Source organism: Carica papaya, chromosome 6 (genome assembly GCF_054855325.1).
Source record: "Carica papaya isolate Zhongbai chromosome 6, ASM5485532v1, whole genome shotgun sequence".
Lineage (NCBI taxonomy): Eukaryota > Viridiplantae > Streptophyta > Magnoliopsida > Brassicales > Caricaceae > Carica > Carica papaya.
The window spans coordinates 27799179-27871267 of NC_142314.1; the positions used below are offsets into that span (position 1 = coordinate 27799179).

Below are 72089 nucleotides of genomic sequence, written 5' to 3' on the forward strand. Positions count from 1 at the left end.
TGAAAGATATTAGAAGGGTCACCTTTTGGCTAGGAGTGTGTCACCATCGAAATTCAACTAGAACTCTTAAGTATCAAATAAGTTCAATTTATGCTGCCAATATATATATGTTAGACCTTGTGTAATGTTGAATTCATCAAGCAACATAAAAAAATTTGTTTGTATTTTCCATCCTTAAGTTTGGATACTTGGGTTACTATCTCAAATCTTATGTTTAACTATTTCCTCGTCCATTTAATTCTAAGTCCTTAAAGCCTCTTAAGGACTTATAATTTTTCTTTAAAAAAAATATTTCAATCAATAATTAAACATATATTTTCTTAATAAAACATATGCTATTGGACTTATCAGAATGCGGGAACGATCATGTACTCAAGTTTGTTGGATCCACGAGATCCTCATAAACTTAAATGGGTAGGTTAGCTAGCAGTTCCTCCTTCTCTTCCTCATCTTGGAGGAGGGGGGGAGCATGGAAAGAGTGAGTTTCATATGCTTAGTAAGAAAAATAGTATTTAAATAACATCGTAAATTATACTAACATAAATATCAACTATTTGGTTACTTCGTAGACTTATCTTACCTTATGAAAATAATTTATTTATTAGAGAAAATATCACGTTAATATAATCAAGACAAAAATATAGCATACCAAATAATAGAGAAAATCAAATAAATTATGAAATGCTTATATCTGCGTGTCATGCTTCGTAAAGTCATTATGATTTCCATCTATAAAGGCAAATACAGATTTCTGACTACTCATGTGGAATGACCAGATCAGATACAAATAACAGCAATTTGCTCAGGCACATTTCTGGTTTGCCAAATCATAGTACGATCTATGATCACGATTGTACCAACCATAGTGGTCCTATAAAATATTATATAGTCATGACAGTACTCAACCAAAGGTGACCCATAACAGATATTTGCGTCACCACTCTCGTCAGAGTATGCCATCATCCATAAGGAATGGTCCTTTTAAGCCTTTCCAAACCAGATGAAGGAGGAGGAAACAGATACCCCGAATGGGTTTAGGGAAACAGATACCCTTCAGAGATAAAAATTCAAACGAGACACTTGATGCATTATGCATGCCAACACAGATACATATTTCGGACCATTCATGCTTCATTCCACTTTTCTTCTTTTTTTTTGTTCTTTTTTATTTTTCTAAATAACTTTACTGGTTTTAAATTATTATAATTACATGCAAACCATCAAGTGTCTATCGCTCACATAGCATGCTTGAAATCAAGAACAATTCAATTTATTAACCCTATAAATAAAAAGCATACAAAATAGTCAAAATCACAAATTATCAATTTAATCTTTTTTTTGTCTAAAAATACCCTTTAAAATGTTTAAATAACTACTAAATTTCTTACTAAAACCTCGATAATTTCTTCTACACCGTTCTTCTTTTCTTCCTCACCTTCTCTCTATAGATTACTCTTTTTTTTTCTCTCTCTCTCTCTCTCTTTCTCTCTTTCTCTCTCCCACTCTCTCTCATTCTTAAAAGGTGAAAGAATGGAAATATGGAGAAAATGGGAAAGAAAGGCCCCTATTTATAGAAAATGGGGGTCGTTGAATTTGCACCAAGTGGCAAAATTCGATGAAGAGAGATAGAAAAAAAGATATTCGGCACGAAAAATGAACGAGGAAGACCTCCTCCACCGGTGGTAGAGTTAGGAGCGACGGCACGTTGCCCGAGGTGGCTATGGCACACTGCCCGAGGCGGCAGTGGCCTCACTCACCCGCATGCTGCAGGGCTGGCTTGCAAGCGAAGGGGCCTATCCAAGCAGGCCTCCTGCACAGACAACGCGCGCACAGGATTTACCCCATGCCACGCGCGCGGATGGGATGCACGCACTATGCGCACGTCCAGCGCAACCAGCCCTTCCTCGTGGGATTTTCTCCTGTTTTCTGTTTTTCTGAAATTCATTTAAAAAATAAATAATTAGAATAAAATAAAATTAAATAAAATCAAAATAAAAATTGACATAATTTACAAATTACGATAATAAGCTGCTGAATAAAATAAATGAGTTCAATATGGCCTTACGGTCCATATAATTATTAAATACAAATTAAGCACAGTGATGGGCGAGGTGTTACATTTCCCCATCTTAGAAAATTTTGGTTTCCAAATTTATCTCAAACAAGTCTGGAAACTTTTACACCATCTCGTTTTCCAACTCTCATGTCGCCTCTTCTAGTGTATGATGTTGCCACTATACCTTCACTATGGGAATATTCTTGATGTGCAAGACCTTGTCAGTCCATCCAAGAATCTCCACAGAAATTTTTTCATATGTCATATCAACTTGTATTTGTGTTTCATCGTGAGAAATGATATGAGAAGGGTCAATGTGGAACCTTTTGAGCATCGAGATGTAGAAAACATCATGTAGACCTGTAAATTCTCGTGATAGAGTAAGGTGGTATGCAACGAGTCCAATCCGCTCAATGATCAGAAAAGGTCCCACAAAACAAGGGCTTAACCTCTCTCTTTTCCCGAACTGCATCTTTTCCTTGTAGAAAAAAAAAATCTTGAGGAAATTCTGGTCTCTAACGGCGAATTCCAAGGGTCACCTATGATTATTGGGATAATTCTTCTGACGACTCTAGGCGGTAGCCAAGTTCTTATGAATAATCGTGACCTTCTCAATAGTCTTTTGGACGAAGCTCAGTCCCAAATGATGCTAATTTCCAACTTCACTCCAATAAGTGGAGGAATGACAAGGCCTACCGTACAAGCTTTATATGGAGTCATGCTGGTGCTGGAATGATAACTGTTATTATAAGTAAACTCACATTGGAGAATATACTAATAGCAGTTAATTGCCAAATCAAGGACGTAAACACACAACATGTTTTTCAATGTCTAGATCGTATGTTCCAACTGACCATTTGTTTGGATATGATAACCGATGCTGAAATACAATTCAGACCCCAAAGCTTCCTGAAAGTTGTTCCAAAAGTGGAAGATAAATCGAGGATCTCAATCGGACACTTTGGATAAGGGAACACCATGAAGTCGAATAATCTCATCAACATAAAGGCTGACTAATTTACTGATGGAGTCAATGGTCCTGATAGGTAAGAAATGGGTGGTCTTGTTTAGTTTGTTAAAGATGACCCAGATAGTGCTTCGACCAGAACAGGTCCTGGGTAATCCCGTGACAAAATTCATGGTTATATGTTCCCACTTCTATTTTGGAATCGGGAAGCCTTGTAACAAACCATCGGGTCTCTGATGTTTTATCTTAACCCTTTGGCAAGTAAGACATCGGGGAACGTATTCGACTATATCCTTCTTCATTTTTGGCCATTAGTATTGACGTTTCAAGTTCCAGTACATCTTGGTGCTCTTGGGATGGATAGATAGCTTGGAAGCATAGGTAGTCTTGAGAACATTTGCCCCTACAGCGACGGGAACCCAAATTTGGTTTCAAAATCTAAACAGTCCATCATTTGAAATCCTAAAATCAGGAAATTCATTATAAGAGAACATACCTAGATTCTTTCTAAGTTTTTGGTCCGTAGGCTGACCTTTCGAAATTTTCATGAAGAGATCCAGCAGGGTTTAGATCTGAGCGAGATAGGTGTCTTTGCTATAGTAGTTAAGGCGGAGCAATTGTATAGTATCCATTATTTTTCAACTTGAGACCATGATTTGGGCCAACACTGCGGACTCTTTTTCGCTTAATGCATTAGTGACTACATTCCCTCTACTGGGGTGATAAAGGATCTTGCAATTATAGTCCTTCAAGATATTCATCTAGCATCTCTATCTCATATTTAACTTCCTATATGAGAAAATATACTTCAAACTCTTGTGGTCAGTGTAAATCTCGAAAGTCTGACCAAATAAGTAATGACGCCATATCTTCAAGGCAACGATAATGGCCGCCAGCTCCAGGTCGTGGGTAGGGTAGTTTTTCTTATGAGGTTTCAACTATCGATACTCATAAGTGACTACTCTACCATGCTGCATCAAGACACACCCCAAGCCAATATGAGATGCATCACAATAAACTTGAAATCTTTTAATATTATCAGGGAGGATCAACACAAAAGCATAGGTAAGTTGACGCTTTAATTCCATGAAACTTTCATTACATTCGTAATTCCAGACAAATGATACGCCCTTTCGGGTGAGTCAGGTAAATGGAGCAGCAATTTTAAAAAATTTGTCAATGAATCACTGGTAGTAAGTTGTCAAACCAACAAAACTATGTACCTCGACCACATTGGTAGGTGAATTCCAGTTAATTACTATTTCAACCTTTGGTGGATCCACAAAAACTCCTTCACTTGAAATTATATGGCCAAGGAAGGAAACTCGATCCAACCAGAATGAACATTTGCTAAGTTTAGCATACAGTTGGTTCCGGTGAGAGGTCTCCAACACTTCAGACAAGTTTACTGCATGTTCCTCCAGGCTCTTAGAGTACACTAAGATGTCATCAATAAATGCGATGACGTATTGATCTAGTGCGTGCTGAAAAACTCTGTTCATGAGATCCATGAAGGTTGTAGGGGCATTGGTTAACCCAAACGGCATTACTATGAACTCGTATAAACCGTATCTACACCAAAAAGCAACCTTTAGGATATCTTCTTATTTGAGTCTCAACTGGTGATATCCCATCTTGAGGTCAATTTTGGAGAACTTACAATTGATCAAAGAGGTCGTCAATCCAAGGTAAGGGGTACTTACTTTTAACTGTTACTCGGTTGAGTTCTCAGTAATCCATACAGAGTCTGAGAGAACCATCCTTTTTTTTCATGAACAATACTAGAGCGTCGTAAGGAGAATGACTAGGGTAGATAAACTTCAAGGTAATTAGTTCAAAAAGCAAATTTTTTAGCTATGCAAGCTCAGCATGACTCATATAATAGGTGGGCTTCGAGATTGGTTGGGTTCTGGGCAGCAGTTCAATTAAAAATTCTACCTCTCGCGAGGGAGGCAGACCAGGAAGTTCAATGAGGAATACATCCAGACAGTTACAAACAATCGATATAGAACACACAGTAGGGTCAGCATCCATATTCCTGTTTATTCAATTATTAAGAAAAATAATAAAGGTAGACTTTATTTCTTTTTAGGGGATTGTAAGGTTACAATTTTACTTTGAAAATTAATTATTAATCTATATTTTTCTAACCAGTCCATTTCTAATATCACATCAAATCCTGAACAAGCTAGCAATATTAGATTCACAAATACTTCTATCTCAGAAACCTTTATCTTACAATTTTTATATACACAGTGAGTTTCTAATAATCCCCTAGAGGGAGTTTCTATCGTTAATATTTCCACTAAAGGTTATGGCCTAATATTGAGTTTACAAGTAAATGCACATAAAATAAAAGAGTGAGTAGCACTTATATCGATCAAAACCTAGGCAGTAGTATCATAAATAAAAAGCATACTTTGGATAAGAACAAGAGTACGAAAAACACCAGGTTCATCTAGGTGGTACACTCGACCCTGTGCTACAGTCCTAGCCATGCCCTTCAGTCGCTGGGGGTAGTCTTTTATAATATGCTTTATGCTTTTGCACCAATAATAGGTGTGATTGATACGTCGGCAGGGGAGGTCACCATGCGAGTGACTCACAATGCTGACAGGGTTGAGTAAGTCGGGCAGGCTGACCCGTATGTGAAGGCAAGGCAGGGGGAAGGGCAACTCTGGTTCATTTATCTGGATGGCTACTTACTAGGTCGGGCAATCTCCTTCTAGGCTATTGGGATTATTGTTGTTGAGTACGGACTCAGGCAATGTGTTAGTGCCTAGCCGAGATGAGGTCTTCAACCAACTAGGCATGTTCTAACACCTCCATATACGAGTAGGATATCAACATCGCAACCCAACGATAGATATTAGCATGAAAGCCTTTTAGAAACTTTCTAGCTTTATGACTTTCAGGGGTGACCATTTGACGGGCGAATCTAGACAGTTGGACAAAATGGGCTGCATATTGGGCAACTGTTAGATTTCCTTCGGAAAGATCCTGAAATTTCTCCTCCTTCTTTTCTCGGACATAGACAGAAAAAAAATTATCAAAAAATGCATCCATAAAAACTTCTCAGGTGGTAGGGGTAAGTAGGACTTCCTTCTTAAGTTGCCACTAGTATTCTACTTCACCGTTTAGCATAAAGGTTGCTAGAAAAGCCTTCTATTCCTCAGTCATGTCAAAGATAGAGAAAAGCTTCTCTATCTGTAGAATCCAGACTTTAGCTACTAAGGGGTAGGGCCACCTTCAAAATGTGGCGGGTTAAGCTTCCTAAACTCTGCTATATTGTGGAAAATAGACCTTTCGGTCGTTCGGTATTCTGGGGCAGGAGGTACACAAGGTTTGAATTGATTTTATCCTATAACTGCAATCAATCCTTGGATGGCCTGGAAGAGTTCGACAAATTCAGTCTTGATTGGATGACCCAGAATTTCAGATCATTCGGTACACTCTACGGATGGTCGTCCTCACGTCATTCCTACAAAAAAAGGAAGACACAAGTTGATGGTCTAATTTTTGAAAAGATGACTTATTCTTCCTAGGTACTCTAAGGGTCTTTCTACCTAAGGCCTCAATTGTATGTGATCTAGTCCGCTTAATCTGCTCTGATACCATCTGTGATATTCCAAATATTAATTAAGGCATGTGGGTGTCAAATTTAAAAACAAAATTACGAGTGCATGATAAAAATTATATGCAATATAGTAAATTAATACAAATCTCTTACAAATATGAGTTCAAAATTATACATATAACTGATGTTAGAAATGGATGCAAAATACAATTTTAAAATACAAAAGAGGGTCACTTCTTTCGCTATACTGTTAGACTCATTAGAGTGGGGGAATGATCATGCACTCAAGTTGGATCCACGAGATCCTCATAAACTTCAATGGGTAGGTCAGCTGGCAGTTCCTCATTCTCTTCCTCATCTAGGGAGGGCATGAAAAAAGTGAGTTCCATATGCTCAGTAAGGAAAACAGTATTTAAATAACATCATAAGATTTTAAAGGTAAATTATACTAACATAAATACCTACCATTTGGTTACTTCGTAGACCTATCTTACCTTATGAAAATAATTTATTTATTAAAGAAAACATGACATTAATATAATCAAGACAAACACACAGTATGCCAAATAATAGAGAAAATCAAATAAATCATAAAATGCTCGGATTTGCATACCATGCTTTGTGAAGTCGTTACGACTTCCATCTCTGAAGACAGATATAGATTTCTAACTACTTATGTGGAATGACCGGATTACATACAGATAATAGTAATATGTTCAGGCACATTTCTGACTTGTCAAACCATGGTATGATCTATGACCACGGTCTTACCAACCATAATGGTCTTATCATATATTCTATAGTCATGACAGTACTCAACCAAAGGTGACTCCTAATAGATATTCACGTCACCACTTTCGTCAAAGGGTACACCGTTATTTACAAGGAGCGATCCTCTTAGGTCTTTCCAGACCAGATAGGGGATGGGGAAACAGATACTCCAAATGGTCTTAAGAGAATAGATACTCCTCAAAGATAAAAAGTCTAACGAGACACTTGATGCATTATGCATATCAATATAAATACATACTTCGGACCATTCATGCTTCATTATACTTTTCTTCTTTTTTTTATTTTTTTATATTTTCTAGATAACCTTACCAGTTTCATATTATTATAATTACATGCAAATCATCAAGTGTCTATCACTCACATAGCATGCTTGAAATCAAGAATAATTCAATTTATTAAACCTATAAACACAAAGCATGTAAAACAGGCAAAATCACAAATTATCAATTTAATCTTTTCTTTATGTCTAAAAATATCTCTAAAGACTTTTAAAGAAATATTAAATTCTTTTTTGAAATCTCGATAATTTATTCTACACCGTTCTTTTTTTCCTCTCTCTCTCTCTCTCTCTCTCTCTCTCTCTCTCTCTCTCTCTCTCTCTCTCTCTCTCTCTCTCTCTCTCTCTCTCTCTCTCTCTCTCTCTCTCTCTCTCTCTCTCTCTCTCTCTCTCTCTCCCTCTTTTTATGTAATTCTTGAAAGGTGGAAGAATAAAAGTATTGAGAAAATGATAAGGAAGGGCCCCTATTTATAGAAAATGGGGGTTGTTGGATTTGCGCCAAATGGAAAAAGCTAGTGAAGAGAGAGAGAAAAAAAGATGTTCAGCACAAAAAACAGAGGAGAAAGACCTCATCCACTAGCAGCGACGCTAGGAGCAGCGACACGTTGCCCGAGGTGGGCGGCGGCACACTGCCCAAGGTGGCAGTGTCCTCACTTGCCCAGCGCGCTACAGGGCTACCTTGCTGCGCACAGGCCCCAGGCGTGCAGGGGCTTATCTACACAGGCATGTTGCACGGACAGCACGTGCACAATGTGCAGCAGCTGTCAACACGTAAGGTGACTCGCGGATGGGACGTGCGCACTATATACACGTCCCGCGCTTGCGCGAGCAATTTTAGTTATTATTGCAAAACGTAATTTGCCCCAAAATATATTAGTTCTTGAAACCATATTGTAGAATTGTTATGTTGAGTCAGTTGTTGTTAAAATTAGTTAGATGAGCTAGCAGATAGTTTCAGTTGTAGATGAACTGGCAGGTAGCTTTAGTATTCTTTTTTGTATATAAAGGTGCTAGGAGAGATATATCTCCCAAAAAAAAAAGCAATTTCTTCTGCTTCAATTTTTTGAGTTTCTTTACTATCTGATATTATGTTCATGGTATCAGAGCCATTTGATCCACTAGTGTTGCTTTTTCTAAAGAATTTTCTTGATTAGATCTATTGCATTCTTGATTGTTATTCTTATTTACTGAATGATGAAAACTGATAGAGAAACAAAGGATCGATCTGCTGAAACAAGAATTGATCACAGAAGCATTAAAGATGAAAATCCTTTGAAATTACAAAGTTCTAATCATCCAAGAATGATCATGGTCACTACTCCGCTAACAGGTAATAATTACTTGTCTTGATCGCGTGCTATAAAGATTGCATTGGTTGCAAAGATGAAATTAGAGCCTATAAACGAAAGATGTCCTAGGCCAAAAATTGAATCAGTTGAATTTAAGAAGAAGTGGAATCGAGTAGATTACATGGTGACTTCATGGATATTGAATTGTATTTCTAAAGAGATAGTTGAATATTTTCTCTATACAAATTCTGTTAGAGATTGTGGATGGAATTGGAGGAGAGATTTGGTGAATGCAACAGGTCTTTACTATATCAATTATAAAGGAAAATTACTTCTATTGGCCAAGGTAATTTGCATGTAAGTACTATACAAAGTTAAAGAAATTGTGGGATGAACTTAATTGTTTAACACCTACTCCTCAATCTACTTGCCAATGTTGTTCTTGTGATGCTTCTAAAACAGATGTTGATATGACTGCATCTACTAGACTGATTCAATTTCTCATGGGACTCAATGATTCCTTTGATCATGTGAGGAATCAGATCTTAGTAGTGGATCCTCTGCCAACAGTAAACAAGGCCTATTCTATGATCTTGAGGGTAGAAAGATAAAGGGATATGCACACTGTGTTTACTGAAAATACTGAATACAATGCAATGTTAACAAGAAATCAAGTTGTTGGAAGAGGTACTTCTTTTAGAAAATAGCATTCCAGTCAAAGCAATAAAGGTGGAAAAGGAGGACGAGGTTTATTTAGAAAAAAGACAGACATACATTGTAGCTACTGTAATCAAGATGGACATTTGAGAGAATCTTGTTTTAAGCTACACAATTATCCTGATTGGTATAGGGACATGAAGGAATAGAAAACATAAATCACAAATAACTAGGAAACATTATGCAAATGCAATTGATACTCCATTAGATGATGAGAAGCTACAGAATGCAGTGACCGATAATTGGGGAGTAAAGTTGAGTGACATGATCCAAGAGGAGTTCAGTAAATTCATGAAAAATAAAAATTTCCAGGCTGACAATATTAACTTTGCTCATTTCAAGGATTTTACAAGTTCTATTATTTTACATGCACTGAATTCAATTGATTGTTTAGAAACAGGTACATGGATAATAGACACAGGGGCATTTAGTCATACATGTGTAGGTATTATGCTAATTCATTCACCCACAAGGATTATTAAACCTACACCAATATGTTTGTTTTAACATACGTTCTTTATATTCTTACCATCAAATTTAACCTATTGTCCGTAAACAAATTATCTGTTTAAACCTTAGTCAAATTTGCTTTCTATCCTAACTTTTGCATATTGCAGGACCTTAAGACTAATCAAGTATTAGCAGTTGGAAAAGTGGTTGCAAGCTTACACATTTTATATCACAAATCATTTCATTCAGAAACTATCAAGACCTACAATATGTCACTGGTATAGGAAGTGCAAACCATCTCTTTTTTTGTTTTTGCTGATGTAAATACTGAGACTTGTTCTAATACCTCAATGAATTCCTTTTCTCTTTGGCATCACATATTAGGTCATTCATCTTCTATTGTCTCAAACATTGACCTTTTGTATTTTCTCAATTTTCTGATAATAAATTTGTGATACTTGTTCCTCTTCTAAACAAAATCGATTACATTTTACTCATAATATTATTCATTTTGTTAAGTCATTCCAGCTTGTTCATATAGATATTTGGAGACCATATAAACAATATTCAACTACTGGTGCCTATTACTTCTTGACAATTGTGGATGACTATACAAGAGCTATTTGGACTTATCTTATGCATCATAAATAACAAATTGTTGGACTTTTAGATAATTGTTTGAAAATGGTAAAAACGCAATTTAACACTTTGGTTCAACAAACCAGAACTAATAATGGTTTAGAATTTCTTAGTCAAAATTATCAAGTTCTATTCCATCATAGTGGCATATTGCATCAGAAAAGTTGCGTTTACACTCCACAACAAAATAGAGTTGTGAAAAGAAAGCATAAACATTTACTTCAAGTAGTTAGAGCTCTCATGTTTCACTCATCTTTACCAAAATATTTTTGGGGTGATTCAATATTTACTGCTACTTATCTTATTAATAGATTACCAAGTCAAATTTTATATTGAAAATCACCCTATGAATTACTTTTTGGTCATATACCAAATTAAACACACTTAAAATATTTTGGATGTTTGTGTTATGCTACTAACACACGTCCACGTAAAGATAAATTTGAAACCAGATTTTTAAATGTGTTTTCATTGGATACTCAACTGGACATAAAGCATACAAACTTTGTGATTTACATTCCAAACAAATCTTTACCTCTAAAGATGTTTTTTATGAAACATAGTTTCCTTTTAATTCTATGCCTTCTTCCATTGTTTTTGTTCCTTTACCATCTATTCCTCTTACATTGGATCATGAGATTAATGTTCAAGATAATGCTCAACTTAATAGTCATCAATCAGTACCTCATGTTTCATCTCCATTACACATCATCTCCTATTTCTTCTCTACCTACTGAATCTGTCCAGGTTAGACATAGTACTCGAATAAGGTCAAAACCAGTTTGGTTGAATGATTATGTGTCTAATATTACACATTCTGCTTCTTTTCGTTTTACTAAATAGGTTAAGTCTTCTTCTACAATGTTACCTACACCTTATACTTCTAACACTTTTCCATATACTACTAATACTAGTTTCTTATCTACATATGTTGACTTTTTGGCCAATGTCTCTATTATAAAAGAACTTGCTACTTACAATCAAGTAAAGAACAATGCAAAATAGATTGAAGCTGTGAACCAAGAGTTAACAGCATTGGAAGAAAATAATACTTGGGAATTAACATAATTACTTGCTCATAAAAGGCCAATTGGTTCTAAATAGGTGTACAAAGTGAAATTGAAGCCAAACAGAAGTGTTGATTGATATAAAGCCAGGTTGGTGGTTAAGGGATATAATCAGTTGGCTGGAATTGACTACATAGACAGGCTTTCACCTATTATAAAAATGGTGATAGTGAGAATATTTTTTGCTATAGTTGCTGCTCAATTTTAGCCTATACATCAATTGGATATCAATAATGCTTTTTTGCATGGCTTCATAGATGAGGACTTATACATGGTACCTCCTGATGGATACACTAAAGTAAGTCTGGACAGGTATGCAAACTTAAAAGGTCATTATATGGGTTAAAATAGGCTTCTAGGCAATGGTATTATGAGTTGACTACATAATTACAGCAATATGGCTTTAAGCAATCAGTAAATGATGTTTATTTGTTTACAAGAACAACCAGTAATTCATTTTTGATATTACTAGTTTATGTTATTGATGTATTAGTTGCTGGAACTCGAGAACATGAAATCATCACTATCAAACAATTTCTGCATCAAAAATTCATTATCAATGACTTAGGGTATGCTAAATATTTCTTGGGCCTTGAGATAGCTCGTTCATCCTCTTGTATGTACATTAACCAGAGAAAGCATACATTGGATATTATAACGGATACTGGACTTCTATGTGAAAAATCTATTGTCACTCCATTGCCAAAAGGAATTAAATTTTCTCAAGATGATGGCAGTTCATTTCTTTCAGAACCAGATTCCTATAGACGTCTTGTAGGCAGGTTGCTTTATTTAGGTTTTACCAGGCCTAACATTTCTTATGCAGTACAGCAACTTAGTCAATTTGTTAATGCTCCCAGGCAACATTGGGATGCTGCACTATATGTGGTTCGTTATCTAAAAAGATGTCCCTCAAAAGGCTTGTTTTACTCATCCAATAATCAAGTCTTCTTAGAAGTTTTCTCTTATGTAGATTGGGCCTCTTGTGCTGATAGCAAACGTTCTCTAACAGAATTTTGTATTTTTTATGACAATTCACTTGTCTCTTGGAAAACAAAGAAACAAACTACTATTTCTAGATATTTAGCAGAAGCAAAGTATCTAGTATGGCAGTAACTTGTATTTGAATTGCAGTAGATCACAGCTTTATTGTAGGATTTTGGTGTCAAGATTCCAACTTCTATTTTTCTCTGGTGTGATAACCAGACAGCTTTACATATTACCATCAATCATGTATTTTATAAGAGGAATAAGCATATTAAAATCGATTGTCGTCTAGTTCAAGACAAATATAAAAAGGGTTTCATTAATCCACAATATATTCCTTCAAAGCAGTAAGTTGTAAACTTGTTAAGAAAGTCATTAACTGCTCCTTTGTTCCATCAATTCACTACCAAGTTGGGCTTAATTGATCTTCATCGAGCTCCAACTTAAAGAAGGGATGAATTGTTATGCTGAATCAGTCATTGTTAAAATTAGTTAGATGAGCTGACAGGCAGTTTCAATTGTAAATGAATTGACAGATAGTCTTAGTATTTTGTTTTGTATATAAAGGTATTAGGAGAGCTTGTAAATGAATTGACAGATAGTCTTAGTATTTTGTTTTGTATATAAAGGTATTAGGAGAGCTGTATCTCCCCAAACAAAAAATAAATAAAGAAGCAACTTCTTCTTCTGCTTCAATTTTTTAAGTTTCTTTACTCTCTAATATTATGTTCACATTTTTTACTTGAAAAATTACAATTTATACATAAAAAAAAAAGAACCATTATATATGTAAAATCACAAATTACACAACCATATGAATGACTTGAAATCGATTACACCATTATATTATATCATAATCTTCTAGAACTCAAACAGAAATTAACTTGTTTGTTATATGATAATCCCGAAAAAATTGCTTACGAAAACAACTGCACCAAAACAAAACAAGGACTAGTGATAAAGTTTAAATAAAACATATCGTAATAATTAGATTAAAAAATAAAGGAAAATTAAATAAAAATTGAACTATATGAGAATGGTAAAACCAGACAACTGTTTTAAACTATTTATGATGGAAAACATAGGAATAACTTCCTGTGAAAAGTCTAGCTAAGCAATAAAACTACTAGAAAAGTGTCCAAGAAGGATTCATAAGGAACAATGATGCATGTAATAGGATAAGATCAACTTAAAATTGATATATGAGTAAAAGATATGTTACATTCTATTCAATATCTGCCAAACATTTTTGTATACATGATTTCACATCTCTGCTGCAAAGGATTTTCCACAACCACATGTCTGCGTAGCATTTGGGTTCTTGAAAGAGAAACCGCCGCCAATAAGAGCATCACTGTAGTCCAACTGCATCCCAAATAGGAATAGGAGACTCTTTGGATCACAAACTGCAAGCTCATAAGCATATCGGAATTAGCAGACAAGATGATCGAAAGATCTTAGGAACTTTTGAAAGATAATTATATTTTACATACAGCAGATGTTACAGAGTCAAACACCAATTCCCTCCTATGGAAATTAATACTGCAAAATGGTAAAGCAACAAGACATGTAATATGCTAATGCAACCTCTAAAGCTTAGTAAGAAAATTCAATAAGAGTTTTTCGTACTCTTTTTTAACAAGAGATCTTTTTGTTCTCTCTTAAAAAAGTCATTATCATTCAGATTGAAGATTTTTTGTTAAGGAACCATTATTATTTAGAGATCAAAGAGTTCTTTATTGAGTCCTGACTCTCTTCTACGAGAACTTGCTAAAAAGATCTAATCTAGGGGACCTAATAGATTTCATGGAGATACCTGAATTTTCAGTCTATGTAGGTTATAGGATTGTAATGGAGATATAACTTCCAAGATAAACCCAGCAACTGCTCTTTGAAAAATCAGAAAGGATATTCTTCAAATTTTAAAATTTACTGAAATTAGCATAATAAGTAACATTGCTCTTGTTGCTACATCCTCCCCTAGTTTCAGTGCATTGGACCCTAACATCATATTACATTCCCCTTAAGAGTGTGCTTGTGGACAAGCATGAAATCAAAATAATATGCCATGTTGCATGGTTTGGGATGGATGATTCCCATACGTTGAACGAAGTGATATCTTCTATTTGGCATCTTCGTCCTAGTACAAGAATACGGCAAAAAGTGGAACGAATGATCCCAACAAGTTGTTAGTGAAGGAATCTAGAGTCACCAATGAAATTTCTCTGGTTGAAATATGTTAGATGACAAGAATCTAATTTAGGAGTTTGAATAATGGTAGGTGCTCATTAAAAGAACCTCAGATCTCTTATAGCAAGGGAAACTTTCAATCCAGTTTGGTAAGAAACTTTTTCTCAGACTGTTCTGATTGAGGAACATGGAGGAAAGGAAAAAGAAATGACAAAATGCTCACCCCCTTAAAATAATTAGTGCAGAGAAAGTAATGGGCATCCTCACTTTCCTTAAAATTCTAATTTTTCCATTTCTCTAATTAGAGAAAGAAGAGAGAAAAGTAAAGATCCTAAAAATTTTCAAGGAAACTTTTCTAGTTTATCCTATTTAATTTAGCATTCTATTGATAGATGATATTATAGATATTTTTTCTGTAAAGAATCTTTCCATTTCCTTAATAAAACTAAGCCAAAGAAGATATTACAACTATCATTTTGTTTCCTTTATTTTTTAATTTTTTGTTACCCAAATAAGGAAAACACTTGCAGGGGTTCAAAGGAGATGGTGACTGATAAGAAGAGAAGGAAAAAGAGCTGCAATGGCAGTCGAGTTTCAAAGGTTGCTGGAGAAGATAGAATAGTGTAAGGTGAGAAAAGAGAAACGTGAGTGAAGGAGGAGATGGTATCCAAGTCCAGTCTTGGACAAAAACAGGTTTTGGGTCTTTTAGGGGCCGATTATGTTTGATGATTTAGCATGCCACGCTATTTTCTGATTAAGTAGCATATACATGGCAAGGATGTTAGTTTTAACAACAAAAATTAACAGAAGGAGAAAGATAGGAAGAATGTGAAAGTTGAAATTCTTAATGGTTCTGTTTTAAGCATTAAAGAAGCATCAAAGACCAAAATAAGAAATGATTAAAAGTTGGAGGACCAAATATGTACTTATGCCAAATATATATATAAACGTACATTAAGGCCAAGTTTGAATAAATCTAGAATTTACATACTATATTTATAAATTTACACTCAATTCAACTATACAATGATGGAAATTATCTTTTAAAGGATAAAAATTGATCTTATATGGAATTCGATGCATAAATACATAAATTTTTATTATATTGTAACTAATATAACCATCTCCTAATTGAGATAAGTTTGAATTAATAGACGAATTTCCAAAATGTGAATTTATTCAAAACATAGTCTAAAGTATCAGCATGTTTTTAATACCTAAACAGGCAGAGGTACTCAAGTGTGCTATGGCCTTCTGGCCATTTATGATCAGAAACTGCCATTTTTGGTTGAAGTGACAGCTAAAATCTATGATAGATGTTACTAGAACGTCCATACTTTGCAACATGACTCTATACCAAAAGAAAAACAATTCAAAGCTGGAAAGTTTCTAAAATTAGCAAGTTTTGTATGGAAGACATTAGTGTCTAAGGTTTAGTCCAATTCACCCTTTCATGGCCAGAATTGAACAACCCCAACTCTATTATCTAAAGAACACACAATTTGTAGAAAAAGAAATTTCTTGCAACCCTCTATAGAGGAGAAATGCAAGGAAATTGGTCTCCAATCTCTGGCTTTCTAACCCTTTGCATATCATGAGCAATTAAGCTTCTACCCCAGCAAAATGATTGAACTGCCACACTTGAAATTATAATTACCCAAACTTGCAATCAACCCTCAAGTCTCGAGTCCTCACTCCTACCCAATGAAGCTACAATTGAGAGGTCTAGGTACGCTGCTACACTCACTACATGATATTTCAGTAACAAACCTCCAGCTTGCAGTTTTCCAATCTTGCAATTTATGAGAGAAATTTGAGAATACTATTAAAGAGGCTCCAAGAGGGTGTTGCCCATGTGCAAAACTTTACAATTCCTTAAGAGAAGATACTAAAAAGATCTATAAAATCAATCCCATAAATAAGGAGGTGACTTTTTTTTTTGAAATAAAAAGTAAATAAGGAGGTGACTCTTGAAAAAAGTAAAAAATCGTTCAAAGCCAATGGTTGCATATAAAAGCAAAAAGGGGGTGGTGATAGATTCTCAAATGCTTAATTGCTCATCTTTCTAGGTTACCGAAAAGATAGCAAGAGGATAAACATAAGAATTTTATCTGAACTTTTTGATGCTGGGATACCATTCCAAACCCCCAACTCCATAGTTGTCCAAACCACTAACTACCTGGCAAAGATCAAGGAGATGGAGAGTAGAATTCCAAAGCCTTCTAGTTTCAGGACACAAGAATAAGATTGTTTCACTGTTCATTCTCACCCTGAAAGAAGAACCACATGTTGCCGATTCTACCTCTCTTCATAAGATTACCAATGGTCAGAGTCTTCTCCCATGCTACTTTCAGGTTTAACCAAAAAAAAAAGCGATTCTCAGGGCTGCTTCTGCATTTCACATTTGCTTCCATGGTGAATAATCTAAAAATCAAATCAGGAGCCAAAAAACAAGGGGGATAAGCTTTAGCAAACCACAAACATGTTCAGACCGGAAAATCAATTGTAACTAACTGAATAAACAACGAATCCACCATGATATCAATTAATTAATCTCCTAGTCGCTGAGGTTTTGGAGGAGAAGGATGCTTCCTTAAGTCTAGCAACAGAAAAGATAATAGGGGAAGGCCTATTACCACACAAACAATCAGCACATTGATCAAAAACCCCATTTACCTACCACTTCCTACTTTTAAACAAATGGGGTAGTGAAACTCTGACCACTTCCTCCTAATCCATATCTAAGAACTAGAGCCACAAGATCCCTTACTTGACCTAGAGCACCAACCATCTATCTGAAACCTAACTTTGGCACTATAAAAATCTCCAGTACGCAGAAGTCTTACAATAGAGAAAAACTGTTTCCACTTGGCCACAAAAACTTGATTAGAGCTGATTTCCTCATGAGCATGTTCAAACAATTTCAGGCCATCAAGTAATACTACCTCATCTTCTTTCAAAAATAAAGATAATACTACCTCATTGCATTTATATCAACTGATAAGAATCAACACTGGATAGACTATCCTCCAAATCACTTTTCCAGAAACAGGAAAAGAAGAAGGAAAATAGATAGCAAGGTTAGATAAGGCACTTGTAAGTGTCAATCCACCAAGTTAGATAAATAATTCATCTTCCAATGGCTAACGTCATCTCCATCCTTCAAACAATGGGATTCCCCAAGTTATTTTCTAAAATGTAGGCTTCAAGGTGCAAGCCAAGATACTAATAGGAATATTAACTTGATAACACAGGGTCCAAGCAAATTTATCACAATTAACATCTTGCCCAATTAGAGTAATCTCAGATTTCCTCCAATTGACTTTTAACCAAAAACCTAAAACAACTTGAAAGCATAACAGCCACACCTTATATTGATACTAGCCTCTCTATCGATTTCAAGAAAAGTGAGTGATATTAGCAAATGTGAGATGGAAAATTTTTGCCTTTTGATCCCCCTCTGACATAGTGGTACACATATTAGCTTCTTCTAGCACTGGTCAAGAGGCAATCAAGGGTTTCCATAACAAGGATGAACGAAGCGGTGAAAAGGGACGCTTACCTTAAGTTCTTAGAAAAAAGGATATTGAAAAAATCATATAGACACCCACTGAGTGCAACTTTTTTAGATAATACCATTATTATAAAGAAGCCACCAAGAGGTACAACCTAAGAACAAAACTTACACAACAGTCAGATAATCAATAAGGTTCCCAGAATCCTCCATACAATAAATAGAATGACCCTTGTACAAAAATACAATCTGCAACCACAAATCTTTAACTATATTAAAAAGAAAAATCATATCCTCAGAAGCTATCTAGATTATTTCTTTCCAAATATCCAGAGAGTGGCCAAAGGGATATGAGAGATAAGTTTTTTCCTCCTCTAATCACTCCAGATACCCAAACAAGCCTGGACTCTATTAGGTACATTACATTATGTCGATCATAATGCAGTAAAAATTAGGAGTAATTTCTACTCAAGGCGAAAAGCATTGTGACCCTGCAAGGTGAAGAACATTATTAGATATTTTGATAGGCTACAATAGGCTTATGAAGAATTGAATGAACTCAACCAAAGAGAGCAATTAGTGACCATGTGTCTCTTGGCAGGATTAAAACTACGATTTGTGCCTATATGCTCATAAATATTTGGGAGAGATGGCCTTCCTTCTTTTGCAAGCCTATATAGGAGTATTGTGATCTTCCTTTAAGGATACCTCCTCATAAGATATATATTACCAATTCTATCTTGGTTATTCAAGAGAAATGGAGGCTAAGGGGAAGGATGCAGTAGTCATCATGGTCATTCAAAAGTACGTGTGGTAATTGTGTGTGCCACTTTGAGGTGGTCATGATAAACATAATATACTACGAGAGTGCTCCCATTATGGGAAATGGTGATAAACATGATGATTATTGGTAATTGACTATGAAACACCTCAAATAGCTAATTTTATTACAAATGAGACAAAACCGCAAAGTTCAACTTCTATAGCGAGTGCATTGATGGTTTCTAACAAGGAACGGTCCAAATTCCTTCAATTACTTTGGGGAATGAGAGTGAAGTTCCTATTAATAGTGGAAGACCTACTCATCACACCATACCTTCTGCTTTTTACATTCCCAGTTGTTTAGTTAATCTCATGTCAACTAGGGAATTAACAAGCTATTGTATTTTTTTCTTGCCCAATTTTGTTGTTATTTAAGATTTGACGACATGGAAGAGCACCCGCGAAGAACTTGAATCTAAGAGCTTAAACTATTTTAACTCTTTCTGGCAGCCTGTAGTACAATAATCAATCTCAAATTCACAATCTTTTCAAGTCATCGTTCTCCAGAGAAATTAAGGAAGCTAGGTCCTACTTCAGCGCATGTATCTTACTTCTTTCAGTGTCTTTTTGGATGAGGAAAAAATCATAAGAAATAAACTACTCGAGGACCACAATATGCATATGGTGTTAGCTGGAAAATTGAATTGACTCACTATAATTCATCCATACAGTTTATTCGCCACCAATTGTCGTAAGTCATTTTATGCACTCTACTTGAATTAGTGACTGGCAGGCAGTTATATGCATCTAAATGATCTTAAAGGTGCATCTATAGTGGATTGATCGTGGGCTTACTTAACCTAAGAATATATAATGCAGAATGGTTTCGTTTTAGATTGCCTAAATATATTAGAAACCATAATTCTATTAAATATAAAATTTTCATACCATTTAGTAGTCTAATATTGTATTAGTGACTTCATTATTTTATTCTTATTATAACTTAATTTTTCTATTAGTATTGGTAATATTATTTCCTAATTCTAGTAGTATTAGCATTTCTTAGTTTGCTCCTATTTAATAAAGATTACATAAGAAATATTACAAATATCTTTGTGATTTGATTTTTTGTTATAGATTTCAATTATTCAATATAATACTTTAAGAGTTTTTCACTTTTTTGGTAGTGTGATACAATCAAGTTCTTATTGTGATGTTTGAGGGTTCTTAAATATGATATTTAAGAAACAATATGTGCGGTTTTAGGCTTTTATTACCAAAATTTCTAAGTTGGCAAATTAAGCTTATTTTGTTATAACCAGTTGGTATCAAAGTTAAAAAAATCCCTACATCGAAAAATTTCAAAATCCTACACCCAAAACCTTCCAAACAAAAACAACATAAAACCATGAACCCTAACCCAATCTACCTACCACCATCCTAGATTATGGTCACCGGTGAGATCTGATCCACACAGTTGGCACCACCAGCCTCGCAAAACCCCAATCAAAACTCCAGCAAAAAATGAGTCAAACGCTTCCCAAGCTCCCTAGCAGCTATTTCTCGTTATCCTGTCCTTCAAGATAATCGAGTCTCACACCAACCTTCAGTCTGCAACCCCCATCTCCAATCAAGTCTATCAATAGAACTTGTCATTTTGGGCGACCAAAAAGTTGTGCGAGCCAAATGCACGCTCAGCTACAAGTTAACACGATCGTTCTAAACTATTTTGACTTTTCTCAGCCTCGAGTTTGATCAGACCGGTTCCCTTGATTAGTTCCCACCTCAAACAGACTAGTCTGACACTCATTCAAGAAAATTTTCAACTCTTAAATGGTGAAGAATGCTGAACTAAATGCAAGACAAAATTCACATGAGGCAGATACTAATACTAGATTCCAAAGAATGCAAAATACAACCAATTCAATTTTCGCAGAACTAAGACACCTCTACACTGCACAAGTAACTTCATTATTTCAAAATTTGCAAATTGCCAGCAGCTGAAAAAAGACACACTGAAGATAATGCTAGAGATATAACCAAGGAAGTAAAGGTTGAAACTCCTGATTTCAATAGAAGAAAAGATCATATTTCTTCCTCGATTGACTTAACTCAATTGAAGAAATAATTTAACTGGTATAACATGTCAGTTTTACTAGATCTGCCAAAGTTTGGTTTGGACTTGTAAAAATATGGTGGTACAATATTGATCAGAGCAATACAAAAAGGAGATAACCAATAATTGAAACATGAGATAAGATGAAAGCCACTCTTCATGAAAAATATTTACCTCCCAACTACTTTCACAAACATATTGATCAAGCTTATAGTTTAATTCAAGACAAAATGTCAAGTAACTGAGGACCATGGAAGTTTGAATTAGAAATTCAAAGTGAGTTGGTAGAAGACAATAGCCAAACAACATCTCGATTCAAAACAGAGTTAATGACTACTGTTAAATTAGAGTTAATTCAACAATCTCCTGTAACCAGATCACAGACTTACCAAGTTGCTCTTGACATGGAAGAATATTTAAAATATCCAATACCAAGAAACATTGAATTTCCTATCATGGAATTCACTCCTAATGATATCTTTGAATCAAAAGATGAGTTGAAGAATGGATTAATATCAACTTCCAACTCTCCCAAGGAGATGCAAAGAAGAGATGATGATAATGGATACTACAAGGATGATGTTTAGCACTAGGGAACAAGTAAATATCTCTCTTTTGTCTTTAGTAAGGTGCATATACTTAGAAAGGAGCAAGAAGAACCACCATGTGTTCCTATGCTCAAGATCTTTTCTCAAAAGACAACTCTAAGAAGTTCCATGCAAGGAGAAACCTGACACATCAATTAGTCAATATATTGATTTCATCCTACCACCAGAATTTCATACTCCTAAACAATTATGTGTTCTCATTATGTTTGCTATTGAAAAGAATGATCAAGCATAAAATTTGTTGAACTTTCATAAGGAAGCTCAAAGATCAATATTTTACATTATTCGCCATTTCAAAACTCAGAACGATTTTTTTCCAACCAAAAGAAAATGATGCAGAATGTATTAGGTTTCATTGTCTAAATAGAATTGAACCGTAACTCTGTAAAATATAAAACTACCATACTAGTTAGGGATTTATTATTCTCGTTTTAATAACTTTAGGATTTTATTCTCATTAGTATTTAATTTTCCTAATTGTATTAATAGTACTATTTCCTAATTCTGTTAGTATCAATATTCCTTAATTTAATTATATTCAGTAAAGGTTATTTAGGAAGCATGATAAATGTTTTGTAATTTCAATTTTTAGGTTATTATTCAATAAAATATTTTAGAAATTCTCAATTTTCTGATTATCTAATGGAATCAAACCTTTCGAGTATGATGCTTAAGAATTTTTACATATGGCGTCTAGGTTATTATTCCTATATTCTAAGTAGGCAAATCAACTTAATTTGTCTAACATCACCATAAAATGCTGATTGGGCTGCTTCTAATTGTTACTATGCCTTTGTGGATGCTAAAATGGTGTACTGGAAGAGCAAGAAGCAAATTGCAGTTGCTAGATTTTAGTATTGAGTCAGATTAAGTATTAACATAAAATAAAAATAAAAACTGATTTGGAAATTAGTATGTTACTCTTGCTTAACACTAGCATAGGTAAATGAACTTCTGACAGAAAAGTACATTCCATTGTTGAAAATAACAGGAATGATATTTTTTTATTTTAATATAACTGACAGCTATAAGCAATACATTATCAAAAGCGTGCATAAACTAATACAGCTTATAAGTTTGTGTTACTTAAACACTTCAATGGTTTATTTTATCTTTAGAAAAAAAACTATATTATCTTCTAAGCGGTTAGAAAACTTAAAAGTTCTCCAACTAATAAGCTCTCACAAAAAGAGTGAACCAAATATCCCCAGTTGTTATCAGAAAAAGGGAAAGTTAGTTATAATTTTCAGAAAATTGTCTTACTGAGGGTATTGCATATTATATTTTCTGCTTGGGCAAAATGCATTTGAATATATTATGGTAATACAATTAAATTCATTAATGGTTTTACTTGGCTCTTTAAAAGCAAATTCCAAAAAGAACGACATTTCTTTTCTCCAATTAAAAATCTTTAGGAAAAGCAAATAAGAAAAATTTACTTTGAGAAAAAGAATCTCAAAAAAAGACAACTAAACAGGGCCATAATGTTGAAATGATTGCCAAAAGAAATTATTAGACTTTGATTTCATGATATACCAGTAATAGCTTGATTTGTTAGTTATATGATCAAGATAAATATGAGATTTGTGTGACCAAGGCTCATGAGAGTAGTATGACCCAAATATGAAGGCAGAAAAAGATCATACCAATCACGAAGCCATTATATTCTATAATTGAGTCATCTGGTCTTGTGTTTGCTCTACTCTCAAACTCCATTGTGTAAGACATGCCCGAGCATCCACCCTGTTTTACACCGATTCTCAAGCACAAATCTTCATTACGGTCAGCCCTCATCTTTTTCAAGTGCTTCATTGCATTCTCAGTAAGTGAAATGGCAGGAGTGAGCCCCTCTGATGTTGGCATTGCTGAAAAATTTAAGGCTAATAATCATATTTAGGAATATGCCACGGGAATTTTTGTTTTTATTTATTTGACTAACATGCCATGCACAAATACTACCAAGTTTTACATCTAACTCTAATTAAACTAAGGATCTGCAAAACTACCCGAGTTAGAGCTCTTTTTTAAATAGAGCTTAAAAACAGACGCCCATGCAATAGAGTAGATAAGCAGTAAGTAAAGAAAAAATTAATTTACTATGTGATAGAATGACTCTAGTTATCTCTCTTGTTACTCCAGTTTCCAAAAATTCACATCACCACAATTATGCATCAAGAATGTAGTCCAGGCATGCAAGCTTAACTATAAGACCATTACTTACCTAAAGCATTATTGTAAGATTGTGACTTGCATAATAAAGCTGTTTGCTCAGAAATATAAGAAGCCTCGTGTCTCATATAAGAAACATAATGGAGAACCCCCAATTTCAAAGAAAAATATAAGAAGAAAGATATTAGTGTCTGGTCAGTGTTTCTTTACTAAATACTAAAATATTCGTGCTATGTAGAAGTAGATCACAATTTCAATTTTGAATTAACTTTTCTTTTTGAAATAAAAAGTATCTATTCACAAGCACCAAGGAGGTGCAAACCCATATAGAAAAGTATTTAAATATCAAACAAAATGTTTATAAAGTCCCCAAGATCCATACAAAAACAAATAGGATAACCCTTAATCAAAAAACCTAAGGTCTGGAACCAACTATTCTTAATCTTATTAAAGTTAGCTTCAATGCCCTTAAAAGCTCTTATGTTTCTCTCTTTCCAAGCCACCCAGAAAGTAGCAAGGGGGATAAGACCCACATGCTTTTTAGTACACTAATTCATTTCCACCCCAAATCTCCCCTCACTCTGAGTTTGTCATTACCCAATTAAAACTCAAGAGCTACAAGATAGGGTCCAAAGTCCATAAACAAATGGGCACCAAAATCCAACGTGGTTGCACGACTCTGCATCTCTTTTGCACAGAAACAGCCATACAACTTAATCCTACCCCTCCTAATCAGCTTGTCCAAAGTTAACATGCACCTCTATCTGCCTCCCAAGCAAAAAAAGAAAAAAGAAAAAAAAAACCTTGTTTAGATGGTTTCTTTGACTTTCCAAATTTCCTTAGAAGGAAAGTCATTGCATGTAAGCCCTCTTTTTGCCGAGTAGTTACAGAAGGATCTAACAGAAAAAATCCCTCTAGCATCAAGCTTCTAAACAGGGTAATCCTGGCCCAATCAAGTCTAACCCTGGATAGAGCGAGAAAAAGTGCCTAGGACTCCTTCACTTCCCAATCATTAAGGTTCGTTGTGATCTCCACGAACCAATCAACATTATACATTGTACCAAGGAAGGGTTCCTGAACTGAGCATCCTTAATTCCATTTTGAATTAATTGTACCCTCCAGTCTTAAGTTCCTTAGAGTGGATTTCATTTCCTACTTAGACAAGTAAGAAATAAGACAAGAGCTGAATAAGAATTGAACCCAAAAGAATCCTTTGCATATACTTGCAACCTAAAAAGCATCATATCTACAGTATTGGTGATCTCCCAAGTCCACTAATAGCGAGCACTTAATGGTGTACTCATTTGGAACAAATGAATGATAAAATGTTATTTCATTTGCAAAAGAACCGAATAGAAATTCATTTTTAAATAAATTTTGAATCTAAATGATAATAATTTGAAGTATCTTCTGGCATTAGTTGAATTAGTTTTTTTTTTTTTGAAAGAAAAGTATAAAAATGTATTGATGATAGCTGCCAAGGGGGCACCGCCCATGTGCAATTTTACATATCGATGAGTATATCTAAAATAAAAGAAAAATCAACATTACTATCAATATCATGCTCAAGTATGGTAGAGCTAAAATAGTGAAACCAATTGTCTTTTAAAGTGTTGAAGTCTAATTCTTTTCCGTCAAAAGCACATTGGTTTATTTCCTTCCAAATGACCCAAAATACCGTGAGGGGGATGAGTTTGAAGAGTTTGTTTCTTTTGTTAAGACCTTCCCAAGCAAGAACTTCCCCAAATATTGTGTGTTTGTCATGACCCAAGAAAGCCCCAGCAGGCCAAGAATCATCACCCAAAGTTTATGAGAGAAAGGACACCAAAGTAGAAGATGATTACACGATTCTGGACCCATTTTACAGAGATAGCACCTGTTTGCTATAGGAATTGCTCTTCTCATAAGATTATCCAAGGTAAGAATTTTTTCTTTAGCAGCTTCCCATGCGAAAAAAGAGATTCTGGGTGGGGCACCAGATTTCCAAATGATTTTAGCTGGAAATTTCAATTGATTTCTGCTGATCCGGCAATCCAGGTAGTCATAGAATGAGCTGACAGTGAATTTGCCAATAATTTTTGTGTGTCCAGTGCAACTTGTCGTCATGATTTTTAATCTGGATGTGCGACAAACAGAGAAGTAAAGCTTCATATTCTTCAATTTTCCAATCCTGAAGGTTTCTCGCAACAGTAATGTTCCATGTATTAAGGCTGTCCGAAGTGACAACCTCCTCCACGAGCGCATTTTTGAATTTAGAGATGGCATAAATCTGTGGGAATCTATCTTTGAGAGCTGCAGTTCCGCACCAGGTGTCATTCCAAAATTGAATTTTGTCACCTTTGCTGATATTCCAATCAGTACAATCAAAAAAGGTTGGGCCAATGTTCATGATGTTTCTCCATAGACTTCTGCCATAGTTGTGTTTTTTAATTTGTGAAAGATTCTTTTGATCACTAGCAAACCATTTACACTCAATAACCTTTTTCCAGAGACTTTCTTTATCATTCTAATATCTCCAAATCCATTTTTCAAGAAGTGTTTTATTTAAATTAACAAGGGATCGCAACCCCAAACCGTCGTCAACTACCGGTTTTTTTACTTCTTTCCAGCTGACAAGTTGATATTTTTTCCTTTCAATGTCCACATCTCCCCATAAGAAGTTGCAGTGAATTGTTTCAATCTTTTTTGCCACCTTTGATGGAATATTGAGTACAGAGAGATGGTAGATAGGCAACTTGGAGAGAGTGCTTTTGATGAGAGTAAGCCTGCCCTCTTTTGATAAAAATTTATTTTTCCAAGTGGTCAATCTGTTCTGTACCATGTCAACAACAGGGTCCCATATCCTACTGTCTTTGTGTTTTGCACCCGGCAGAACACCGAGATAGGTGATAGGCAGAAGTGAGAGTCTACAACTGAGAATATCCTTAAGGGAATCAACATTATCATCACCAACACCCAAATAACCATTTCAGATTTGTGAAGGTTGATTTTTAAACCAGAACAGCTTGAAAACATGATAAAATGCATCTCAAAAAGATGAGTGAGCGGATCTCCGGTTGACAGAAAATAAGGGTGACATCAGCAAAAAATAAGTGAGACATCTCAATTGTTTTGTTTCTGTTGTCAACGATAATGCCTTTGAGCATATGCAATTCTTTAGCTTTCTCGATAAGTTTATGTAAGGCCTCCATAACAATGATGAAGAGAAGAGGGGAAAGAGGGTCCCCCTGCCTCAAACCTCTGGATGCAGTGAAAAATGAGGAAGGTCCACCATTAACCATAACCGCGAAGCTGGATGTTGTGATGCAAAATCTGATCCAGCTTCTCCATTTCTGGTCAAGACCTATTCTTTGAAACATGTAGTCATTAAAGTCCCAGTTTACATGATCAAATGCTTTTTCCATGTCAAGCTTACAAAGAGCACCCCTCTTATTGTGTCTTGTGGCTTCATCGACAATCTCATTAGCAGTCAAAATGGCATCATAGATTTGTCTCCCGTAAACAAAAGCATGTTGGCATTCACTAATGATTTTGTCGAGCACTTTAGAGAGTCTTTTAGCAAGGACTTTAGATAATAATTTGTAAATACACCCAATTAGGCTAATGGGCCGAAAATCATTAGTTGAATTAGTATACTTACAAAATATAAACAAGAGGGCAAAACACAATTCAAGCAATTTTTTCTCCAAAGTCTCTCAAAGTACATTTTTAAATTCCATCAAATCTTATGTTTCTACTATGTTTGAAATAAATTCATAAATTTATGCTTAGTTCAATCAGCAAACAGTAAAAATCCTCCCTAAAATAGACAAATTGAACTTATTTAGGATCATCATTTAATAGATTTTTCAATTGACCTTGCCACATTTACCCCTATGAGTTGGCTTGAATATTCCCAACATTATCCCTACAGTAATATTACTAAATCTACCCCAACTCTTTTCCCTTATTCCTGACACTTCTCCCACCCCGTAAAGACGCCTTGTCCTCAAGGTTGATTTGAGGGAATTGCTCCTTGAGGAAGTTCCAGTCTTCCCAGGTAGTTTCCTTGGACGTCATGTTGAGCCACTTTACTAACACTTGTTTAACTTCTTTTCTTTTTTTTGCAGAATTTTTTCGGGCTCTAGCTTAACTTAATCTGTCTGAATCCATGACTGGCAGGAAGTTGTTTTCTGCGTTGTTGTCTCCTTCATACTCCTTTAATTGAGACATATGTAATACATCATGGATGGTGGTGTCTTGAATCAACTTCAGCCTGTAAGCCACTGATCCGATCTTCTAAATAACATGAAATATCCCATAGAATTTGCCAGTTTCAAACACCTTCGGACCATTATACTGGACTGATAATATGGTTGTAGTTTTAATAGCATTCAACCCTCTTCCTAGAACTATCTCTCGATTCTTTTGTTATCAGCAAAGTACTTCATGCAATTCTGCGAATCCATAATTTGTTCTCTGAGCATTCGATTCATCACCTACTTCTTTTCCAGCCATTCTTCGATCTTAGCCACCCTAGCATCTCTGCCCTCGCTCTCGGTGACTAGTGGAGGGGGATATCCATATAAGACAATGAAAGGTGGTATTTTTAAGCTCGACTAATAGACGTTGTCATACCACCACTCCATATTGACCATGCACTGGATTTCTTCGAAGTCATACATCTCAAATAACCTTCAATACATTAGTTGAACCTCTCTGTCTGTCCATCAACCTACAGATGATAGGCTAAGCTGTAGTGGAGATTGGTTCCCATCATCTTCATCAATTCTTGCCCAAACTGACTTGTAAATACCTTATTCGTGTCAGTGACAATAGACCTCAGCATCTCATGGAATCTGCAAACTCGGTCCAAGGAAACTCGAGCAATAGTCTGAGCAACAAAAGGATGTGACAAGATAATAAAGTGACCATACTTGGTGAACCGGTCTACTACAACCAGGATGGTGTCCTTGCCTTCTAACTTGGGCAAGTGCTCTATGAAATCTATTGTTGCATCAGTCCAACCCTGTTTTAGAATATCAAAGGGTTGTAGCAACCTTGGGTAAGCCACGTTTACCCCTTTGCACCGTTGGTGCCATGTTTACTTATCCATTCTCCCACCTCTTACTTTATCTTAGGCCAGTAAAATCCTTACTTTAACTTGCTATAGGTGCCTCTTACTCTGGAATACCCTCTTATGTGCGAATCATGGTGGTGTTTTAGCAACTATTCCATCAAGTGTGTCTTCTCCCCTACAAACAGGTGCCTTTTGTACCTCAATGCTCTTTGCTGGCATGTGTATGGACCTTGGGAATAAGGAACCAGCATCAGATCGCGAATAAGGTTCTGAGTCATTCCGTCCCCTTAATATGATTGTTGAATTTCCTGCATCCGAACGGGAACAACTGCTGATGCTGTCATGCACAATTCCTCTCCTTCATACACTTCTCTTGTGGACAAGGCATCTACGGCTCTGTTTTCATTCCCCTTTTTGTACACAATCTTATAGTTAAGTCCATCAATTTCACAATTCCTTTGACTTGCATAAAAGTTTGAATTCATTGCTCTAAGAGGTGTTTGATGCTCCATCAATTAGTCTTAGTGATGAACTCGCTTACCTCAAAATAATACCTTCACTAGGCGACTACCATGAGAATTGCAAGCAACTCTTTCTCATAAACACACAAGGTTTGGTTCTTGGAGCTCAATGATTTACTTACGAATGTTATTGATCTCCCCACTTGTGATAGAACTATCCCTATCCTTGTGTTGCAAGCATCTACCTCCACCATAAAGGTCCCTGCAAAATTGGGTAGAGTAAGGACAAGGGCACTAGTCATTGCAGTTTGAGTTCTTGGAAATCCTCCTCTGCTTGCTCATTCTACTGAAAGGCGTCTCTCTTGAGTAATTCTACCAAAGGTTGGCTTATGGTTCCATAGTTCTTCACAAGCTTCTTGTAATATCAAGTTAAGCCTAGAATTTCTTTCAATTTCTTAACTGCGGTTGGTCTTGGCCAGGTAATCATGACTTCAATTTTCGAATGGTCTGTCTTCACACCTTCTCCTGTGATGATGTGCTACTCAACTTGTTTTCTTCTAAAATAGCACTTGGATTTGCATGCAAACAACTTATCTTGTTTTAGCGTCTGAAACACTTTTTCTAGGTGTTAATAGTATTATTCCATTATCCTACTATAAATCAAAATATCATCAAAAAATACTAATTCGAACTTTTTCATGTAGGGCTAAAAAATTTGCTTCATTTAGGACTGAAATATAACTGGTGCATTAGTCAAGGCAAAAGGCATGACTTTAAACTCGATGATCTTTTTACGAAGGGAATGTTGTCTTGTGCATGTCATTATGGTTCATCTTGATCTAGTAACAGCCTGATGTTAAGTCTCTTTAAAAGAAAAAAAAAATGACTTCATGTAATTCGTCTAGAAGGTCATCAATCACAGTTATGTGAAACTTATTTTTAACTGTAATTGAGTTTACTTGTTTGCAATCGACACAAAACATGCAAGAGTCATCCTTCGTTTTTAACTAGGAGCACTGGAGAGGCAAACAGGCTATGGCTGGACTGAATGATAGAATTGTTCAGCATCTTGGTGATTTGCTTCTCAAGTTCCATCTTTTGTAAATAAGGGTACTTATAGGGTCTGACTTTTACTGTTGGTCCTCTGATATTAGAGGAATTGAGTGATCTTACTCTCTTTTTGGTCGTAAGGAATCAGGTTACCCAAAAATTTCTTGGTACCTACTAATTATAGGTAACAATAATTCTTCGTTATCATTGACCCCCTCCTGAGCCTTCCGTGGTTGAGTTTGGTACTGAATAGAGTACATTATACCTTCCTTTCCCTGTTGCACCTTTAGGAGTCATCTTCCCAATGCTTTTCCTAACCCCCGCATCATTAATCCTTCACCTTTTACGCTTTGAATGGTTACTAGTTCCCCATCATTTTGTTAAGATGATTTGGATCTTCTCAAAGTCGAGGGACAGAGGGTTGTGTCTCTTCATCCAGCCAATTCCCAAGATCATGTCGTAACACCCTAGTTCCAACACTATAAAGGTCCCCTTGAACCATATTTTCTGCATTTTTCAATTCCAGACTAAGGTCCGATGGTCGCTGGTTAAGGCTTCAACATTAGCCACCAATACCTTGAGTGTCAGAGCCTTGATCAGCCACATCCCACTCTTCTCTACCACCCAGTGGTTGAGGAAGGTACGTGTGCGCCTGCTGTCCATAAGAATAAGGACAGGTCTAATGTTTATCGTTCCCTAGACCTTGATTGTACTACCCTATTCTTGTCCTTCCAATGCGTGGAGGGAAATTTCTTTTTGTGGTCTCCTCTAGAGGGTCTTCGTTGGTTTCTTCTTCTCCCCCTGACTCTTCTTCCTTTTCTTCGGTTGCTTCCAATATCAAAAGCTGTTTATTCTTATATTAATATCCCCGAAAATATCTCTCTCCACATCAATAACAGGCATTGTTTTGCTTCTTTTTTTCAAATAGCCTGCCTTTGTTTGGGTTAGTAGTACCCTGGTGAGGTCTACTTCGCCAGTTTTCAGGCATAGCCGAAGTAGCCTCCAAAAGTGAATACTTGTGTGAATAAGAGGGTGCTCGAAAAGTATCGTAATGCCACATGATTGCCTTGATGTGTTGGGACTGTAAGAGGGTTTCTTCACACGCAATATTGAGGATCTGTGGTATATACATGTTGATAATGGATCAAAAGTTCCTCATCTAGACCGCTAATGAAGTTGAAGACGAAGTGGGCTTCTTCCAGTATCGGATTGATCTTCAGCATCATGGACCTTAGATCTTCAAATCTCTCTTGGTATTCATGTAGAGATCCTTCTTAAGTGAGTTTGTTGAATTCACTAATGATGTTTGCCACTAAAGGTTCTCCAAATATCTTGCACAGTTCCTCTTCAACCATCCTCCAATCTCTTCCACCCACTACCATGTCGAGCTTTTTTCCAAACTATATGGCGGCAATCTTTATCTTCTACTAATCAGGCATTCTATAAACCTAGAAGCACTTGTGCCTGAGCTTTAGCCATGCCCTTAGATTAGTTCCTCCAAATATGGGGATATCCACGTGCAGTGTGTTCCCGCTTAGGTACCCAAAGGTGTTGGGATTTGTCCCAAGGTGATTACAGACTCCTGGAGTAGGTAGGATGTCTCTCATTGGGGAGGGAACCTGGGAAGACTGTCCAGTACCAGAGAATTATTGTGGGTATTAGATTGGTTAGGAGCTGGTGCCTGCCTAGTGTTAGAAGAAGGAGAGTGCAGGCCACGTGAAGGTTGTGGCATTTCGGGATTTTTTGGGTTTTGAGCTGTATGGGTGGAGTTTTGAGCGGGTAATGCGGAAGTATGGTTTTGGCTGAGAAGGGTTCTGACTACCATCATCATTTATATTCTGGAACTAGTTTCTACCATTCTCGCATCCATGGCCTTGTATATTTCTGGCATGAACTAGAAGCGTTATTCAATCTTTCGGACGGCGTCTCTAGCTGAGACACCTTCTGAGCATAATCATGGTTGCCTTGCTCTTTCCTTTCGCCAGCTTAACAGTGGTACTAACAGGAGGACAAAGGTCATTATCCTTTGATACCACGTTGTCAGGCTCTTGGCTCATTAGGGTATATAGCCATGAGGCAAAAGAAAGAGTTGGTAGAAGAGGGGGGAGGAGAAGAGACAGAAAAAAAAAACAGAAAAGAGTAGGAATTTAACAAAACTGGCTAGATTTTTTATTCATTTCCATGAAATGCTGCATACATATTTATGCCACCAATCATTGGCACCAGGACAGGCTATTATACAGTGACAGCAATACACGGTCAGCTGTTCTTATTAATTGGCTTGAACATTCCCAGCATAATTTATACATTAACATCCTTAAATTATCCCGACTCTTTTCCTTTATTCCTCACTAATTCCATCATCTAATAGAATTTAGGTCCTTCCCTAGTTGAACCAACTGCAAATCTCCAAACGAATTTGATGAAATTTCTGATTTCTTCAAACTTAGCCATACTCAAATTTGACATGTACCTGGTCAACTTCATACAAATTTCATTTAAAATGAATTCAACAGTTTGAAATGATCATAATCTTCTTCCAGATATTGCAATAGAAAAAAATTTCACTGCAGCTTTTGATTGCAAAACGTGCTTTGCACACATCAAAAATTACTAACGACCAAGAACTACAAGTTAATCAAACTATTAATCTTAACAAAAATCCCAAAGCAAGCGAATCCAAAATAACTTAAGACAAATAACAAAACCATTACAAAATCATTCACAGTAAGCACCAAAAAAATCCATGAAAAATCAGCATCATCGAACAGCACCAGATAGGAAATGTTCTATGCAAAACTCGTATGACTTATGGCAAACAAGGAAGAAGAAAAAGCTGAGTACCTGGGAGTGAAGTTGATCGAATAGAGAGAGGTTTTCTACGGCTGTGAATTTTCCTTTGAAATCGAAAAGAAACCGAACGACTCTGAGTTGAAGAGCTCGATTGTAAACTGCTAGTACATAGACGAAGAAGAGAGAGAGTTTGCGGTGTAATTGCAGAGAACGCCATTGGAGCGTACGTCAGACAAACTCTCTGCTCTGATTTTTCATAAAAACCTGATTTCGGATTGGTGATTAATTAATTATGAGGGAACTTTGAATGCTGAGTGTTTGGGTTGCCCGCGAGAGAACAGTTGACGGTCACAAAATCTTGATGTCCCTTCCAGCTTTTTTTTTTTTTTTTTTTTTTTTTTTTTGCTGTTCTGATTTTTATTATTTCGATTTTTTTGAGGTTTATATTTTTTTTAATTTTTTTCTTTTTATTAAACCAACCTTCCTTGGAGATAGAGGGAAAGACAAAAGGCATGGTATGGACGTAAACAACAAGAAACAGGTAGTTTTTTATCTTGTTTGATAGTATGAAAAAATAGACCGAGAAAATTTAAAAAAAAAATCAAGTATATTTTATTATTTGATTAATATAAATATATATAGTTTTATCTTTATTATTTATTTTTATATTATAAAAACAGTTTCTAGTTTATTAGAAAATTACTAGTAGCATGTAAATCAAATAGTATAATATTTTTATTGTATAGCTGACCCAAATTTGAGTATTATCCACCGTCTCAAAGAAATTATTAGAAAATTAACTTATGCATGTATTTTTGTGTACATATATCTACTATGCATTTATAATATATGTAAAGTGGTATTCACTAACTTAAAAATAAACCAAATTTTATCACTTGTTCACATAAATTGAACTGAGAATCAAACAGCATTGCTCTCGTCCTAGACTAAATTGAATTAGTTTAAGTCAGTTTAGTCTAGATTTGAACCAAGTTAGCTTAATTCTTTTAAAATTTTAAATAAAATATATAATAAAATATTTAGCAATAAAAATGTAATATACTAATTTAACCTCTAAACTTTGGTTATTTTTTTATTTTAATTTTTTGTTGCAAAATAATTTCATATTTTATAATTTTTGTTCAAAATACTAACACTATCAATTTTAAAAGATAAAACATGAAAAAAAAAAATTAGTCTTGTTTGGTTCTCTCTCCCCTCTTTCACGCAAATGAAAAAACTGAATCCAATTTTTTTTATTTTAGGCTTCCTTTTTTAGTAAAATAAGTCAATCACCATTCTTATTCATCAAATAGATATGTCTATTAATATGAGAGAATAAAAGAAATAAATGATTTTTACCATTATGGGGCTAAACTTGTTCATCTTTTATTTATACATTGCAAAAATTCACTTTACCACTAGACCCTAAGCGCAATTTCTCTTTTAATAAGTCATTTGTTGTTGTAGCTCCAAGTCCTTTTTTTTCTTTTGTAATGCTACATCTTATTCTTGAACCCCAAAGGTCTCTCCTTTTTAATCCAAAAATTCTCTCTAGTATACATATGATTTTGAAGCCTAAAATGCTCCTTTTACCTCTCTTTTTTCATAAAAAAAATAAGAGGATGAGGATTCCCTTTTCTCCCTACATACTATTTTATATTTTCACTTCTAGCTATTTATCTCTTAGATATCTACTCCTTACTAGAACCTTAAGATTTTCCTTCTCTTTATAGCAAAGATGATAACAAATAAACATTGGTGCAGTTAGGTTTATTAAAGTAGAAAGGGAAAGAAACCCGAAATAGACATGGAAATGAGAGATTTTTAAGTTGAACATGGGAAGGGAACAAAACAAAGGTTTCTGACTAGAGATTTGGTTTAGAAAAAGAAGGAAATTAAGGAGTTTAATAACATAAGAAGCGACAATTTTAGAAATTTGATATCTTTTAAAGGCAAGTTGCCATTTTAATCTCCAAATTTTGGCCTATTTTTATTTAAGTTCTCAATGTATTTTTGTTACAAAATCATCTTCAATTTTTTAATTTTGTTTTCAAACAATTAACATTGTTAGACAATACATTAAAATTTTTAAAATGTTCCGGTGGTTGTTTGGCAATTAACATAACTTTTTTCTCTCTTTCCTATTATCGTTAGACTCTCTCTCCTGCTTTCATTACTTCATTTTTCCCTCCTTACATCATTTTTTCTTTTTCTTTCTTGACACACAAAACTCTCTATTCCTGTTCTAAGCAACCCTTAGCCTGAATGTTATTTAATAAAATAGGTTTACCTTCATTATGCAACTCATCCTCCACCTTCATGATGTTCTCGATCAATTCCTCTATCTTAAGGGTTTGCTTTATTATGTGAATAAATTGGTAAAGAGCTCAGATCCTAAGGATAATAAGTGAGTCGAGTCTACCACTAGTAATATTTGTTTGACCCCACATTAATTATCAATGATGGGAGAAGTAATTCTGAGATTTGTAAACAAGCTCATCCTTGTCCTACCATAGAATACTTCAACGTAACCATTAAAAAGGATGTTGATAAAAATCTTTAAATCTTTATTTTCTATCATATTAGTTTACTCTACTGTAACATAAATCAGTGCCTTAGTTTCCTCTCATATTAAAGCGATCATAGTAAAACTTTTAATAGAAGATTCATAAGTGAACTACTTTTGAGCTCTTCTTGATACGGATCTTAGAAGCCTTATTTGATGAGCTTGGAATGCATGAGGAAAAATCTTAATGATAAGTGGGTCAAACATAAAAATATGGATCAAGAGACTTGAAGAATATTTTTTAATTATATCAAGGAATTGATTAGTTAGAAATAAGGGTTTAGACTTGATATACCACCACAATGCTCACAGAGGTAGCCGGTCCCTAACCCCCGCTACAGCAACCACCTACTATGATCGAGTCAAATAACAGTTGCAGAAGTTGCAGAACAGTTGCAAATAGTTTACTTTTTCAATCAATTTATTATAAACTACCTAGATCATGTCCAAATTAGCAGGGAACCATTGTAATTTCTTTTTTTATTTAAAGCATGTAAGATAAGTGAAAATGACATGATTTAAATGCTAATAAAATTGGGTTCTTTCTCACTCGAAGAGAAAAATTTCTTATTTTAATTATATTCTAATTGGGATCTCATTAGGACTAGGCATGGAAGCCCACAAAAGAATAAAAATAAGCCCATTCAGCCATGAGCAAATTTGGTCATGCATCTCACCCAATTAAGGGAAAAAAAAAATTAGACAAGCATATGGAAAATTCTTTTAAATCATGAGGGATCTTTCCCCAAACAGTAAATTACCTTTAAAAAAAAAAGGATTTAGGCATGACCACTAGGTGTTTAACAAGCTACACTTAGGTTCATTAGATGTTGATTATTTATATGTTTTACAACCAAATATTAATGATAATATCAAGACCTTTTTGAATAAGAAGAGACGTACTAGTAATTAAAAAAACACTAAATTAAAGATGAAAATATTATTATTAATGTAGCATCCCACCCATCATTGTGTTTAAATGATTTGGAAACCCTATTTATTAGGGTCTTTAGTCACGTTAAACTTAATTAATTTACTCTCCTTAATATTTATTGTATTTTATAATTTTGGTTGATTTTTGTTTATTTTTCTTTTATTTAATTTTATTTTATTTATTTAATTTAATTTTTAGTCCAACTCATTTAAATTAATTATAAAAATTGAGAAAAATCGAAAAAACGGTGAATCGGGAAGAAAATCCCGCAGGGAAACAAGTTGGTCGTGCGGGTGCTAGGCACTATGCGCCTGCAGCGCGCCGGCCGGGGCACTGCCACCGCTGACTCAAGCGGCGTGCCTCCGCCGCCAGTGGAGGAGGCCCTCCTCCCTTATTTTCCGTGTCGAGCATCTTTTTCTCTTCTTTCTTCACTGGATTTTGCCACTTGGCACGAGTCTGATGGTTCTAAAACTCTATAAATTGCCCTTTTCCTTCCCTTCCTCTCCACATTTTCATTCTTCTATTTTTCAAAGATTTAAAGAGAGAGAGAGATAGTAGTATAGTGAGATAATAATATAAAGAAATGATAACGATGAAAGGAAAAATATCGAGGTTTCAGAAAGGAATCTAGTATTTCTTTTAATGTCTTATGGAGTATTTTTAGATAAAATAATTTAATATGATTGTTATTTTACCTGTTTTGTATGCCTCTATTCAGATGAGTCGAATTGTTCTTATTTTTAAGCATGCTATGTGAATTGTAGACACTTAATGAATTTGCATATAATAAATATAATATATAATTAGTAAAAGTAAAAAGTATAAAAGAAAAAAAAAAGTTGAATGAAGCTTGTATGATTCGAAGTGTATCTGTATTGACATGAATATTACATCAAGTGTCTCATTAGACTTTTTATTTCTCAGGAGTATCTATTCCCCTTATCCTTCAGGGTATCTGTTTCTCCCTCCCATATCTGGTCTGGAAAGATGTAGGAGGATTGCTCCCCGTGGATGACGGCATACCCTCTGACGAACCACTATATGTAGGGGTCACTCATGGCTAAGTAATGTCGTGATTGTAGATATTTATTGGGGCCACTATGGTTGGTACGACCATGATCATAGATCGTACCATGGTTTCGCCAACCAAAAATAGGTCTGAGTAAATTGTCACATTTGTATCTGATCTGGTCATTCTACTTAACTAGTTAGAAATCTGTATATGCCCTTATAGATAGAAGTTGTAACGACTTCACAAAGTATTATACGAAAATCTGAGCATTTCATGATTTATTTGATTTTCTCTATTATCTAGCATGATGTATGTTTGGTTGTTTGTATTAATGTACCATTTTCTTAACAAATAAATAGTCTTTCATAATGTGAGATAGGTAAACGAGAAGGTTAAATAGTAAGCTCTTAAGTCAAAATAATTAACTTTTGAAATCTTACGATATTAATTTAATATTTTTTTCCTTACTGAGCATATAGAACTCACTCTTTCCATGTTCCCCATGTGAGGAAGAAAGTGAGAAACTACAGATTAACCTACCCTTAGAAGTCTATGAGGATCCTGTGAATCCACAAGTCTGAATGCATGACTGTTCCCGCACTCTGATGAGTCCAATAGCATAGTGAAATAAGTGGTCCTTATATTTTGTTTTGTATTTTGCAGCCACTTATGGCCTCAATATATGTATGTGTTGGAACTCATATGTATTTGTATGATATTTGTAATAATTTTGTTCCGCTGCATAAATTTTATCATGCATTCGTTATTTTGAATCTGTATATGACACTCATTTGCCTAAATTAGCACTTGAGATGTCACAATTAAGCTATACCATATGATCACTGATGGATAAGTTCACTAGTGCATGAAAATTATTCAAGTAATAAAGTAATGAGTAGAGTATCATCTCACAAGAATTGTGTATCAAATAGCAAAATTGTAGAAAATTATACTATTATCTACTAATCAAAATTAATTTTTTATAAAAAATCAAACAATTTAATAAAAACAACGACTAACCTTTTCTAGTAATTATTAATTTGATTCAATTATATCTGTGACAATTCAATTTCTCCTTATTAACTCGACTATATTACTCTTGCTCACGTCTAATTAACGCTTAACATTATTTGTCTAATCAAGAAAATTTCACTTCTGCTACTTTAAAACCATTAATCACAAATTAAGCCGTGAGTTGGTTAATTCTTACAACTATATTAAGTTTATTATTATTAAATTGTAACCAGAAGAAAGATAAAAATTAATCATTTTTTATTCATGCTATATCAATTACTCCAGCAAAAGAATTTTAGTCGGACAATGTGAATTGAGCAACAATAATTATCTTTGAGAGAAAAATACTCATGTAATACTTAAAAGAATAAATTTCCAACAATTCCAAGTACTAGAATTCAAATGTCACAAAAATTCATGAACCTTCTATCCCAAAATAATGCAAACTGAATACTTAAAATTAATAAATAAATAAATTAGTCGAATATTTTTTTTCTCAGTTTCTCCCTCAAAGCTCTCTGCTTTCCTGCTTCAGCTGGGATACTTTCACGATTTAGCATTGCAAGCTTGCTCTAGCAGTCCATTCTTCTACTTCTGCTTCTGCTCTTAGTTGCACTTCGTCTCCTCATTCCTCTCCAAGTCTACTCCCCACTGCAACAGATCTGAGTTACTGCGATGGTGGTGAATAGTTTGATCCTTCATTAGTCTCGTTCCATCTTTATACATTTTTTTCTTGCTAGCTAATTTTCTTTTAATAAGCAGCTGCCAGAGAAGAAATCTCACTTTACCACACCTCTTTCTTTCTTTTTTAGCTCCCCATTTTCCTTCTTAGTTCCTTCTTTTTTTTAATTTCATCTTCAGCTCCTTTTTCTTTTCCTCTTCAATTTTTTTTCTTTTTTTTTCCTCTTCAGAGGCATATATGCCTCTTTCAGCTTCTGCCTTTCCTTTTTTTATGTGGCTACTGGGATGGGTTGCTACATATTTAGGTTTGGGCTTCTATGGTTTGGGTTTTTGGCTTCTTCTTCTTTCCTTCTCTTTTCAGTTTTTTTTTTTTCTTTACCAATATAATCTACAATAAAATTTTATAATTAATTGATTTTAACACAAAATTTATTAAAAAAATATTTTAAATTTAAATAAAAATGATATAAAAATATAATAAAAATGTAACACATCAACCACCAGGATCAAACAGAAAAGAAACAAAATCACTGGCCTCAAGCTGGAAAATGGAAACTAGTGTTATAACTAAAGCCCCCTTAAAGATTATATTAACTAGTACTCTCATCTCTTTTTACAAGTAACTTTATAGATCTTTCCATCTAAATGGAGAATATTCCAACTTTTCCTGAGTAAGAGGTAAATAATATCAATGATCAAGAAGAATAAGTGTATATATTTATTATAATGCCTTGTTTAATATGAAGCTACTAAAATCTCTAAGGCCTGATAGTTGTCTTCCTCTATTATTCTAAAAGAACTAGCATATTATAAACAATGATCTTAATAAATTCATAAAATAAGTGTTCAATTAGGATTTGATGAGAGGCTAAATCATACTCATATTATGCTTATTCAAAAATCAACACCCAGATTTCGTTAGGTAGCTGAGACCTATTAGTCTTTGCAAGATGGTTAATAAACATATAACAAACATCATTGCAAATAAGCTTTAACCAATTATCTCAAACATGGTGTTTCCATACCATTCTAGCTTTATATCAGGTCAAAACACAAGGGATAATATGAAGCCCAAGAAGTCATTTACACCATCAAGTCCATACAAACGAATGAGCGATTATAAGGTGAAGATTGACATAAAGGACACATGAAAAAATTAGGTGGACCTTTTTAAGAAACATTATTCAAGAGTTAAACATTACCACTCATGTCATTAATCTCATCATGTTTTGTGTATCTAACAATTTTCATTCTATAGAACAACAAAGATTTAAAGCCTTTCTGTTGGGATTTCAAAAGTAAATTTGAAATCTAAATAACCAAACTCATATCAAATCAAATATATTAGATCTATAACAGAAGCGTACCTGAATCTATAGTAGAAAAAAATCTACATGTCCTGCTATAGATCTTCTAAATTAGCACGTAATATTTTGAGTTATCACACTTTCTCTATTTCTGATAATGGGATATCATAATAGAAAAATCCTACGCGTAATTTGGGAACCATAACCGCCTATTTATAGGCAAACCTTGTTTGTAAATTTTTTATATTACTAATTTGATCCATAACAAAATTAAAATTTACAGATTTAACCTTTACACAAAATAAAGTCCACACTTTAATTTGATGCATTAAGAACCAATATACCTTTAACTGTATCATATCACTTTTAATTGGGCCCAATTAATCTGATGGTTTATACACAGTAATTTATATATATATAAGCCAATATGAAAAATTTAAAACACAACAACCTCCCACTTCGGCTATATATGTTGCCTCATAATTGTTTATTAAATAACTTTATGTGTAAAGACCCCGGAAATGTGAAAATGAAATGAGTATTTAAACACATAAAATGCGGAAGCGAGATCAAAATTTTAGTTAACATCCCTTACACGAAAACCAAAAACGTACTTAAAATATAAAAGATTAAACTAACTAAAAGAGAAACTCGAAAATAAAACTATGAGTATGACTACAGAGTCTCTAGGCATCCCCTTCGTCGTCCTCCTGCGGAACGGGCTCGGGAACCATGTCTTCCTGATCTGAAATGGTTAAATAAGGAGTGAGCTACACTAGCCCAGTAAGAACATCACGATATCTCACCGTCACGGAGGTAAAGGTGGGTAAAAAAACACAAAAGACCAATGGAGCATGATTTACAACAAATCCTTTTATTTATGATAAAACCTTTACCATCCACTTACCTCGGTGGAATTCATGAAACAATATAAGAAAACAATAACATTATCACAATCATGGAATAATATAAGCTGTAAAACATAGCACTTATCACGCCTTTTGTAATTCAATCATTATACCACATATCATTTTCTCATTTACCAGCCTACTAGTATCCATGGGGGTCCCGCTACCCGTTAACCTTTAACATTCATAATCAGTTTCCAGGGCCGTCCCCATACCCCGTCCGGTATGGGCGCCAAAATCATAAACCTCAATACCCCGTCCGGTATGAGGGTGAAACGGGCCGCCCCCATACCCCGTCCGGTATGGGCGCCAAAACCATAAACCTCAATACCCCGTCCGGTATGAGGGTGAAACGGGCCGTCCCCATACCCCGTCCGGTATGGGCGCCAAAACCATAAGATCTCCATACCGCGTCCGGCATGTGAGACCACAATCCCGGTAGGGTTCCCTACGGACCCGGTCCGTCCACCATCTCCCAGGATATCTAGTCAGGCTGACCCCATCATACAATTATCAGTCTACACAATCTTTCATTTTCCTTTTCCTCAATAAGCATCATCAATTCACATTTAAACAAGCAAATCGTAATTCATGCCAAACATACAACATACAGTATCAGTTCTTCAGTCATTCAACCCACAATTAATAAAACAGTAATATATGCACTCGAAACTATAAAATGAACACATCAAACCTCATAATGCATTTAAAGCTGTAAAACAGGCCAAATAACAGTAAATCATCAATCACACTAGACTCGGGCTCCATTAGCAACCTTAAGCAATTTCACACATGCGTTAATTCAAGAAATACCGTTTTATCATTTTGAACTTTAATACCGTGATAGGAAATAGGGTGAGGGGTCCTTACTTGTTTTCGGGATCCGAATATGATTCACAGTGCGCCTACAGGCCGTCCCTAATTTTTCTTGAATTTTTTCCGAGGAACTGGAACACACTAACGGTACCTGCACGTGTTCCAAAAAATCTCAAATTAGGCTCAGGGCCCCTTTTTGGCCAATACCGCAACTCCGGCACGACGGCTCCGCCGTGCTCCGGCGACAGCGCCGCCGCAAGCGGCGGCGATTCACCTCGGGTTGGCTGTTTTCGGCCGTTTCCGGCCGAATTCGGCCACACTCGCATCGGTCCCTGCGAGAAAACAACCCTAGGGCCCTCGGGGGGCCAAAAAATCACGGAGAAGCGGAGCTTACCGGCGGCGGCGCTCTCGGGTGCGGCGGCTCTCCGGTGAGGTTCGTGGTTTGGTGATTCGGCTCTGGTCAACCTGTAGAGAAAAGAATGGTGATCACGGTGATATAAAAATTGCATCAAACGGAGGTCGGGAAGGGCCTCGTCGGAGGCAAAAACTGAGAGGGGGCGCGGCGGCGCCGCTGGTCTTCGGCCGCGTATTCCAGCCGTTTTGCCGGGATTTTGGCTTCGATTTGGCCACAGGAAGAATCAGCGTGGAAAAACGAGTCGGGGGTATAAAATTTACCTCGATCGGCGGTCAGAAATTTCCCCGGTGCGGCGGCGGGTGGCGACGGTCGGCCTCTGGTTCGTCTTCTCCGGCGAGCGGCAGGCGGCTAGGGTTTGTGGTCTGGTGTGGGGGTTCTATTTATAACCCCTTGCCTTTTGATCTCAGCCGTCTATTTTGTTTTAATCTGGGCCGTTCGTTTTTGATTGAATCTGTGCCGTCCGTGCGATTGTATCTGGGCCGTCCGATCGCGCCCACGCGGATTGCCAACGTGGCCCGTTCCGGAGCGACGTGGTCTTGCCACGTGGCAGGCCCCGGTTGGCCGGGACTGCTGACCGGGCCTGCTGACGTGGCTGCCGACGTGGTTTTTTTTTTTTTTTTTTCCTTCTCGGTCCGGGCGCTACAACTCTCCCCCCCATAAAGAAATTTGGTCCCCAAATTTGCCTCATTACTCTTGATCAAACAGATGGGGATATTGGGCCCTAAATTCTGATTCCAGTTCCCAAGTCGCCTCCCTGGGCGTGTGGTTCTGCCACATGACTTTTACAAATGATATTTCCCGGTTGCGGAGTATTCTGCTTTCTCGGTCCGTGATACTGACCGGTACTTCTTCATAAGACAAGTCCTCTCGGAGTGGAAGCGGTTCGTGAGCCAAGACATGAGAAGGGTCCGGATTGTACTTAGTAGCATAGATACATGAAACACATTATGAACCCGGGAGAGCTCAGGAGGCAGTGCAAGTCTGTAGGCAGTGGTACCAATCTTGTCTAAGATTTCAAAGGGTCCAATATATCTGGGGTTTAATTTTCCCCTCCTGCCGAACCTGCTAATTCCCTTGAAGGGGGTGACTTTAAGGAACACCCGGTCGCCTTTCTCAAAGGCCAGGTCCCTTCTCCGGGTATCGGCATAACTCTTCTGCCTACTCTGAGCTGTCTGGATGTTCTTCTTGATCTTAACTATCTTGGACGTGGTTTCTTCTACCAAATCCAGGCCAAACAATCTTCTATCGCCCATTTCCTCCCAACAGATCGGCGACCTGCACGGACGCCCGTATAGCGCCTCGTATGGGGCCATGCCGATGCTTGCTTGGTAGCTGTTGTTGTAAGCAAACTCTATCAGGGGTAGGTGGTCATCCCAATGGCCCCCGGAGTCCAGGACACAAGCTCGGAGCATATCCTCCAGCGTACGAATTGTCCTCTCTGATTGTCCATCGGTTTGGGGGTGGAAGGCAGTACTAAGAGACAGCTTTGTTCCCATAGCTTACTGGAAACTATTCCAAAACCGAGAAGTGAATCTGGGATCCCTGTCGGATACCACTGTTACTGGAACTCCATGTAGTCTGACTACCTCCCGGATATACATTCTTGCCAACTTGTCCAAGGGATCAGTCATTTTGATGGCCAGGAAGTGGGAAGACTTAGTGAGTCGGTCAACAATTACCCATATAGCATCATGTCCCGATCGTGCCTTGGGTAGTCCCGATACGAAGTCCATGGTGATATGTTCCCACTTCCACTCTGAAATCGGTAAAGGCTGAAGTAACCCGCCCGGGCGTTGATGTTCTGCTTTGACCTGTTGACATACCAAGCATTTAGATACAAAGTCGGCTATATCTCTCTTCATCCCATTCCACCAGAACCGAGGTCGCATAGTTTGGTACATTTTCGTACTTCCTGGATGCATGACGAACCTTGAACTATGGGACTCTGTCATGATGTCTCTTCTTAACTCACTGTCGTTTGGGACACACACTCTGTCCCTGAAACGAATCAATCCGTCGGCGGAGATCTGAAATTCTGAGTTCACTCCCTGTTCTGCATCCTTCTTGCGGGTTACTAGGGCGGGGTCGATTGACTGGGCTTCCTTTATTCTTTGGATTAACTCGGGTTGGACTGCTAGATGGCTCAAACATGTGGCCCTCTTCAGATCTCGCAGTCGAACCTGCTGCGTGGCCCCAATGGACCTGCATTCTGAAACCATCATATGGGCCAGGGTGCCTGCACTTTTCCTGCTGAGGGCATCGGCTACTACGTTGCCCTTACCTGGATGGTATAGGATGTCACAATCATAGTCCTTGAGGAGTTCCATCCACCTTCTCTGACGCATGTTGAGATCCTTCTGAGTGAAGATGTGCTTCAAACTCTTATGATTGGTGTAGATCTGAAAGGTCTCTCCATACAAATAATGGCGCCAGATTTTCAGGGCGTGTATGATTGCGGCAAGCTCCAAGTCATGGCTAGGATAGTTCTTCTCATGATTCTTTAGCTGTCTAGACCCATATGCTATAACCTTTCCATGCTGCATCAGGACACAACCCAGACCCAGATAGGAGGCATCGCTATAAACTGTATACCCTCCTGATCCACTCGGTAGAGCCAGCACGGGTGCAGTAGTCAGTCGCTTCTTCAATTCTGAAAAACTCCTTTCGCAGTTCTCATTCCAATCAAACCTTGCATTCTTCTTTGTGAGTCGGGTTAGAGGAGCCGCTAGACTGGAGAACCCTTCGACAAACCGGCGGTAATAACCTGCCATCCCTAGGAAACTGCGAATTTCCTTAACTGTTGTCAGCCTTTCCCAACCAAGTACCGCTTCAACCTTTTCGGGGTTCACTGACACCCCTTCCTTCGATATAACATGTCCTAGGAAGGCGGTTTGCTTGAGCCAAAATCCACACTTGCTCAACTTTGCATACAACTTCTTTTCCCTGAGTACCTGTAGGACTTGGGCAAGATGACGAGCATGTTCTTCTCTACTTTTTGAGTAGACTAAGATATCATCGATGAACACGATGACAAATTGATCCAAGAACTCTCTGAAGATTCTATTCATTATATCCATAAAGATGGCCAGGGCGTTGGTTAGCCCAAACGGCATAACCAGGAACTCGTAGTGTCCGTACCTGGTTCGGAATGCCGTCTTGGGGATATCCTCTGCTCTTACCTTTACCTGATGGTAACCTGATCGTAGATCTATTTTAGAAAAGATTTGTGCACCCTGCAACTGATCGAAAAGGTCATCAATCCGAGGAAGAGGATATTTGTTCTTGATTGTTACCTTGTTTATCCTTCTGTAATCAATGCACAGTCTCAACGTTCCATCTCCCTTCCTTGCAAAAGTAACCCCGGCACCCCATGGGGAAACACTGTGCCTAATGAAGCCACTGTCTTGTAGCTCAGTGATCTGTTTCCTTAGTTCTTCCATCTCGATGCGACTCATTCGGTAAGGAGCTACTGAGATGGGCTGGGTACCTGGCTGTAAGTCTATGGTGAACTCGACCTCCCTGTCCCTTGGTAGACCGGGCAGTTCATCCGAAAAAACGTCTGGAAAGTCTCGGACTACTGGAATCTCTTGGATACAAACTTCTTTCTTGGGTTTACCTAGTTAGAGAAAATACAAGATTAAGGCACTGGAAATCAAGAAAAAACTTGCCATTTGGGAAATCAGTACTGAATAATTTTATTAACTTGTAAAAGGCTCATCGTTGGGAGGATTAAATACAATCTTTTTGTTAAAGCAGTCTATGGTGGCGTGATACGCCGCTAGCCAATCCATTCCTAGGATTACATCAAAATCCCCCGTGTCTAAACCTATCAGGTCTACCCTCAATTCCCTATCTGCTATCTCCACGGCACATGCCTTGTAGACAACCTCTCCTAGCAATGTCTCCCCCCCAGCGGTAGATACAAGCAATAATGAATCAAGTCTATCAGGTGATACACAAATTTTGGAAGCAAGAACATGTGAAATAAAAGAATGTGATGCACCAGTATCAAACAAAATATGAGCAATGTGGCCAGAGATAGTATACATACCATGTACCACGTCCGGGTCTGCGTCGACATCCTTCTGGGTAAGGTTGTAAACTCTGCCCTGGATTGGAGGCCTCCCTTGATTCTGGTTCCTAGGGCACTCCCTTGCATAGTGCTGGGCACTGCCGCATATGCGACAAGTGTTGTTGAGGCGGTAGCAGGGTCGGTCCCCATGATCCCTGCCGCAGTACTGGCAGATCTTCCCACGTGCTGCCCCCATAGCCTGAGGAGGGGCCTGAATGGCAGGCCTAGGCCTCTTACTGGGTTGGACAGGCATGGTAGGCGCTGGCCTGTGGAGCGGGGCTGAGGGTCGGAAACTTCCCGCTAGCTGAGGGCGGGTGTCGAAGCTCCTTTCTATGATCTGCGCCTTTGCCAGGACTACCGAATATGTCTCGAGCTCCATCACCAATAAGTGATGTCTGATCGCCGGGCGGAGGCCCCACTGGAATTTCCTGGCCATTCGGCCCTCATCCAACAATGTCTCCGGGGCATGTCGGCCCAGCTCCAGGAACTTGCGGGCATACTCCGACACTGTCATATTACCTTGGACCAATTGAGCAAATTCCATTTCCTTTAAATGTTGGATGTGTTTAGGGAGATACTCCGCATGGAAGGCCACTAGGAACTGCTCCCAAGTAACTGGTACAGGCAGGGTGGCCCGCTTGAGCTCCCACCAGCGTACTGCTTCCCCTACCAACATGTAGGAGGCAATGGCAGTCCTCTGCTCGGGAACTACTCCCAAGGTCTCAAAAGCTCTCTCAGTCTCTGCCAGCCAGTATTGGGCCTCTTCGAACGAGGATCCCCCTGAAAAAGTAGAAGGGTTCAGTCTCCTGTACCTCTCTATGAAGCCGGGGTCGATCAAGGAGGGAGCGGGGTCCCGAGGTAGAGGGACTGGGGCCGGCTGAGGGTGGACTGGGGGACCCTGTGGTGGCGCCTGCTGATAGGGTGGGGGCACTGGAATGTGCTGTGGCGGCACCTGTTGGTACTGTGGCGGTGGTACCGGATCGTACCGTGGCTGTGGTGCCGGGTGGTATCGTGGAGGGACAGGCTCCTGCCGGGGTGGCTCGGGATCAGCCTGCTGTAGCGGGGGCTCGACCTGCGCTAGCGTAGGAGGTCCCGGTAACTCCCTTCTCTCCTCTTGCCTTCACTGGGCAGCTGCGAGAGCCTCCACCATCTCGAATAGTCTATCTAAATCCTCCCGAATTGAATTATCTGGGGCCGCTCGGTTTAGTGGGGGCCTTCCTTTCCTCATTCCTGTTTACCTGTTTTCACAAGGAATGATTGAGTAACAATATATCGGTGAGTATTTCTCTAAGGCACATTAGTGTAAGGGACGGGTCCGAGGAAATGCGGCTCTGATACCAACTGTAAAGACCCCGGAAATGTGAAAATGAAATGAGTATTTAAACACATAAAATGCGGAAGCGAGATCAAAATTTCAGTTAACATCCCTTACACGAAAACCAAAAACGTACTTAAAATATAAAAGATTAAACTAACTAAAAGAGAAACTCGAAAATAAAACTATGAGTATGACTATAGAGTCTCTAGGCATCCCCTTCGTCGTCCTCCTGCGGAACGGGCTCGGGAACCATGTCTTCCTGATCTGAAATGGTTAAATAAGGAGTGAGCTACACTAGCCCAGTAAGAACATCACGATATCTCACCGTCACGGAGGTAAAGGTGGGTAGAAAAACACAAAAGACCAATGGAGCATGATTTACAACAAATCCTTTTATTTATGATAAAACCTTTACCATCCACTTACCTCGGTGGAATTCATGAAACAATATAAGAAAACAATAACATTATCACAATCATGGAATAATATAAGCTGTAAAACATAGCACTTATCACGCCTTTTGTAATTCAATCATTATACCACATATCCTTTTCTCATTTACCAGCCTACTAGTATCCATGGGGGTCCCTAGGGGTCCCGCTACCCGTTAACCTTTAACATTCATAATCAGTTTCCAGGGCCGTCCCCATACCCCGTCCGGTATGGGCGCCAAAACCATAAACCTCAATACCCCGTCCGGTATGAGGGTGAAACGGGCCGCCCCCATACTCCGTCCGGTATGGGCGCCAAAACCATAAACCTCAATACCCCGTCCGGTATGAGGGTGAAACGGGCCGTCCCCATACCCCGTCTGGTATGGGCGCCAAAACTATAAGATCTCCATACCGCGTCCGGCATGTGAGACCACAATCCCGGTAGGGTTCCCTACGGACCCGGTCCGTCCACCATCTTCCAGGATATCTAGTCAGGCTGACCCCATCATACAATTATCAGTCTACACAATCTTTCATTTTCCTTTTCCTCAATAAGCATCATCAATTCACATTTAAACAAGCAAATCGTAATTCATGCCAAACAGACAACATACAGTATCAGTTCTTCAGTCATTCAACCCACAATTAATAAAACAGTAATATATGCACTCGAAACTATAAAATGAACACATCAAACCTCATAATGCATTTAAAGCTGTAAAACAGGCCAAATAATAGTAAATCATCAATCACACTAGACTCGGGCTCCATTAGCAACCTTAAGCAATTTCACACATGCGTTAATTCAAGAAATACTGTTTTATCATTTTGAACTTTAATACCGTGATAGGAAATAGGGTGAGGGGTCCTTACTTGTTTTCGGGATCCGAATACGATTCACAGTGCGCCTACAGGCCGTCCCTAATTTTCCCTGAATTTTTCCCGGGGAACTGAAACACACTAACGGTACCTGCACGTGTTCCAAAAAATCTCAAATTAGGCTCAGGGCCCCTTTTTGGCCAATACCGCAACTCCGGCACGACGGCTCCGCCGTGCTCTGGCGACGGCGCTGCCGCAAGCGGCGGCGATTCGCCTCGGGTTGGCTGTTTTCGGCCGTTTCCGGCCGAATTCGGCCACACTCGCATCGGTCCCTGTGAGAAAACAACCCTAGGGCCCTCGGGGGGCCAAAAAATCACGGAGAAGCGGAGCTTACCGGCGGCGGCGCTCTCGGATGCGGCGGCTCTCCGGTGAGGTTCGTGGTTTGGTGATTCGGCTCTGGTCAACCTGTAGAGAAAAGAATGGTGATCACGGCGATATAAAAATTGCATCAAACGGAGGCCGGGAAGGGCCTCGTCGGAGGCAAAAATCGAGAGGGGGCGCGGCGGCGCCGCTGGTCTTCGGCCGCGTATTCCGGCCGTTTGGCCAGGATTTTGGCTTCGATTTGGCCATAGGAGGAATCAGCGTGGAAAAACGAGTCGGGAGTATGAAATTTACCTCGATCGGCGGTCGAAAATTTCCCCGGTGCGGCGGCGGGTGGCGGCGGTCGGCCTCTGGTTCGTCTTCTCCGGCGAGCGGCAGGCGGCTAGGGTTTGTGGTCTGGTGTGGGGGTTCTATTTATAACCCCTTGCCTTTTGATCTCAGCCGTCTATTTTGTTTTAATCTGGGCCGTTCGTTTTTGATTGAATCTGTGCCGTCTATGCGATTGTATCTGGGCCGTCCGATCGCGCGATTGATCTGGGCCGTCCGATCGCGCCCACACGGATTGCCAACGTGGCCCGTTCCGGAGCGACGTGGTCTTGCCACATGGCAGGCCCCGGTTGGCCGGGACTGCTGACCGGGCCTGCTGATGTGGCTGCCGACGTGACTTTTTTTTTTTTTTTTCCTTCTCGGTCCGGGCGCTATATTATGAGTACTCAAAATTTTGATATCATTACTTAAATGCATCCCTAAACAATCTCGTCTATCAATCATATCAACATAGTATCAACATGATTTTCGTTATATCTGTCGTAACTAAACCCATCAATGGTCATATATATCAATATAACTAAATGACATGGATCAAGTATGGATGTGTAGCATGAAAATTATATACAATGTGACCCAATTATGTCCATTTCTACCTGGTCTTACCTTAACCTTAGTGATATCAATTGCAAGAAAATTTAGAGATAAAATATAAACATAAACCAAAACATTATAGCTAAAATGAAATATGAAATCCAAAAACTAAATCCTAAATGTAAAACTTAATACATGTCTATATCATAAAAGCAACTACGGTACAAAACTCTCACTAAAACTATACATCATCAGGAGATACTACACCCATACGAGTAATATACTCATGAAAGACCTTATGTGGTAATCCCCTTGTGAGCGAATCTGCAACCATGGAGTTTGTCCCAATGTATTCTATTGATATATGTGTACTTTTAAATTTTTCTTTAACAACTATGAACTTTATACCTATATACTTTGATTTCATCGAGTTCTTATTATTGTTGAAATACATAACTGCAAACTTATTATCACAAAATAACTTTAATGGTCTTTCTATGCCTTAAATAATGTGCACCCCAGTGATAAAATTTTGCAACTATATTTCATGATTGGATGCCTTATAATGGAAGAGACTACACATATTTGCTTAGCACTCTCTTAGGAATTAGTTCCCTTAGCCACCAAGTAGATATAACATGATATGGAATTTCTGCCATCTTGGCATCCAGTAAAATCAGAATTAGAATAACCAATGATCTCCTACTGATTTGATCTCTTGTATGTAAGCATGTAGTCTTTTGTTCTCTAAAGATATTGTATAACACATTTGTTTGATTTCTAATGATTCATACCTGAATTGTTAAATATCTCTCTAACATCCCAACAATATACACAATATCTGGACGCATACAAATTTATACATAAATAAGACTCCCTACAACTAAAGCATAAGGAATCTTTTCCACCTCTTTAGTCTCAAAGTTATTCTTGGGGCATTAGCTTAGAGTAAACTTATTTCTTTTAGACCTAGGGGTGTCACCTGGTTTACAATCTTGCATGATAAATCTTTTAAGAACTTTTTCGATGTAACTCTTTTCTAATAATCCAAGAATATATCGAGAGTAATCCCAATGTATATGAATCTTTAATAAAAATAAGTGTCCCCAAGATATTTCATCTCAAATTTCTTTATTAGAAATCTTTTGATTTCATGCAATAAGCATATATTATTCTTGGCAAGCAGTATGTCATAGACATATAAAACTAAAAAAATATATTTATTCCCACTAAATTTATGGTATACACCTATTATATGTATCTCAAAATCGACCAAGATGATAACCTGATGGAATTTATGATACCATTGACAAAAAGCTTGCTTAAGTTTATAAAGGGATTTCTTTAATTTGCAACCATTTGTTTTACATTGTCCGATACAAAGTTTTCTAGTTGCACCATATAAATTGTCTCATCAATGTCACCATTGAGAAATATTACCTTAATAACCATCTAATGCAACTTAAGATCAAAATGTGTTACTGAAACCATTATATTTATGAAAGAGTCTTTCAATGAAATCAGAAAAAATATCTCTCTATAATTGATGTCTTCCTTCTGTATAAAGTCCTTAGCAATAAAATAGGCCTTATACCTCTTCACATTCCTTTTGAATCCCTCTTGATCTTAAAAATCCATTTACAACTAGTGAGTTTCGCACCTTCAAGCAATGAGACAAGATTCCAAACATCATTGTCCTTCATGAACTTAATCTCTTCGTTCATGACATCAATCCACTTTTAAGAGTTATAACTATTCATGACTTGACGAAAGTTGATTGAATCATCTTCTGTTATTCCAATGTTATCTTCATGTTCTTAAAAAAATACAATAATTATTTGAAATTGCACTTCTCTCGCTAGTGAATCTTTTTAATGGCATTGACTCTTGAAGGTGTGAAGTTTGTTCTTCTGGATCAACTTTTTGAGTATGAACAAGAGGTACAATGACATTGTCTTGATCTGGTTTTGCTTATTGAATAATACAAAGTATGAGAACCTAATCCTAATCATTGTCAAGAGCAGCTAAGAAATATCATATTCCTCTTCAAAAACAAGATCTCGAACTCTCTCTACCCCGGCAAACTCAACATTCTCAAAGAACTAAGTATTTTTCATATGAAAATTTTTCTTGATCATGGGATCATAAAACTTGTAACAACTAGATCTTTCAAAATAGTAAATAAACTAACAACTTATAATTATGGAATCCAGTTTCTTTTCATCTAGCCTATAAGGGCTAACCTTAGCTGGACATTTCTAAATGTACAAATGTCTCAAACTAGGTGTCTTTGTAACACAGAAGCCTGAAAATTAGGTCCGGGATAATTTAATAATAACTGAAAAATAAATTAAAGATATTTAATTTTAAGTTTTGTTGATTTTTTTTTTAAGAAAATTGTGTTTTGGATGCATTTGAAAATATTTTCGAAAATCAGAGCCAAAATAGAAAAAAAGGAGGACCTATTTGAAAGAAATCTGAAAAACTGAGGTAAAAATAAAATTTATAAAAGTTTAGCCACGTGGACCGCCACGTCAACATTACGACCAATCTCCGTCGCCGCATGGCAGACAGTGGACATGCGTCTACACAGGAGGCCATGCAGGCGATCTGTGTTCCAGCGGATCCAACGGCCCAAATCGCATCCTTCACACACGGACGGTCAAGATCGCATCCCACACGCACAGATGATCCAGATACATTTCCTTTCCAAGCACAATCGAATGACTGGATTTGATCAGATTCTACGGCCTAGATTAATTCTTCAAATAAGAGCGATCTAATGGTGGAGAGTGGGCCATGTGTCCCTACACCGATGGCCCAGATCGATGCAGAGAATGTATAAAAGTATCACATCCCTAAAACCCTAACCCTAGCCATGCCTGAGCTCGCTAGAGAAGAAGAAGAAAGACAACTGGAAAGAAAACCAATGGTCGTCGTTACCGCACCAAAGCCATAACCGATGCCAAAAAGGTAAAAAAAATTTCCTCTTCCATTCAAAATTGAATTTTAAACCTCCTCACACCCATATCGAGGCAAAAAGGCCAGAGAGTATGTCGAAAATCATGAGCGGAGCTTGGCCGAGCTACTGCGATCGCGACCCAAAACCCTTCCGATGAGCCCTTTCTCATTTCCTATTTCCTTCAATTCTTTGACCTTTGTGTTCCTCATCTCCTTATGGTGCAGGTTAGCTGAAGAGAAACCCCGATCGCGAGAGAAAAACAGTGGAACCGCCGCACTGGAACCCTAAATCGGTCGAAAAAATCTAAAAATATTCATTTTGGCCTTCTTTGGGTATTTTAGAATACAAAACGCATGTTTTTGATTTCTACGAAAAAAAGATCCAGAAAATACGAGAACCATCAGAAAACATAGTGAAAAAGACGGTGTATCGAATACTGACTCGGGGTAAGAATCTCTCACCACTTTCCCCCGTTACGATAAATTAAAATTTAATAATTAATAAATGATAAAATTTATGAATATTAGAAATCCCTAATTGATTAAATATAGGTCACCAGTGGAGTCGGTAATCGGTTAGTATAAATTGTTTATTTTACCTTTATTGTTTATCTATTGTTAGTATGTATTTGTTTTCTGACCGCGTGCACTTTTATTTATAGATTTATTGGTCCTCTCATTATTGATTGCTTAAACATTTTTTCTCATTTATTGATTGATTGAACTAAAGGCCCTAATAATATTTTCCTTAATTTTTATAGTGTCAATTTGTATTATCTGTTTAGATGATGTTCCATGAATTTATAAATATTAAATGTTTATGTATAATTGGTGGTTGGTTGATGGTATGAATATGTGTATAAAAAGATTTACTAAGTATCATGAGAAAGGGTTTACGGAACCAATATATAGAGCAAACCCTACTGTGAACATTACCTCAGTAAGACGGGACTAAAAAGTCTCATACCGGAAGTGGTTGGGAAGTATTAGTTCACCCTCATACCGGACGAGGTATAAAAGCCTCGGTACATTTGGCGCACATTACTAGAGGGGGTATGGTCTACGACCAGTTAATCAATAAATTTGATATTGGGTCCACGAGTGAAGGGAACCCCTATGGACCCCAAGGGTACCGGTAGATAAGTGGAAAGGTAATGTTGACAATTATTGTTCCTTGGAATGCATGATGAATTGCTATATTGATTGTTGTCTTCACAAGTTGTTTTTGAAAACTCATAAATGTGAGTATAAAAATAATATTTTTTTATGTTAAATGAAATTATTGAAAAAAGATAATGTCTCCATTAGTTGTTTTACGAATTTTTTTACCAACTTTCGGTTTTCCATATCGGTATTAAGTATTGATATTATTACTGAGCTAGTGTAACTCATCCCGTTATTTAACAATTTTAGATCAGGAAGACCAAGATTCAGATCCTGAATAACAAGAAAGTTGTGAGTAAAAGTTATCTGCTGCATCCCATCAGGGTACACCAGTGCAGGTTAACCCCATAAGATTTTTAGATATGTTTTTTCTTTTATTTTCGCTATTTGAATTCCCTAAAGGGACATTCTCGTAACCTTACTGTGTATCCTGATTTATTGTGTAAGGAATGTAAACTCTAAACTCTTAATCACTTCTGTCATTACAGTATATCCTCATTTCCTTAAAGTTTTAGATTTTTACAGTTGGTATTAAAGACGTGTTTCTCGGAATCATTGCTTACATAAAAGATTAGAATCAATTAATACAACCCAACACTCAACCCTTCCTTATGAAATGTAGGTACAAAGACATGAGAGATGAAAGTCTCCACTGAACAGAGCAGACCAGGATAGGTCGCTTAGGTAAGATGTCGACCGACTCTTCGAGATGTTGGAGAGACTCATCTCTGCCCAGTAGGTCGTTGGTGGCAACTTAAACAGGCAACCTTGGCTATTACAATCACCGGGGAATAGTTCTTGGCAACTTTAATGCAGAGTACCTCTTAGAGCACATTCAGCATTTGAAGGAGATGAAATTTGCACACCTGGTCCAATGTGATATGTTAGTGTCTGAGTATACTCAAAAATTTCTGGAGTCGGATTGATACTCTCCTGAGAGCATGATGGACGAAGGTAAAAAGGGAAGGAAGTTTGAGTGATGGCCTCCATTATGAGATCAAACAACAACTATATATATTCGAGCTCAGCACCTACTCAGCAATTCTGGCTGAGACACAGTTGATAGAGAGGAACTTCCACATCTTTCCTTTAAAAATGAGAAATTCTAGGGCTCCAATTCCATATCGTAAACCAGCACCCACTGCACTGATTCAGCAGAACAAGAGATCTAGGTTTGCGACTCAAGCTCCTCCTCAAGCCCCAACAACAAGACGCAACAGGACTTGCCAACACTGTGGCAATGATCATGGGGACCAACCCTACTATCACCTCAACAATACATGCAACATATGTGGAAGTGCTCAGCACTACACGAGAGAGTGTCTGCGGAATCAGAATCATGCCAGACCTCCAATCCAGAGCAGAGCCTACACCCTTACCCAACAGGATCCTAAAGTCAATCCAGAAGAGATACAGGGTACGCACGCTATTTGTAATTACCTTGCACATATTTTAATTGATATTGGTGCTTCACATTCTTTTGTTTCACATGTTTTCACAAAAAATTTGAATATGTTACTTGAAAGTCTTAAATCTATGTTGTTTGTGTCTACACTTGGGAAAGGGACACTGTTAGGGAATGTCATATACAAAGCTTGTATCGTAGAAATAGCAGGTAAAAAATTGAGTATAGACCTAATAGCTCTAGACACGAGGGATTTTGATGTAATTTTGGGGCGTATCACGCCACTGTGGGTGTAACGCCCAACAATTTTAGAATTTTATTGTTATTATTATTTATTTTATTTATTTAGTTTATTTTAATTTAAGTTAATAAAAATAAAAACAACAATAATTGTAAAATTGGGTAAAAATATTATTTGGATTTAATTGAAATTGATTTTGGGAAAAAGGGGTGAAAATTAGGATTCTGAGGGTATTTTTGAAAAGAAAATCAGAAACCAGGGGTCAAAATGCAATTTAGAAAAATTGCGCCCTGTCAGCAGCCATGTCAGCGGCCCAGTCAGCAGCCCTGGCCAACCAGGACCTGCCGCGTGGCAAGACCACGTCGACCCGGGAACGGGCTACGTGGGCAATTTGCGTGCGCGCGATCGGACGGCCCAGATGCACGCGCACGGACGGCCCAGATTCAATCAAGCACGGACGGTCCAGATTTAATCAAAATGGACGGTTGTGATCAAAAGGAAAAAGGGTATAAATAAAATCCCCACACCTGACCACAAAAACCCTAGCCGCCTGCCCTCGCCGGAGAAGACGAACCAGACGCCGGAGGAGCCGGCCGGCGCCACCCGTTGCCGCACCGGGGAGTTTTCCGACCGCCGATCGAGGTAAATTTCATACCCCTGGCTCATTTTTCAATGCTGAGTTCCCCTGTGGCCAAATCGAAGCTAAAATCCCGGCCAAACGGCCGAAACCCAGCGGCGCCGCCACGTCCCTCAGTTTTTGCCTCCGATGAGGCCCTTCCCGGCCTCTGTTTGATACAATTTTTATATCACCGTGATCACCATTCTTTTCTCTACAGGTTGATCGGAGCCAAAACACGAACCTCGCCGGAGAGCCGCCGCACCTGAGAGCACCGCCGCCGGTAAGCTTCGGTTTTTTGAAATTTTTTGGCCCCCCGAGGGCCCTAGGGTTGTTTTATCGCAGGGACCGATGCAAGTGTGGCCGAATTCGGCCAGAAACGGCCGAAAACGACCAACCCGAGGCAAATTGCCGCCGAAAGCGGTGGCGCCGTCGCCGAAGCACGGCGGAGCCGCCGTGCCGGAATTGCGATATTGGCCGAAAGGGGCCCTGGGTCTAATTTGAGATTTTTTTGGGACACGTGCAAGTACCAGTAGTGCGTTTCAGTTCCCCGGGAAAAATTCAGGGAAAATTAGGGACAGCCTGTAGGCGCACTGTGGAGCCGTATTCGGACCCCGAAACAAGTAAGGACCCCTCACCCTATTTTCTATCACGGTATTAAAGTTCAATAAATGATAAAAATGGTATTTCATGAATCAACAAATGTGTGAAATTGTTTAAGGTCGCTAATGGAGCCCGAGTCTGGTGTGTTTGTCGGTTAGCTGTTGTTTGGCCTATTTTACAGTTTTAAATGCAGCATGAGGTCTGACGTTTTTATTTCATAGTTTCGTGTGCATATATTACTGTTTTATTGATTATGGGTTGAATGACTGAGAACCCGATGTTGTATATTGTCTTGTTTGGCATAAATTACTGGTTTGCTTGTTTATGTGTGAATTGATGATACTGACTGAGGAAAAGGGGAATGAAAGGTTATGTAAATTGATAATTGTATAATGTGGTCAGCCTGACTAGATATCCTAGGAGATGGTGGACGGACCAGGTCCGTAGGGAACCCTACCGGGATTATGGTCTCTCATACCAGACGGGGTATGGAGACCTTATGTGTTTGGCGCCCATACCGGACAGGGTATGGGGACGGCCTGTTTCACCCTCATACCGGACGGGGTATTGAGGTTTATAATTTTGGCACCCATACCGGACGGGGTATGGGGACGGCCCTGGAATCTGATTACAAGTGTTAAGGGTTCACGGGTAGCGGGACCCCTATGGATCCCCATGGATACTAGTAGGCTGGTAAATGAGGAAAAATATGTTGTGTAATGATTGAATTGCAGAAGGCGTGATAAGTATTATGTTATACAGTTCATATGGTTTCATGATGATGATAATGTTATTGCTTTCGTATATTGTTTTATAAATTTCATCGAGGTAAGTGGATAGTAAAGACTTTTATTATTGATAAAAGAATTTGTGGTAAATTATGCTCCAGTGGTCTTTTTGTGTTTTCTACCCACCTTTACCTCCGTGACTGTGAGATAGTGTGATGTCTTTACTGGGCTGGTGTAGCTCATTCCTTACTCAATCATTTCAGATCAGGAAGACATTGTTCCGGAGCCCGTTCCATAGGAAGACGGCGAAGGGGACGCCTGAAGACTCCGTAGTTATATTTATAGCTTTTATTTTCGAGTTTCTCTTTTAGTTAGTTTGTTCTTTTATACTTTGGGCACGTTTTTGGTTTTAGTGTAAGGGATGTTAATCAAAATTTTTATTACGCTTCCGCATTTGACCTTTTTAATACACATATTTCATTTAAAAATTCCGGGGCCGTTACAGTGGGCGATTGGGTCTACGAGTGGGGAGAACCCCTATGGACTCCCAAGAGTACTAGTAGGTAGGTGAAAATGTAATGTTGGCAATCATTATTCCTTGGAATGCATGATGAATTGTTATATTGATTATTGTCTTCATAAGTCAGTTTTGAAAACTAATAAATGTGAGTATCAAAATAACGTTTTTTATGTTAAATGAATTTATTAAAAAAAATAATGGCTCCAATAGTTGTTTTACGAATTGCTTTACCAACTTTTGGTTTTTTGCATCAGTGTTATGCGTTAATATTCTTATTGGTTAGTGTAACTCATTCCCCTTATTTAATAATTTTAGATTATGAAGACCAAGATTCAGATCCTGAACAGCATGAAGGTTGTGAGTAAAAGTTGTCTCCTATATCCCATCAGAGTTGTCCAGCAGAAGTTAACTCCATAGGATTTTAGTTATGTTTTTTTTTATTTTCGTTTTTTGAACTCCCTAAAGTTTTGGGCTTTTATAATCTTGCCCGTCCAAAACTCATAAGGTATTTTTGTAGTTACTTTAGTTAGAACTTTGTTGAGTAAATATATTACGGTGTTTAATGGTTCCCCTCAGAGTGATTTAGGTAAGGTAGAATGACTAATCATATTCTTCATCATATCCTTAAGTGTTATGTTTCACTTTTCAAGAACACCATTCATGTTAGGCGAACCCGACTTGATGTACTGTGGGATGATACCACATTTCTTTAGGAATCTAGCAAACAGTCCTAGATGTTGTTTACCTGATCCATTATATCTACCATAGTATTTACCACCACGGTCAGATCTAACATCCTTAATTTTTTTTTGAGTTGGTTCTCAACTTCTGCCTTAAAACTTTTGAACACATCCAGGGACTGTGATTTCTCATGAATGAGATAAAGCTAGCTATATCTTGAATGATTATCTATGAACGTTATGAAATATTATTGGTTATTCTAAGAAATCGTAGGGAATGGTCCATAAATATTCGTATGAATTAGCTTCAATACGTTCATAGCCCTACTGGCACCCAATCCCTTAATATTTGTATGTTTTTCCTTAATGCAGTTGACATATCTGTCAAAATTTGTAAAATCAAGGGGATCAAGAATTCCATTCAACACAAGTTTCTCTATTTTTCCTTTGTAGATATGACATAATCTCTTGTGACACAATGAGGTAAAATTCTCATAGGTTAATTTGCGTTTAACACCTCTTATACCCACATGTAAAGATTCATTATAAGAAATAATTATATTTAGTAAATAAATATTATCATGAGCTGATAAAGAACTAGTACTAACTATATTGAAATAATTAAAAAGATTAAATATTCTATTTCCAAAGAACAAGAATTGCTAAATTGGTCTAATATAGAAATAAAAATCAAATTTTGTCTAAATAACGGTACAACATAAGTTTCTTTCAAATCGAAATAATAATCAGTTATTAACAATAATCTAAATGTGTCAATTGCTTCAACTTTCACTGGTTTTTCGTCGCAAATATAAATAAATCTGACATCTTCACGTGGCTTTCAGCAACTCAAATAACCCTTTCTTTGTACGCCATGTGTGATAGTGGTCACACTACTTCTTCTTATGACCTGCAGCTTCACATAAGAGATAACCATCCTTAATTTGTTCCTTTTATTGTTTCTTTTGTGATGCTTGAACCGCAACATCTTGATTATTTCTTCTCTTCTTATTCCTTTTGTCCTTAGAAACAGTGGCTAAGTGAGCAATTTCTATTTCTAAAAGGTACTCCCTTGTATTTCCTTTCTCTTTGTTCCTCATAGAAATATGGTTCGCCAAGAATGTAGTAATTTTAGCCTTCTCATTCCTGGCAAAATGGTTCTCGAAGTCTTCAAGGAAACCCATAACCATAGTGGTGTCATCAAACATAATACCCTCAATATCATCAAACTTATGCGGTTCGATCGATCTTACCTATCAAATTCCCTCTTATTATCAGAGGTACTCTCAATAATTAGTGGATCGGGTTGATCGAAATGTAAGGCAAGGTTCAAATCCATAACTCCAAGAACAACGATAACATTTTTTTCATGTCTTGAAGTTTGTGTCCTTTAACATTAGGATAGAATTGTAGAAGAATTGAAAACTTAACATAGAACAATCAATAACTAAAATAACCATTGCTCACATAAAATTTTAAACCAAAAATAATAATAATGAATTCAAATAAAAGTGTTTCTCATCTCAAGATACCGATTATTCCATTAATACTCTATTTTTGAACAGAATATTAATTTGTAAGTGATATCTTGGCTAGTAATTAAATACTGATAATAGAACACACTAAACAATAAACCTTCATTTGGGTCGATTTATAGTTCACATGCAAAATCAAATAATTGTCATGCATTTATTACCATAGGTAGAAATGCAGTTATGTTAAACATTAACCTTCCTTTAGGCTAATTAAAATTCATATAGATTAAACCAATGTAACTGCTTACATTTTAAAATAAATTAACTTGACACAAAAAATGTTACTTTGACGATATGTTGTGTAAATCAATTTATTTCAAAATGTACATACATACACCAATATTTAAATTCAAAATTATACTAAATTTATATTGTATAAGGAATAAAGATATCCATTATATAGTTAAAATGATCTAAAAATATATCCATAAAAGAACAATTAAAAATAGTAATAATTTTTAATCTTCTTTTTAATTTTTCTCTTGAAACAGTTTTTTTTTATCTGGCCGTTGAACGATCAACGAGTTGACCATTAACCTTGACTGACCAGATTGTTGACCAGATCGAGTCTGGATGGTCAGGTCCTAAACCGGTTAGGCCCAGCTTGAACCCTGATGGGCCTTGGGCCCATGCGTATGTGGGCCTCCCTTTTCTTTTTGCTCTTTTTTTCTTCCTTTTTTTGTAGGCCACAGTCCATAGTCCAAACATTGCATGGCCCAATCAGGCCCACAGCCTGCCCCCCCCCTTTTTTCTTTTCTTTCTTTTTCTTATTCCTTTATGCAGTGGCCATGACTGTCGTTTCTTCTATGCATGCTGCTTTTTTTTTCTTATTTCTATTTTATATATACACACACACACACAAATATATCTAATATATATATAAATCCATAATTTATTTTTTAAATGCATAAAACTTTTAAAAAAAAACATATAGAAAAAATTCATAATTTTTGTTTAAAAAATTAATCCGAAAATAAAAACTAAAACCAAATCACAACAAAAATTATATGTATTCTAGATTCGAAAAGTGACTGCAAAAACTGAATACTAAGTACTGAATTCGGAAAAAATAAATTCTTGAATCCTTAAATTTGTTTTGTTTTAAAAAAAAACAAATTAATCTGAATCTTAAACAAAAACCTATATCTTTCTAAAATCTTTAAACTGAATCCAAAAATTATTTTAATATCAAAGATCTAATATAAGATAGCTCTAATACCACTTGTTGGGATTTCAGAAGTAAATTTGAAATCTAAATAACTAAATTCATATCAAATCAAATAGATTAAATCTATAACGGAAGCGTACTTGAATCCATAGTGGAAGAAACATACACATCTTGCAGTCGATCTTCCCAATTAGCATGTAACCTTTTGAGTTTTTATACTCTCTCTATTTTTAGTTATGAAATATCAGAATAGAAAAATCATACATGTAATTTGGGAAACATAATTATTTATTTATAGCCAAACCCTGCTTGTAAATTTTTTATATTCTTAATTTGATCCATTACAAAATTAAAAATTACATATTTGGTCTTTACATATAAAATAAAGTGCACGCTTTAATTTGATGTATTAAGGCTCAATGTACTCTTAACTGTATTGGATCACTTCTAAGTAGGCTCAATTAATCTGATAGCCTTTTATCCATAGTAATTTACACATATAAGTCCACATGACAAATTTAAAATCCAACTCTTTCCACCTGAACTACAACTTAAGATAAGGAGGTTCTTTATCATTTTACTTATTTCTTTTTTGTATGAAAAAGCTTGCTTATATTGTCTATTCATATAAGTTAACAATACATGACATCTTTTTCCTCTAAATAGAGGAGATATGGAGTTAACTCAGAATTTCTTTGTTAACAATTTAGTTTTCTTTGCCACGGCTACAATTAGAGAATGGAGGCTTCGTAACACCCAACTATTTTTATTATTATTATTTTATTTTATTTTTATTAATTCTATATAAATATAAATATGTATTAATTGAATTTAATTTATTTTAATGAAAATTATAATAATAATAATAATAATAATAATAATAAGGGGTAAAAAAATTATTTAGGAATTTAATTAAAAATAATTTTTGAGAAAATGGGTGAAAATTTGGATTTTGGGGGTACTTTTGAAAGAAAAATCAGAAATCGGTGGTCAAAATACAATTTAAAAAAGTTACACCACGTCAGCTGCCCGGTCAGCAGCCCCGACCAACCAGGACGCGTCAGGTGGCAGAGACACTGATGCGAGAGGGCACGCGGGAGGGAGCCACATGGGCGATCTGCGTGCGCGCGATCAAACGGCTGATATCCGTTCCCACGCGCACGGACGACCCAGATAAAAAACGCACAATCGACCCAGATTGAATTGCGCACGGACGGCCCATATTGAATCACGATGAACGGTCCAGATTCACTCACTATTTAATCACGATCGGACGGTTCAAATTAAAAGTGATGGACGCCCCAGATCAAAAGTGGATGGGTATAAATAACCCCATCCGCACCCAAACCCTAATCATAACCGCCAGAGCCCCTCGCCGGAGAAGACAGCCCAGCCGCCGGGGAGCCGACCGCCGCCATCTGCCGCCGCACCGGAGCAATTACCGGCTGCCAGACGAGGTAAAAATTCTACCCTTTGCTCAGAATTTGATTCCAAACCCACCCATGGCCAAATCGGAGCGAAAGCACCGGCCAATTGGTCGAAAAATGCCGCCGAAGCTCAGCAGCGTCGCCGTGGGGTGTTTTAATTTTTGCCTCCAATGAGACCCTTCCCAATTCTTGTTTGATGTGATTTTTCCACCGTTGCGATTACTGTTTCCTCCTGTACAGGTTGACTAGAGCAAAACACCCAACCGTAACGTGAGCCGGAGGAGCCGCCGCACCGAAGAGCCCAACTGCCGGTGAGTTTCAGTTTTTTACGTTTTTCTGGCCCACTAAGGACCCTAAGTGTGTTTTTTCATCGAAACCGAAGCAAGTTTGGCTGAATTTGGCCGAAAACGGTCGAAAATAGCCAACCTAAGGCGTATCGCTGCCACCGCCGGAGCACGATGGAGTCGCCGTGCTGGAATTTTAAAATTGGCCGAGTAGACCCTGGGTCTAATTTTTGGGGTTATTTGGGACATGTGTAGGTATCGTAAGCACGTTTCAGTTCCCGAAAAAAATTGAGGGAACCCGGAGACCGCCCGTAAGCGCAGTAACAATCTAGTTTTCGTCGTTGAATTAAGTAATGACCTCTCAGCCTATTTCCTATCATGGAATTAAAGTTCGAATAAATGGTAATACTGTATTTTGTACAAATTAATAGATATGCATAATTAATTAAGGTTGCTAATGGAGCCCGAAATCGGACATTATTCTATGTCGATTCCTGCTTGATTTATTTTACAGTTTAAATGCATTATGATATCTGGTCTATTTATTTTGTGATTTTAAATGCATATGTTACTGTCTTACTTGACCATTGTGTGATTTTGAAATTTAAGATATGATTGTATTACCGGGTGCATGTTTATTGTTTATGTGATTATGTTCAACTTGGTAACGAAGACTAAGGAAAAATAGATAAGGTAACAGCCTCACTAGATATCCTGGGAGATAGTGGACGGACCGGGTTCATAGGAAACCCTACCGTGAACATCGTCTCATACCAGACGGGGTATGGAGACTTGGTCATTTGGCGCTCATACCGGACAGGGTATGGGGATGGCCCTAGAATTAAGATTGTTAAGGAGGATGCTTCACGTGTAGTGGGGACACCCCTATGAATCCTCTTGCATATTAGTAGGTTGGTGAAAACAAAAAACGGTGATAATCAGTTATTGTTAATGAATACGAATTTATGATATGTTTTATGTTACTGATTATGCATGAAATTGTGATATGTATGATGTTATTATCTTTATAGGTTGCTTTCACAGGTTCTCCAAGGGTAAGAAAAATGGTAAATGGTTTTATTTTAAATAAATATATTGGATTAACATTTGTGCTCCATTGGTTGTTTTTTGTTTTCTACCAACCTTTACTTCTGTGACAGTGATATAGTGTAATATTCTTATTGGGTTAGTGTAACTCATTCCTTATTTAACATTTTCAAATCAGGAGTACCTGGTTCCCGAGCCCGATCTACAAGAAGACGCTGAGTAGATGCTAGATATTTTATAGTTTCCTTTATTTTTCTCATTTCTTGTATTCCTTTTTGAGAACTTATTTCGTAAAATTATTTAGTACTGTTAAGTTATTGTGTAAGAGATGTTAACCTTAATCTATTATTTCGCTTCCACACTCAGATTATTATATGTATTTTCTTTTAAATTTTCGGGACCGTTACAGTTGGTATCAAAGCCGCGTTCCTCGGACCCGTCCCTTATACAATAATACTAAGAGAAACACCAAATAATGAATTATCACTCAACTTTTCCTTATGAAATGCAGGTATAGAGAGATGAGAAGAGGAAGACCCCCACTAAACTGAGAAACTTGGGAGGATTCACTCAGGAAAAACGTGGACAGGATATTTGAGATATTAGAAAGACTCATTGCGGCCCAGCAAGGCCGAGAGGAGAGGAGGAATCTACCTGACCCTCCTCCGCTGCCACAGGTTGAGCCACCATTGCAGTGAGAGGATCCTAAGCCACCTCGGTACGACCCTGCTCCTCCACAGTACCACCCGGTGCCACCGCCGCAGTATAATCCGGTGGCCCAGCCACAGTACCGGCCGACACCGCCACAGTATAATCCAGTGCCCCCACCATATCAGCAAATATCACCATAGGGCCTCCTAGTCTATCCTAAGTTGGCCCAATCCCTCTTCCACGGGACCTAGCTTCTCCCATGATTGACTCAGGCTACATAGAGAGGTACAAGAGACTGAACCCATCTACTTTTGAAGAGGAATCCTCTTTTGAAGATGTCCAGTACTGGTTGGCGGAGACGGAGAAGGCCTTCAAGACCCTAGGGGTGACTCCCCAGCAGAGGGTCACCCTTGCTACCTACATGCTGGTGGGAGAAACAGACCGCTGGTGGGAACTCAAGCAGACCACCCTGTCTGTTCCAATTACTTGGAAACAGTTCCTAGCAGCCTTTCATGCAGAGTATCTCTCAGAGCACATCTGACATCTGAAAGAGATGGAGTTTGTCCAGTTGGTCCAGGAGAACATGACGGTGTTAGAATATGTTCGTAAGTTCCTGGAGTTGGGCCGATACTCCCCTAAGATGTTGATGGATGAGGGCAGGAAGGTAAGGAGGTTCTAGTAGGGCCTTCGCCCAAAGATCAAACAGCATTTATTTGTACTGGAGCTCGGGACTTACTCAGCTGTTCTGGCCAAGGCACAGTTAGTGGAGAGGAGCTTCCACACCCTTCCTCAGTCAGCAGGGAACCACAGACCCTCAGCTCCACCCTGCAGACCAGCACCTACTGTGCTTGTCCAATAGAACAAGAGGCCCAGACCGGTGATCCAAGCTCCCCCTCAGGCTCCAGTGGCAGGACGTGGTAAGATCTGTCAGCATTGCGATAGGGATCACGGGGACCGACCATGCTACCACCTAAACAACACCTGTCGCATATGTGGTAGTGCCCAACACTATGCGAGAGAGTACCCAAGGAACTAGAATCAGGGCAGACCTCATAGCTAGGGCAAGGCTTACAACCTCACCCAGCAGGATGCCGAAGCCAACCCATACGTGGTACAGGGTATGTATACTATCTGTAACCATCTTGTTCATGTTTTCATTGACACTGGTGCATCGCATTCATTTGTTTCACTTGTTTTTGCATCAAATTTTAATGTATTACCTGATAAACTTGATTCAATGTTATTTGTGTCTACTGTTGGGAGTGTAACACTATTGGGAGAAGTTGTCTACAGGGCTTGTGCCGTGGAGATAGCAAATAGAAAACTGAGTGTAGACCTAATAGAATTAGATATGGGGGATTTTGATGTAATCTTAAGGATGAATTGGCTAGCAGCGTATCACACCACCGTAGATTATTTTAGCAAGAAAGTTATATTCAATCCTTCTAATGAGGAGCCATTTATAAATTAATAAAATCATTTAATACTTATTCATTGATGACAAGTTTTCTTATTTGTCGAGTACCTTAACCTTACTATTTTCTCTAACTAGGCAAACCCAAGAAAGAAAATTGTATTCAAGAGATTTCGGTAGTCCGAGACTTTCTAGATGTGCTTCCGGGTGAACTACCCGGACTGCCAATGGATAAGGAAGTCGAGTTCACCATAGATCTACAACCAAACACCAAGCCTATGTCGGTTGCTCCTTACCGCATGAGTCGTGTTGAGATGGAGGAGCTGAAGAAACAGATCACTGAATTATAAGACAGTGGTTTTATCAGACATAGTGTGTCCCATTGGGGTGCCGGAGTCACTTTTGCCAGAAAGGGAGATTGAACATTGAGACTATGTATTAATTACAGAGGGTTGAACAGAGTCACAATCAAGAACAAGTATCCCCTTCCCAAGATTGATGACCTCTTCAATCAGTTGCAGGGTGCGCAGGTCTTCTCTAAAATAGACCTGCGATCAGGTTACCATCATGTGAAAATAAGGACAGAAGACATCCCCTAGATGTCTTTTCGAACCAGGTACAGATACTATGAGTTCTTGATCATGTCATTTGGGCTAACCAATGCCCCAGCAATCTTCATGGATTTGATGAACAGTGTCTTCAAATAATTCTTATATCAATTTGTTATTGTGTTCATCGATGACATCCTGATCTATTCAAAAAGCAGAGAGGAACATGCTCACCATCTAGCTCAGGTTTTACAGGTTCTCAGAAAAAAGAAATTGTATGCAAAGTTGAGTAAGTGTGGATTCTGGCTTGAGTAGACCACATTCCTAGGACACATTATATCAAAGGATGGAGTATCGGTGAATCCTAAAAAGGTTGAAGCGGTGCTCAGCTGGGAGAAATTGACATCAGTTAAAGAAATCTGTACTTTTCTGAGAATGGCGGGCTATTACCGCAAGTTTGTTGAAGGATTTTCTAGTATAGCTGCTCCCCTAACCCGACTCACAAAGAAGAATGCCAAGTTTGAGTGGAATAAGGACTGTGAAAGAAGTTTTTCAGAACTAAAGAAGTGGCTGACTACTGCACCTGTGCTGGCCTTACCGAGTGGATCGGGGGGATATACAGTTTACAGTGATGTCTCCTATCTAGGTTTGGGTTATGTTCTAATACAGTATGGGAAGGTCATAGCCTATGGGTCCAGACAGTTAAAAAGTCATGAGAAAAATTATCCCACCTATGACTTAGAACTTGCCGCAATCATACATGATTTGAAGACTTGGTACCATTATTTATATGGAGAGACCTTTCAGATCTATACCGATCACAAGAGTTTGAAACACATATTCACTCAAAAAGATCTCAACATGCGTCAGAGAAAGTGGATAGAACTTCTTAAGGACTATGATTGTGACATCTTGTACCATCTGGGGAAGGGCAACGTGGTAGCCGATGCACTTAGTAGAAAAAGTGCAGGTATCTTAGCCCATTTGATGGTTTCAGAATGCAAGCAAATTGGGGCCACACAACAAGTTCGACTTTAGGACTTGAGGAGAGTCACGTGTTTGAGCCATCTGACCGTCCAGCTTGAGTTAATCCAGAGAATAAAGGAAGCTCAGTCAGTTGATCTCCCCCTAGTAGCCCTCAGGAACGATGCAGAATAGGGAGTTAGCTCAAAATTTCGAGTCTCTACCGATTGGTTACTCCGATTCTAAGACATGGTGTGTGTTTCAGGTGACAGTGAGTTAAAGAGAGACATCATGACATAGGCCCACAGCTCAAAGTTTGTCATGCATCCCAGAAACACTAAAATGTACCAAAGCATGCGACTCCGGTTTTGGTGGAATGGGATGAAAAGAGACATAGCTGATTTTGTGTCTAAATGCTTGGTATGTCAGCAGGTCAAGGCATAACATCAGCACCCAGGTGGGTTACTTCAACCTTTACCGATCCCATAGTGGAAGTGGGAACATATCACTATGGACTTCGTGACAGGATTACCTAAGGCACGCTCAGGACATGATGTCATCTGGGTAGTTGTCGACCGGCTTACCAAGTCTTCCCACTTTTTAGCCATCAGGATGACCGATCCCTTGGATAAGTTGGCAAGAATGTATATTCGAAAAATAGTCAGATCACATGGAGTCCCAGTGATAGTGGTGTCCGACAGGGACCCCAAGTTCACTTCTCAGTTTTGGAGTAACTTTCAACAAGCCATGGGAACGAAGCTGTCCCTCAGTATTGCCTTCCACCCTCAGATTGATGGACAATCAGAAAGGACAATTCGTACACTTGAGGATATGCTCCGAGCTTGTGTCCTTGACTCTGGGGGCTATTGGGATGACCATCTACCCCTGATAGAGTTTGCCTACGACAACAGCTACCAAGCGAGCATTGGCATGGCTCCGTATGAGGCGTTATATGGGCGCCCATGCAGATAGCCGATTTGTTGGGAAAAAGTGGGTGATAAAAAATTGTTCAGTTCGGAGCTGGTAGAGTAGACTACATCCAAGATAATTAAGATCAGGAAGAACATTCAGACGGCTCAAAGCAAGCTGAAGAGTTATGCGAACACTCGGAAGAGAGATTTAGCGTTTGAGAAAGGCGACCGAGTGTTCCTTAAGGTCACTCATTTCAAGAGAATTAGTAGGTTCGACAGGAGGAGAAAACTGAACCCCCAATTTATTGGACCATTTCAAGTCTTAAACAGGATTGGTACCGCCGCCTACAGATTAGCATTGCCTCTAGAGCTTTTCAAGACCCACAATGTGTTTCATGTGTCCATACTACGCAAGTACAACCCGAACCCCTCTCATATCTTGGCCCACGAACCTCTCCCATTCTAGGAGGACTTATCCTACGAGGAAGTACCAGTGGACATTACGGATCGAAAGAGTAGATTACTCCGCAACCGAAAAATATCTTCGTAAAGGTCGTATGGCAGAACCACACACCAAGTGAGGTTACATGAGAGCTAGAATCAGACTTTAGAGTTCAATACCCCCCAGATGTTCGATTGAGAGTAAAAGGCAAATTTGAGGGACCAAATTTCTTTTTAAGGGGGGGGGGAGAGTCCCCAACTATTTTTATTATTTTTATTTTATTTTATTTTTATTAATTCCATATAAATATAAATATGTATTAATTGAATTTAATTTAATTTAATAAAAATAATAATAATAATAATAAAGGTAAAAAAATTAATTATGGATTTAATTGAAAATAATTTTGGGAAAGAGGGGTGAAAATTTGGGTCTTGAGGGTATTTTTGAAAGAAAAATCAGAAATCGGGGGTCAAAACGTAATTTAGAAAAGTTATGCCATGTCAACTGCCTGGTCAGCAACCCCGACCAACCAGGACACGCCAGGTGGCAGAGACACTGACGCGGGAGGCCACGCGAGAGGAAGCCACGTGGGCGATCCACGTGCGCACGATCGAACGACTGAGATCCATTCCCGCACGCACGGACGACCTAGATCAAAAACGCACACGGACGGCCCAGATTGCATCGCGTACGGATGACCCAGATTAAATTGCGCACGGACAGCTCAGATTGAATCGCGATGAACGATCCAGATTCACTTCCTATTTAATCGTGATCGAATGATCCAGATTAAAAGCGATGGATGCCCCATATCAAAAGTGGATGGGTATAAATAACCTCATCCGCACCCAAACCCTAACCCTAACCCTAGCCGCTAGAGCCCCTCACCGGAGAAGACAGCCCAGCTGTTGGAGAGCCAACCGCCGCCACCCGCCGCCGCACCGGAGCAATTATTGGCCGCCAAACAAGGTAAAAATTCTACTCTTTGCTCAGAATTTAATTCCAAACCCACCCATCGCTAAATCAAAGCTAAAGCACCGACCAATTGGCCAGAAAATGCCGCTGAAGCTCAGCAGCACCGTCGCGGGGTGTTTCAATTTTTGCCTCCGATAAGGCATTTCCCGATTTTCGTTCGATGTGATTTTTTCACCGTTGCGATCACTGTTTCCTCCTCTACAGGTTGACCGGAGCAAAACATCCAACTGCAGCGTGAGCCAGTGAAGCCGCCGCACCGGAGAGCCCCACCGCCGGTGAGTTTCAGTTTTCCACATTTTTACGACCCACCGAGGGCCCTAAGTGTGTTTTCTCACCGGAACCGATGCAATTTTGGCTGAATTTGGCCAAAAAAGGCTGAAGACAGCAAACCTGAGACGAATCGCCGCTGTGAGCTGCAGCACCGTCGCCGGAGCACGGCGGAGCTGCCGTGCTGGAATTCTAAAATTGGCTGAGTAGGCCCTATGTCTGATTTTTTGGGTTATTTAGGACATGTGTAGGTACCGTAAGCGCGTTTCAGTTCTTGAAAAAAAATTCAGGGAACCCGAGGACCGCCCGTAGACGCAGTAACAATCTAGTTTTCGGCGTCAAATTAAGTAAGGACCTCTCACCCTATTTGCTATCATGGAATTAAAGTTTCAATAAATGGTAATACTGTATTTTGTGAAAATTAATAGATATGCATAATTAATTAAGGTTGCTAA

General features: G+C 37.9%; 1 protein-coding gene across 1 annotated transcript; it reads right to left on the minus strand.

The window, feature by feature from the left end:
* Positions 1-13989: 13989 nt before the first annotated feature.
* Positions 13990-33882, minus strand: CPISCA (chloroplast-localized ISCA-like protein). Its single transcript, XM_022039806.2, has 3 exons — positions 33592-33882; positions 23655-23873; positions 13990-14224 (listed from the first exon to the last, which is right to left on the minus strand). The coding sequence occupies exons 1-3, from the start codon at positions 33755-33757 to the stop codon at positions 14082-14084; spliced, it is 528 nt and encodes a 175-aa protein (XP_021895498.1). The 5' UTR covers positions 33758-33882; the 3' UTR covers positions 13990-14081.
* Between the last annotated feature and the right edge of the window lie 38207 nt (positions 33883-72089).

What these genes read in the sequence shown, in the direction of transcription:
- CPISCA (XM_022039806.2), bottom strand. Translation starts at nt 33,757, where the DNA reads ATGGCGTTCTCTGCAATTACACCGCAAACTCTCTCTCTTCTTCGTCTA. An exon ending in TCGATCAACTTCACTCCCAG is followed by an intron (nt 23,874 to 33,591) that starts GTACTCAGCTTT and finishes TAAATTTTTCAG; the next exon opens with CAATGCCAACATCAGAGGGG. An exon ending in ATATAATGGCTTCGTGATTG is followed by an intron (nt 14,225 to 23,654) that starts GTATGATCTTTT and finishes ATGAGCTTGCAG; the next exon opens with TTTGTGATCCAAAGAGTCTC.